The sequence below is a fragment of the Enoplosus armatus genome, chromosome 17 (assembly GCF_043641665.1).
Source record: "Enoplosus armatus isolate fEnoArm2 chromosome 17, fEnoArm2.hap1, whole genome shotgun sequence".
Lineage (NCBI taxonomy): Eukaryota > Metazoa > Chordata > Actinopteri > Centrarchiformes > Enoplosidae > Enoplosus > Enoplosus armatus.
Window position 1 is genome coordinate 18341559 of NC_092196.1, and position 72089 is coordinate 18413647.

Here is a 72089-nt window from a genome sequence, read left to right on the forward strand (position 1 = left end):
GAACCAAATGGTTTGTGATGCTAATGTTTGTCAGTTTTTAGCCATGCTAGCGGCATGGCTCTAAGGATGGCAATGTCAGTTGGTTTGTCCATCACTTTTGGTTCAGACTAAAATATCTCAACTATTGGATGCATTGTCATAAAAACGATGTACGTCATGTATGTCATGGTCCCAAGAGGATGAATCCTGATGACTATGGTAATCCCCTGACTTTACCTCTAGCGCCACCAGGTGGACATTATAGGTTTTTAGTGAAATGTCTTGACAACTACTGGATGGATTGCCATTAAATTTGATAGAGACATTCAGGTCATCAGGTCAAAAACTTAATTTTATGACCTGCAAAACTCATGACATTCCCATCATCCCCAGCTGCACTTTGTGCTAATTAGAGAATGATAGCATGCTAAGAGTTGGTTTACATGGTAAACATTTGCATCAGCGTGTTAACATTGTCACTGTGAGCATGTTAGCATGCCCACGTAAGCATTTTGCTCAAAGCACTGCTGCACACAAGAACAGCCTCAGAGAGCACGCACGGCCGTAGATGTCAGGAGACATTTTGCAGCCAGAGGACATTTATGTGAGGGAGTCGCATTTTTCTTGAATGGAAATATCTCTTGCTCTTATGGCTGCATCGCTGTTACTCCATCTCCTCACAGCTACACCCACCTGAATAAAACAAGTTCATCCTGTTCTCTCTGGTTGTCAAAAAGCATTCTGGAAAACGAAGAAAAATTGCTAATTTAAGAAGAAGTCATCAAGGCAGGTTGAAGGAAAGCGATTAAAGTGCTAAAATAAATTCAAACATACCGTCACAAAATAGCTCAGATTGTAAATACGATATTTGTTATCAGCAGTTGGAGTTGGAGACGTTTTGTTGCCAATGACCATAGCCAACGCCAGAATTTCATTTCGGCAGATGTGGCAGTGTAATCCTGCAGCATGTTGCAGGCTGATTAGACAAGTGTAATTTTTACAAAAAAACCCCCAGCCTTATGGAGTTTAATGCTCCCCCTCTCCTACAACACAAACACACAGATATCTGAATCCTCAGCATCCACAAATGACAGAAACGTTGTCTTCACTTATTTCCTAAGAGCTTCCCAAAATGTTCAGAGGAATTATACAGTTGGTGTTTACACCTATCAAAGATTTTGATGCAACAAACCCAAACAGGCAGAGAAGGAGACACGGAGAAGAGATGAAACAGGGGAGAGATTAAAAGTGTATGTCTGCTATCTCTCTCAGTTTTACTTCCTTCTGGTAGCAAACACTCTTTACACAGAGCAAGCTGAGTTTATCAGGTCTGCTGTGGGTGACTGATGATGTGGGTTTTTGGAAGCCAAAACCAATTCATCCCAAAAGTTGCAAGCTTGCTTCCTTGTGAATTTTGTTCTTGGCAGGAAGGAACATCATCTGGACGAACATTTAGACCCCGGGACACTTGAGTCTGTACTCAGGTTAGTTTCTTTAGATTTCTGGGAGAATCTGTCCAAGCTGTGCATCAAGTTTGACACATGTCCATGACAGCATATATCACCTTCATCATATCAGTGAGTGTGCAAGTTTTGCAAACAGGGACAAAAGTAGAGTTTCTGTCATTATTTTAAAACTGGTAATTTCGTTCTCATGTGACGCAAAGAAATATTACAAAACAAGAGTCATGCCTATTAAGTGCTTGGCATGTCATACTATAATCCAGCAGCACCTTCAAATGAGGCAGGATTCTCTTTTGATAAGGGGGGGGGGGGGGGACATGGGTGTCCGTACCAAATTCTGGGCCAATCCATCAAGTAGATATTGAGATATCTCACGGGATAAGGGAAAACTTTTGGCAGCTGGTGGCGCTTTAGGAAAGGTCAGGGATCATTAGGATTCATCCTCTTGGCACAATGGAAGTTTGTACCATATTTCATGGCAATCCATTGATGGTTATTGTGATATTTCAGTCTGGACCAAAGTGATGGACCATCGACCAACGTTAAAACTGACATTGCCATTGCCTGATCACTGTTTTGTTGAGGATCTGAGATTGGTTTTCTCGACTGCACTCCAGTTTGATAAGACTCAACAAATGTACTGGCCTCGCGCCCGGAAAAAAACTCTCCAATTGGCCCGAGTATCAGAAAGACTCTCCACTAAATCTAAGTATATTATTCCTTTTTATATACTGTTTTGAATCAAACTACAACACTGGAATCAGTTCAAGGCCTTAAAACAGACAACCAGTGAAGTATCGACCATTGAGGAGCAGCAGCATATTGTTAGGTCTGTAGCATTATTGTGTATGAGCATGAATGAAAACCTCCTCTTCTCCCTCTGTCCCAGTGGCAGGCGAGGTAAAAGGCTAAATAAATAAGGCATGGCTGTGGGGGGGTCACCCAGCTGTGACCTTTCGGCCCATTTGCTTTGGGAGTGCAGGAGTGCAGCCTCAGCTAGCCGCTCCTCCAAACTCCGGAGGGCGAATTTTAATCAGCGCCATGCCGATGGCCGAGGCAGTGCATCATGCTTAACGAGGCTAAGAGAGGGCTTTCATTTACTCATGCGCAGGTAACAAATGAACCACAGAGCTCACAAGACAACCCTGTTTCCCCTTTTCCTGTGATGTCCTTCAGTGTATCTCTCCTCTCTCTCTCTCCTTGTCTAGGCCTCATCCTGCCTCACAGAGTATCTTATAAGGTTTATGCTCTGTTGGGGCTTCAGACACCATTTTCTTTATTTTGTGAACAGCAATTTCAACTTCTGCCATTGCAAACATTTATCTGGACAAAGGCTCTATCAATTGGCTATATATCTGTATAACACTGATACACCTTTACAATCTAAGGCAATCCAATACAACAACCCTGCAAAAATCCTACCTCCAATGTAAAGGTTTTGTTGACACTTCGTCAGAGAGGATAGGAGTAATATTTGAGTCCATGCAATAGTTTGTGGTAGTGGTTTTGGATTGGTTTGCATTATCCTGAAAGGACTTTCTAATATCTTATCCAAACCCACATTCTCTCTTTAGGTCTCATGCAGTCCACATTTGTCCACATTACAGTTGTGATAGATATTTTATTCCATCACTTAAATTTACTTTTTAAATAAAATGTAATTTGGCCTTTTACCAGATGTATAGTGTATGCTACAGGGCTGTCCCTTGGTTTCTTGAGTTGTTGCTTTGATTTCTTTAGGACTTTAGGTTTAGGACAACTGCATCAATCTGTGTGTTTGTACTTCGGTTCTAGGTCTGTCACTTTGGTCCAGGCTGACATATCTCAACAACTACTGGATGGATTGCCAAGACACTGTGTTCAGACATTCCTGGCCTCCAGAAGATGAAGCCCACTGACTTTGGCGATCCCCTGACTTTTCCTCTAGTGCCACCAGCAAGTTGACAGGTTTGCTTTTTAGTAGTCTCACATAGCCAAATTCTCCACACTTCGGAGAAACGTCAACCCATCGTCATTCTGGGATAGGGGGGAAAAAAACGCTCTGGCTTGTTTGTGTTTCTTTAAACCAATCACAGTCATCTTGGGCAGCATTAAGCCCAGGAAGCAAGGTAACATACAGATAGCGGAAAGGGAGGAGAATTCTGAATGAAATGGTTGGCCAATGGCAGACTTATTTCAACAGCCTACATCCAGTGAGTCAGTTTTTTTGACGAACAGGGATCCCTTGACTCAACTAATACCACCATACATTTTATTTGTCCAATACTTTGATTTAAATGTTAGCATGCTAACCCGCTAAATTAAGCTGTAAGCTGGTGAACACGGCAGCATTACACATCTGCATGTTATCGTTGTCATTGTGAGCATGTTAGTGTGCTGACATTAGAATTCAGCTCAAAGCACCACTGTGCCTAAGTGCAGCCTTACAGAGCCACTAGCATGGCTGTAGACTCTTAGTTTGTTTTTATTGTGTTATTTTGTCTATTACTGTATTTTTTTGCATTTATTGTTCATTTGACTACTGTCTGTAAACCAAATTGTACCTTTGGGATATTAAGGCTCCACTCTACTTGTGCCTCCCTTCCTCTCACCTAATGCATGCTGGAACAGACCCATTTATTTTTCGCTCATCTCTCCTTCCATTATATTTCTTCAGCTCTGTTTGGACAGGATTAATACTCCAGAGGGAGATGGGTTGTAAAATATTTCCCCTGCCACTTAGTAACTAACCTAATAATTCCCGATGGATTTGCAGGCATTGCTAAAGTACAGGAAGTGTTTTTTAGAGGAGGATATTCATGTGACCCTGATCACTAGCGTGATCTTAGCTTTAAAACAGATCGTGTCTGTTTGAACTGGTTTAAAATCACTGATCACAAATAGATCCCATTAATATTTTGGGGCCAGGAGCCGTGTTTCTTGTGGCCTTGGTCCTTTTTAAACCATCCAACCTCCCTCTTTATTTTCTACCCTTTCCTGCCACTGTTCGTCTCTCTCTCTCTTTGTTGCGACGAGCGTCCTGATGAGTTCAACTCCATCACTCCTTGGCTCCACAGGTCTCATTACAGCCAGGCCAGTAGGGAACATTCTAATAAACAGATGAAGATGACACTCGTACAGCCTGTGCATACACACACACACACACACACACACACACACACACACACAACCTTGAGAAAAATTACACCAGGGACGAGTACAAAATAAAAACCTTTCACTTGATTATTTCAGGAAAAATAAATCACAGCCCTCAGACACACACTTCAACCTCAGAGAAAGAATAATAGTGATACAATAACAACCGCGGTGAGAGCGCAAGCAAACATGCGGCTATAGATAACGGCGCTGCTTGTTAAGAAAAAAAAAATGGACGCACGTAGACACGTACACATTCAAACACACACTCAAATAATGAAACACATACACCCATGCACCTCTGTTGCACTGTGCACAATAAGTCTTGCTTCATTAAAGCCAAATCTCATCCACTATCAGTTTACAACCACAGAAGTCGTTTGAACCGCCGGGGAAATACAATTCCATTCCGTTTCGGGGTTATCTTAATATACGAGCTTGTCTCCGCCACATTGGTCTGCGGTTATGAGCCGGGCAAACACCCACAGCACCGCAATATTGCACCAGCACATTCACAGGACGGATTGGTGCACACAAAGCAATTAGCAGCTCATATATATATGCGTAATTGTGTTTGTGTGTGTGTGTGTATGACTCAACTCCCAAGTCTGGTTCTCTAATTTCTACATCCGGTGTTATTAGCAAACAGTTCATTGTGGATTGCAGATTGTTTGTTTGTGCACGTCCCCTAATCCTTAAGACGATCCTCTCAGAATGGAGGATTCTCCTAAAATGGTATCGCGTAGCGTTCACAAGCAGGTACAGTATCACAGCCAAACCGCCGCTGCTGCTGTTTTGTCGAAGTAAATAGTTTTATGAGGTTTAAGTCACTCGGACACAGCGGAGAAGGAGAAACAAGACAAATGGAGTACAAAGAAGACAAATCTCTCAATGCTGTCAATGCCTGAGGTGCTCCAGCCATCCATCCTCCATCGCTCCTTCATTCACTATCTGTCTGGCACTATCCCACCTGTATGACACCCGATCACTCTTCATCCCTCTATCCATCCATTACCCGTCACTTCATCCTTCCATTTCTCTGCCCCAAGGCCGGAGCTCCCCTTGCCTTTCACACATGATACCATCTGAGTGGATTACTCAGGACATCATGAGACATATATGGTCAAATATTTCCTCACAAAGGTTATAATGTGCTCTCATTAATGTGGCTGTTCTGGTGGCTTCACATGACCGTGTAGCGGCCTTTATAAAGGGTTTATAAATTGTAGGTAATGGCTTTATTAATGTTACCAATTCACTTATTCATACTTTATAGTTTGATGGCTTATCAGAGAATTAATACATCATTAATACAGGGTATGGATCTCTTCCTAACAAGACTTCTTCCAGTACAGTAATCTATCATTTTCAGTGCAGATGCTTTGCAGCTCTTTTCCAGCAAATAAGTAGTCAAACTGTAACAAACTTAAACAAAATTTAAGTGCTAGTTAAAAACACAAAGCAACTTATGTTTTCTTGAAGTATGTACACCAGCTAAATTGACTTTCACAACCTGGCAACCCAAAAGTTGTCCTTATTAAAGTCTTACTACTAATATTTCTGATTAATACATTAATTATGAGCCATTACAACGTATACATCTTTTTTTTATATAGCATGCCTCATTACATGTTGTGATACATTTAATAGGTTGAAATTTAAAGCTGCTGTAATCAGTGTTTTTTTTATTTATAACGGATCATATGATCATGTGTTTGTGAAACCTGCAGAGAATTATCGCCCACCTTTGGAGTTCCCCTCAGCTCCATGGAGCATTTTAGCATCATTCAGCTCATTGTTTTGGTTCTACAGCTCTGTGTCCGCTGGATGTGTAAACTAAGACGTTCCCCAAAACAACTTTACAAGGAGACAATATGTCAATGATGTGTTGTTTACAGTTTGTTGTGCCACCTCCCACTGGCCCAACACATTAATGAATGTAGGTTTATTAAATGGATTTTTCAAGTGGAAAACGGTCCATTAAAGTCTTCCTGAGGAGTTTAGGAGACAGTTAAAAAGACACATCAAATACAGTGGTAGAAACACACAAACCCAGTGGATTTTTCACAACCTGGCATCCCAATACTTGTCATTACTAATATCTAATGTTTAAATATGTGGCATTAGCAAGCCCACATTTGTTGTTATAGTGCTAACTCAAAATGTGTTTTCACAGTGCGTATCGATCGTTGAAAAATAAGACAATGTTGGAGGTGTTGGTGAAGTTGTCTTCTTCATCTCATGAGTTTCCTCAGGACATAGAGAAAGTCAAATGTTCAAGTGAAACCATACCATATTTATATTAATAGAGTTGGTGACAAGAGGGTGGCGTTGAATTAAAAATAGTCCCACTTTTAATTTCAAGCCCTTGAACTCAAAACCCCCGAGCAAATCTGACCCCCCACCCAACACTCTCCACTGCCTTCTCAGTGCAGTGCAGACCAGCAGGCATCAATCTCGGCCCGGCTCTTCCTCCTCTTTAGTGATGGCGGGCTAACACAGATGCAGAGCTTGTCACAGGCTTTTACAGCATTGACCTGCCACGCCTCGCTCTCCTCTCGCCCATAAAAGGAGGAGTGAATGATGGGGAGTCGAGGCGGAGGCACAAGAGGAAGAGCGAGGAGGAGGGAGGGAGTGACAGACTCATACAGCATGCATAACAACTGAGTACGCCTCTCCACATGCATCGCTCCATCTATCTCCCCATGACTGTCTCATCTAAGGCCAATGGAGACACACACACACACACACACATCTTTACAAAGACACAGAAGGTTGGCTGCAAGCTGCTACACAAGCTGACTATCTGATATAAAAATCACACCCTGATGCCTCAAATTCCAGCTCATATGAAGAAGGTCACACTGGCAGGCCTGACTCAACTTAACAAAGCCTCTTCCTATCTCAGGGACATTCCCAAAAAAAGCACATTGTGCTGACATGCATGCCCACTCATGGAGCACCATATGCTTGCCATGTTCACACACTCTTTTAGTCCGACACACACCTTAACCTTCACAAGGAGATTCTCAAACTCAGAAATATTGCCTGGAAGGCTCAAATGAGGGTTATCAGACATTATTAAGTGTAAGTTATCAAACCCCCTTTTTCAGCTAAGAGATGCTAAAAGGGTTTAATAGCCAGTAAATGGAAGGCATTGCAGGTATATGCACTTTATTATATACACCTTTACAATTTTTGGTGTTGTTTCTCATTTACATACATGAGGGGGGCAGAATATTAGATATATTATATATATATAACAATATTAGATTGTACAGGTGGACCTAATAAAGTGGCCATTGAGTGTATATCAATAGTTTTGGCCGCTAAAACAGCTTGTTATTAACATAATGTGATTGGGCTGGGTGATAAGTCAATCTTACTCTATATGGTATACTTTATATTCTGTGGTCATGTCATTTTACACATTTCTGTAATCCAATTCAATGATTCCAAGCAACAGTATCAATTTCATAATTTTATATGTAAAATTTGTCTATATTTGCCATGTTGTGATACAATCCAATATCCTCCAATATGCTTATTAATATATTTCATAGTGATTTCTGTCACATCACCCAGCACCATAATGTGACAATATTTTAGAGAGCACTAAAGAATACAACTTCATTGTTCATCAAGATGGATAATTGTCTTTGGTCCATCTGGCAGTTCATTAAAACACAAACACACAGCACATAACAACACACTGACAGTGTGAATAAAACACAACACACACATTTAAACAAACAAAAAAGGAACAAAATCTCAAGAGAACCGAGCAAGTCAGCTCGATACAGTCCTATAAATGACTTTGTGTATACGTGAGGCGTTTATCAATCATGAGTGAACAGTCAAATATGCTCAGATGCTTTACTACAACCACAACCCTCATATCAAGGTCTCCTATCAAGGTAATCAATTTTTATATATTGGCAGGCTCTACTCTAAGAACGTCTGCTAATATGGAAGGCTGTGCTGACTGAAATCATTGGCACAATAACTATTTTTCGAACATATTATTTCTCTTTAATGATAAACAGTCCTACTAATATGTGGTCCGTCATGAAGCTACATAATACTGCCTGTAACAATAATAACCTTCCCTGTGCCGGGACAATGCCAGAACATCCCCAAAGATCGGTGGCCAGGGCTTTGATGAGGAGCGATTTGCAGGGATCAGGGATGAGCTTCCTTAAAGCCTGCTGGGCCTCGACTTCGGTCAACACAAAGAAATCCCTGTTAAAATAGTGTCCAAGAGAAAGGTCCAACTCTCTCTGAAGTGATTACAACCTATCTGTTCTCTAAGCAAGGCCTCGGAGACCAAGTCAAACAGGCCTGTGACCATGAGTGAGAGCTGAGTCCATATACGACACAGCTGGATATGAGCTCTTGTGATCAGACGAGGTGAGCAGCACGTGCGCCGGGGATTGAACTTTGATCACGACAGGATTAAGCTTGAAACTGAAATGTGTTACTCACACACACACACACACTGATCTGGCAGAAAGTTGAAAGAGGCTGTGCATTAATGAGTCAGTAACTGGTAGATGTGACCAAACTGCTTAATGAGAAATAACGAAGACATCAAGGATGAAAAAGACACAAACATGCCGGACAAAATTGAAAACATCTGTATTTCACATGTTCGGAAACCAAAACATTGAATGTTCTGTCGTCACAGTTGAGTAAAACGTTTTCATGATTGGCTTCTTTAATACATTTTTAAAGCGGGGCAGACACTGTGCATTTGCATTAATCCTCTACATGTGTTAACTCACACTATTGAATGTAATCTGCCTGCCGCACGGCCAGAACCTGCAACTTTTATGCTCACACTGTACGGATCAACTCAACCACAACGTGGCTGTTAATACTGTAACAATGGAACCCGATTTCGCCCCGTGACAACTCCAATAAAGTTTATTCAAACAGGACGACTGCCTCCTCAAAAACGTTGACAAAAAGAGAGAAATCCAGCGTTGGTTTGTGCAATTCTATGACAAATGGAAAAAGAAAAACAAGGAGCCGTAGATGACAATATGGTCTGTTCTGCAGTGAAGTGCAGTTTTATATCACAGGAGTCTCAGTGAACACCACAGTTTTACCCACAACATGTAAAATACTTCTCCAGTAATATTAAAACAGGCTCACTACAGTTTATAATGGATATTTTGACAGCAGCCAAGAGGGGAACTGCAGATCTACTAACTGCACAGAAAGCTGAGCAGAATTTCTGACATGCCAGAAATCCAACCAATCGTCTGACAGCCAGATAGTTGATTGTTTAGGCAATTAATCTGGCATCCTGACCCCCCCCCCCTTCAAACTGCACATCAGATTCCGCCCTGGGCTACCATCGGGCTTAATCGGTACAGTGTTTGCCCGGTTTAAGGCACAGGCTAAATAGTGAACATTAAAACGTGTTCAGATTTGTCTTCTTGCATTCAATCCAAGTACTGTTTGTGCTCTAGAAAAACAATACTTTGTACAAACACTGTTTAAATCATCAACAACGGGAACAATAGTCCTTCAGTTTCTGGTTGGTTGGTCCTCTTCACTTGTCTTTTACAAGCACAGTTTGGGTTTTAACACTCGGGACACTCTACAAGACAATATGCCACAAAATTGTATTTACAGGGACTCAGCGTTGACCTTTCCCTTCGAACCAAAAGAACAGTTCTGCATGTGACCGACTCGCACATTATGGATCTAGCTTTCCAAAATCATAGACAAAGGATATATGGACTATGCCAGGCTTTGAGCTTGCAATCCATGACTATCCAGGTTTATATCTTATAGAGTTCTACCCATCCCCACCTACAGAGATGTGTAGTACCTCCTCTGTGGGATCAGTCCTGTAATTCTCTGGTCTGCACAGCTGAGTCGCTTCCCCTAGCCAAATCCAGCCTTGGGTTTCAGTCTTGGGCGTCTCTGGATGCTGTAAGAGAGAGAGGAGGACTGGGAGGGAGGAACGGTGAGGTTCCCGGTACAGGAGGACACAGCAGGGTTATGACAGGAGAGTCTTTCCAGACAGCTAGGACTGTTTGAGCCGCTTTCTCGGGGGACCGAGGAAGGGGCACTGAGCCGAGGCCAGGGAGTGATAGGCCTCTGCTACCAAGTGAGGGCGAGAGATCACCATGGACTTCCAGGCCAACGTCTCCATCACATCAGCTGCGTGACTGAGAGAGAGAGGGCAAAGACAGGAGATACAAAGTAGAGGAAAGTGGGGAAATGTTAAAGGAAAGAAACTAAATGGACAAGCAAAAACAAAATAAGTGCACAAGTTAACCAGTTTCTCGAGAGTTTGGGATTATACGACTCCATCTGTGTGGAGAGCAGCTCTGAGACATTAAGGATTTGTCATACCAGCTGGCAGAGCTGTTATTTTCTTTATATTTTAAAATATTTAACCCTAAAGGTCATTTTGAGAGAAATAACATCACACAAATAAAAGGCAACATTCAAGGATCATAAATATGTGGGCATGTGACGAGAAAGTCTGTTGAGTCATAGTTGTGTCATATCATATCATATCTATGCAGTCACTTGCAACCCCTCTTCACACAGTACATACGGCTCTGAGCTACTTCAACCGAAAAATGATGTTCCCTTCACACATTGTTTCATTTCAATAGTCCAGAGGAGCTAAAGCTCTACAGCATTTCACACAATTTGAGAAAAAAGTGTGAGAAAAGTGAGAAAAAAATAAACCTAATTTTGTGTAGCAGAATTTTTTTTTCATCTCTTCTATATTGTTCATTACTTCACAGCCCCTCAGATTTATTCTGCGACCCCTTGAGGGGTTCCAACTCCAGGTTGGGTACCAGGCTTTAGAGTAATAGTAACATATACTTATTTAATTTATTTTTATGTATTGTTTATTGTGTATGTATCTTTTTTTATATTTTGGTTTGTTTACCAACATAAACTTGCTTTATTTCAGTTCACTACATGTTTGGCCAGCGGTAGAAAGAAACGTTCGTGTGATATACAGTATATGAGGCGGTGCAGGAACAGAAAGCACAGGAGAAACTACTACACATATTAATTACTGATTTATCCTAATTTATGGGAATATGGGAAATCCTTAAAATGATATGATTATACTTTTCAAGACATTTTGAACTCTTTGGATTCCCTGTGGTTGTGCAAATTTTGAGATCCAGCGATAATTAACTAATGGAAGCCAGCAAGCCAAAACAAGTTTGGATAAATCTTAATTGTAATTAATTGCTGAGTAGTTTTACTCGTGGTCATCATCTCCCACAGATATGGGTTTCCAGCAGCAGACCCTGTGGCAGTCCTTCAGGGTGCCGGGATGCACTATCACGCACACCGCTGTGTGGCCTTTAATGACATTTTTCATGTTTCATTGTGTGTAAATAAACAACAGCATGTGTGCGTGCGTGTGTGTGTGTGTTCAAATGTGTTTGTGTCTTGGCATGTCTACTCTTGGCACTTTGGTGTGTTTATGTGTGTGTGTGTGTATGTGGTCATATGCTGTCCACACAGCGGCTCCAGACCTCCAGCCAACCTCTGACCCTATCCTCTGTGGAGGAAGTGAACCCCTATTTACAGTAATGGCCAGTGTGCTGAGGCTGAGGCAACAGGCCAGCGAAAGGGCATGGGGAGAGCGGCCACAGCAGGAGGGGAAGGAGGAGGGATGGACCGAGGGAGGAGAGGGTACGACAGCAGCAGCGACAAAAAATAAATAAATAAAAACAGGGAGGTAAGGAAGAGTAATGAAAGTCTGCAGAGAGGGACAGGAGGGGACGGAGGGAGGGAGAGGAGCAGTGATGTGAAGGTAAATTAAAAAGCGGCCAAACTATGACCTCCAGTCAGTGGTAATGACAAGGCAAACCACCTCTACTATCAACAAAAAACTACTTTCAGAAAAGCAGTATTTTTTTCTGCCTTAACAGAGCCTTGCTTCATATTACTTACACTGCATTTGCGCTACTTACTGTGATTTATTCTATGAATTTACCCAAGCCTAAAGATTCATGTTAGGCTAAAAAAGTGGGTAAACTCTTTTCTATAAACAAAGTGGATAAAGAGTGTTTGGGTGGCTTTACTCTCCGCTACATCCCTGGAGAGGACTCCTATTGTCTCGACTAAATGACTGTAAGCTACTTGTAAAATCTGGCCAGGAAAGAGGTTGAGGTGCTGCTGGGGGGAGGATTATTGCTTCCTCAGTGTCGTCTGTTTTCTATATTCGTCCTCTAAATTGATTTTTGTTTTGTTGCTCTTGTTGCTGTCCATTGTGTCCGCAGGAGGAGGGTTGATAACGCTTTGCTGGCCAGGAGTCCCCTGTGGCCAATTTTCCCACCACCACAACAGCGCTGTCGCAAATTAAACTGTCATAACGCCCATAACCACAATTAATGACTGGGATTAGGGGCAGAAATCTGCATTACTGAGCACCTTTAGGCGCACATGAGCTCTTAAGCACAAAACAGGAGAGGGAGAAAGGGGACAAAACAGAGGGAAGGGAAGGAAGGGAGGGAGGGGGATAGGAGTGAATGGAAGAGGGAGGGAGACGGAGCCCATGCAGGAACAAGGCCAGGAGATGGAGTAAAGCTGTAAAGAGAGGACAGAGGAATGAACAAAGGGATGGTAAATGTGTCTGGCTCAGAGACAGAGAATTCAGAAAACAGAGGGGAGGTGATGAATTTAGGTAGTGACTGAGAGAAAGCTTTTCGTTTCAACTGGGCATTCAAATACTGGATCAATCACCTCTCCATGGACATAAATAGCAGTCATTGATGCTAATAGGCTCCATCTTACCTAAACAGGCTGCCTGCTACATGATTAACATCAGCAGCTCAGCTTTATTGCTAAATGGCCCAATATGATACAGCAGCAAAATGGTCTGATCTAGGGATTAAATTAAATTTCCTCTGGAGACAAAAATTGCTCCCACTGAAAATTAATGACTTCCTTTGACGAAAAGCTAAGTGTATGAGTGTGTGTGTGCATGTGCATGTGGTAGAAAAAAATGTTTGCATAAGTGTGGAAGTAGTTCCGGAGATGAATGATCGCAGTGTAGGCGTGTAACTCACTAGTTGATGAAGTCCACGGCCTGCGTCTTGAGCTGGTCGGCGCTGTGCAGGTCGGCAAGGATGAGGATCTCTGCTGCGTTCTCCACACTGAGACTCGTGCACAGAGCGTCCTCACACATCACCTTCAGCCTCTCCAGAGCATACTACCAATGACAGAGACAGCAAGAGAGAGAGAGAGAGGAGAAACTGCAGGTAAACTAAATTACAGAGCTGCCACCATGATACGGAAATACAGAATGACTCCAGCAACAAGGCTTAGATTGAATAAGACAAAAATATGGCGAAGAGAAGTAAGTGACAGTTATGTAGAGTGAGGGGGGGGGGGGGGGGGGGGGGGCGATCACTTTAGAGGCAAAAAATAATTTCCACTGAGTTTGATTACAAAATTGCTACGAACAATAATCTTCGCTCATATTCATACACACTTCTGGATGAGTCATACGAGTTCAGCAGAGACTATGAGGAATTTACTAACTCTAATGATGTAAAGGAGTTCATTTCAATGAACTTCCGCAAGATAAACTTGTGCTAGGATGTTTAAGACGTCTCTAGTAAGCAAAGGTGTTTTCTGCCACCAAAACTTGAAGTATTAGTCAGAGAAAAAACACTAATCTGAACACACAAAGTACAGCTGAGGACGATAATCGTGTTTAGTTTTGTAATTCTTTGGCAAATCAATATTTCATCCAAATTGTTTTTAGATGAAAAGTCAAGGAATCACCAAAGTTATTAAGTCAGACTAAAAAACTAAAAACTCAACCTCATGGTGGCGCAAGAGAAAGAAAGCTGAAGGGATCACCGCGGTCAGTAGGTCTCATCCGCTGGGACCATTCATTTCATGGCAATCCATCCAATAGTTCTTCAGATGTTTTAGTCTGAACTAAAGTGGTGGACCGAGCGATAGACTGGCCTTGCCATCTAACAGGCCTACTTAATTGTGTATAATTGGCTGCTTCAGTCAAAACACACTGGAATAGACCTGCAGTGAACACGTTAAAAGCTGGAAAAATACAAATAAAGCTCTACAAGGATCAGCTTGATACTGTTAATAAAGCAAAAGGCAATAAGCTCCCAGAAAACGAGAAAACAGTGAAAGCAAAACTGGAAGAAAGAGAGGAGAAAACACTGAGTATACAGAGTCGGCACAGGAACAAGCAACGAGGAACAGGACTCATTTTAAGTGTGTGCATCTCTTTACCTCCCACAGGTAGGTAGGTTTATATCATCCGACAAAAGCGTGTTTGAATGTGTGTGTGTGTGTGTGTGTGTGTGTTCAGGGGTTGAGGAGCATTTGGTGTTTCTCAGGTGTATTTTTGGGGACATTATTATGCATGCTGGCTCGTGCATCAATGTACATAGTAACAGGTGCACGCACACATACACACCCTCCCTCTGTACCTTGTCAGCTGCAGCCAGCAGGTCATCAGCCATCTTGTCCAGGTTGGGGGCCTTGCCTGTGTAGATGAAGCACATCATCTCTTTGAAGACATCTGGCTCCACGTCATTTATCTCCACACGGTTCTGAACGGGAGGAGAGGACAGGAGAGGAGAATACACACAGGGTTTCACAGAATAAAAGGCAAGAGAAGAAAAAGACAGATGCTTTGACAATCCTTCAAAACCATGTGCAGCGGCGGAGTGTTTTTTATTTCATGTGAATATCCCGAAACCTGCCTGAATTAAACTCTCTCACCTTGTTTAGCACACACACAGGGACAGTCAGCCATGCAGTGATACAAAACAAGTTCCAAGTGCCAAATAAGAAAAAAAAGAAAACTTGAAGAACCCTCTGAACAGTCTGAACACGTTTCAGCAAAACTACATTCTAGTACATTTATTTAATTCTTTTCAGCTGATTCCTGAAAATTAATCCTAAGCATTCATTCCTTGACAGTGCCTGCAGCCAGCAAAGTAAGCTTTATCACTCGCTGGCACAGTGACGGTAACCTGAACCTTTCCCTTCGCACTCAGAGGCAGAACAAAGCAGTAAACCAATTATAACAGTGCTTTATCGTCACCACGGTGACCAGCGGCGTTTTAGCAGGGTCAGGCTGGGTGTACCAACAGCTTAGTGCGTTTGTGTCAACTCTGACCACTCAACAGCAACATAAACACACTGAGAAATAATGGAAGGAGAGTCTGAAAGCAGCCCGGGTGAGTTTACAGCACGCAGTCTGCTGTAGTGCCCTTTTACAGGAATTCAGATAACACACATTAATACATGAAGGCATGTGAGCACACATGCAGCTCAAACAGGCAAAACGAACAACATGAATCTTCCACTCGCTACATTTTGCACATAGCATCCGCATGTACATATTGTTTCTAAATGAACTTCAGACTCTTGCTTGAAAAATAACAGTTCTCATCACAGCCTGTGCTGTCTTTCTTTCACTGTTTGCACACAACCCGGCACTGAGGATTTGACATACATAAGATGAAAACTTGACTAATGTTATTCTGCTGATTTCTGACAGCAAAGTGAGTTGGAGTGTTAATGAAATAAAAAGGGAAAATAGCACCACATAACCACATTGGAAGTCAGATGAGAGAACTAACAGGACTTCCTTCAGCATTGCGAAGGCGAGCTTTCAACAGCGTCTCATAAATAGACAACGCTCCTGTAGTTACAGTGTCTGCAGCTCCCCTCTATTCACAGAGCACTCCTCTATTAGAGTGTTTCTTTATGAGCTCATTTGTCTCTCCTCTATAGAGTGCTGCAGAGGAGTGTTAAGCCATCTATCTGTTTTCTCTGAATCGTACGGGGACATGGCCCACCATCTCTCCCTCTTTCTGATGAAGACGCCCACTTAAACAGCAATTAAGATGCATTTCCTGGCTCTGTGCTTTATAATTTCCCCATTCGAGCCGCGCAGGCATCAATATTCCGCTGACATGACGGTTAAATCACCAAGGTTCAATCTCGCCAGCTCCTATCGGATGAACACAACCAACTGTGGCACGAGGGCTCTCTGCATCACACACGTGTACACACAATCACACACCGATATCACAGAGGACACATAAAAAAAGCAATGATGTGCACACTGCATGGGCCGTTCAAAGACTTACATGGCCACTAACCCCCAAATTTATATACATAAAATAACTAACTTCTATTAAACACATCCATAATATCAACTGCACTCAGGGCAACTAAGCTTACATAGGTTGTATATACAGTCCAGGTTTCAGTGAGCTTCATTAAAGTTACTAAGAAAACATTTGAATGATTCAATACTTGACATTAAGGTTAAGAAAGCAAAAACAAGGCATTTTAATAAAGGTGTTAAAAATTAACAAAAAATCATTAGAGCACTCAATTGTGTAAGTAAAGTGCACTCAAGGGATGAAATGGTTTGCACCCACTTCTCTATTAAACTTGACATAAAGTGAAAATCAATCACTGCATAGAGACAAAATCTCTTGTGGTTGCTTTCTCTTAAATTTAAGTTTGCACATCAAAATTCTTAAATGTTTTGCTTTTTTTTTTTAAAATACGTTTTCAGATAATTACAAGCCACTATGTGTACAACAGAGTCCAACTGATATTACCAGCCAATACTGGATTATCACAGAAATATCGGTGCTTAAGTATCAGCTAATAAGTTAATGCACAGTCACAGCAGACGGTGGCACACTGACATCCCTCTGGCTTCTTCATGAGATGTTTGGTTCTAAGAGCTGGTGACTTATTATAGTCACAGGGCTATTAGGAGAACTACTGTAGCTAGCGAGCTAGCCAGTCACAACATTTACAACATTTTATTCAATAATGAGTTACTGAACTCTCCAGTTGCACAATAAGTTCAAGCAGTTCATTCAAAAGACGTATTTGTTCCATTGACTCTTGCCTCATGACTGTCTGGTAACCGTTCCTCTTTTTGCGGAGCAGTTTATACTCTGACAGAGGATGAGTAAATAAAAGTGGATGGTACAAAACATCTAATTAGCTACAATAGCTTCGTCCATTTTGGATCCTCCGTCTCTCCATTCCCTCAAAGGTCAGCACTGTCAAGACAGCTTCCTATTGGTCAACGGCACAAATTAGTCGTTCTGATTTAGTTTGCTCATTCCACTGGAATTAATTGATTGTACCGCAAAGTTTTGTCCTTGTAAATGCTGGTGAGACTGGGCGTTAACAACACATTGCAGTAGAGAAATTATATATGATAGATATGTTGTACGCAACTTAGAAACTGTTGCCATTACAAAGTTGGTCCACCAGAGAGCACTGACAAATGTGTTTTCAAACTGTAAAATGTCCTGCTCACTGCATTTCGTGGTCACAACTCTTAAATAACAAAATGTAAGTGACACTTAGAAATATTTATGTGATCTGCTTGTGTTCAAAAACAAATATTGTACTTTATATTGTTAGGTTTGTTCAGATTTCTTAACTCTTAAATATTGATATCAGCCTCAAATATCCAGTATTTGGCAGCTCTAGAGTTGAAACTTTGATATCCCCTGGGGATAGCCCCAAAACTGGCAGACAGCCGTGCACACCAATACCCTCTTCCCCCCACAATTCCTGGAAATAGTGAGGTGATTGTGTTGAACGCAACGCAGACTACATTAAATTTCACCGGTATTGTCTCATTTTGTCTATAAACACCTTGTGCCTTCAGAATAATTTCAAAGACGCCATAAGCACATAACAGTTCTACACATAGTGGCTTTAAAGACACCAGATAACAGAGTTGCAGTCAACAAGACATGAAGGAGCACGTGCAGACAGACTCGGATGTTTTGAGAGGTGAGCACTTCCTGACGCAACAGAGAGAAAGATTAGAATTTAGACATTCGATTCGCCACTGAGGGAGCATGAACAACACAGTCAAGTGCTCAACTCACCTTCTTACTCTCTTCCATCTCGTGCTCAAACATGGCACTGAACACCGGCGAGCGAGCTGAGACAGAGACAGAAACAAAAGACAGAGAGAGAGAGAGACGGAGGGAGGTTAGTATGTGTAATGTTGACGCATGGTGAGGTTTCTGATATCCGTTAACTGCCTGCCACAGGGCCAGAGGAGAGCGAGAGGGATGATTGACAGCTGCAGAAGCATCATGTGGAAAAAGTCGACTGCAGCTCCGTCCTGCTGACACTGATGACGACCTCTGAGGTGCTTTTCACTGAAATGTAAAGCTGACTTGACAGGATACATTATGCTTTAATTAAGGTCTGCCTTCCGGTTTTGATAGCATGGTCGCCTGCTGCCACCCAACATAGACTGCTCTATCATGCTAGCATAGAGGACTGCTAAGGCTCATTTTCATCAAAAAGAGCAGATATGTTTTAAGTGATTTTCAAGCGGCTTCCATGTCCCTGCAAATCCAAAGTTTGTTCTGCCTCTTGCTGCAAGATGACACAGTTCACCAGTGTTTATAAATCCTCTTGAGACAAGGACAGTTCAGCTTCCATGTTCAGAAAACGTAAAGTGTAAAATAAAAGTTGAGTAAAATGCAAAAGAGCTGCTGATTATGTGCCAAAGTCCATCAAAGTTGAAGAAAACAGTTACGTTTGCAATGCAAAGGGTATTTTTATAATCCATGTTTCACCCAAATTTCATATTACTGATCCAATTTTGCCACACTTTTTAAACACAGAACATAAATTCACAGTTTAAATAACCAAATCCCCCAAAGTGCTGGCGCTATTTCTAAAAAAGGTTGAAAGGATGATTTTAGTATTTGTGTTTTTGTCACTAAACAGGTGACCAATAACTTGCGGGATTGCTTTAAAGGCAGTTTCCTCTCTTATTACTCCAGACATGACCCCAGCTGGTGAGGTTATGTTTAATCTTCAGCACAGACCGGCCATGCTAGCGGTCTGATCCAACCACAGCACTTCACGTTACATAAATCAGTACCACTTCTGTCGTGCTTGAAACACTACTGTATGATAAATCTGCATCTTGTCTCTGTAGTTCTGCAACGCCACAGTGTATTTTCTCTCTTATCATCAGGGTCGTGACAGCGGTTACTTTCGGGCTGATGGAGCTCAGTCTGTGTCTGATCATCAGTTACTTGTTAAACAGCCAAGAGTGTCTCTACAAAAGGTTAGACCTTTGCCTTTTACTATGAATCACATATCAACCAGGGTCGTCCTCCTCTGATATGGTTCATTTCGTTTGATTATGTGGTCATTGGCTAACACCTTAGGTTATTGTTCACTAATGAATGCCTAATTAACTAGTGATTAAAATTTAACAAATGTTTAAACACATTATTAAGTATGTGTCAAAGTCAGCGGTATGCTGATTCATTTAAGAACTTAATAATGACTTATTAACCACAGAGCTAGCTGCCCATTTAATTACTCATTTGGAAACATGGTGTCATCCATCAACTCTGCACAAATACGTATAATACTGATAATAATAGTAAAATGTGGGCATGAGCCAATAAGTGAATGACGAGTTAACAATGGGACACGTGGTTATAAGGTCAGCACCTGCTGCATGGTAGCAACTAAAACCATCAACTAAATGATTAACACAGTAACTAACATCAGGTGTTTCATATGCTGCAACTCAGAGTCAGAATTACTTCCAACATCAGGCCAGAAACAAAAAGGCAAAAAGCTGAACCTCTGAGTCCCCACAGCAGTAACAGTACGTAACAGAAAGAAACTGGACATAAATGTTGTTAACTTTCCATTACTGTTTTCAGGTAAATATATTGAATTGTCACCATTTTAGGTAAGAAAAGTCCTCATTCCTTTTATCTTCTGATCAGATTATAGATGTGAAAGGACAGTTAATGTCAGGGTTTGCTAATGATTCACCACACAGCAGTGGGAAGACTGAAGTTGTAGAAGCTCAAAAGTTGAATGGATGGTTAACTAACTATTCAACTGTCAGGCTTGTTTAAGGGATCAGTGAAATAGGTATAAAAAATAACTTTTATATAGTTATATTCTGCTTTTTCTAGAGAGGTAATTTGTTTTGTTTACACTGGAGGCGAGGGAAGCTGGCCAGACAACTTGAGGCTTTGGACAGTTGATTTGTAAAAAAAAAAAAAAAAAAAAAGCTAAATGATGAGGATTTTGTTTTCAGAAAATATAAATCTACATGACGGAGAACTAAAGGGAGGGAGTTTGTTTGTCTGTGTCTCAGAGTCTCAGTCATCCAGGTCACAGGATACTTGACAGAGTCATATGTCAGAGACATGATGTTGGTGCCCGTCCTTCTGTCACAAATCAGACAGCAACTGACAAAAATCATTAAAAATTAGTACAGTCATTAATTAAAGACTGCATCCTGGAGCACTGAAACCAAACTTAGCAATAAATGGCCAGGTAGGTCTATGGGGACAAACCTACAATAAGTCTGTCTGGTGCAGCTCAATACTGGTGAGCTCATACTGCAGCAACAACAAAGGGAAGGGGCAGGCGAGAGAGAGACAGAGCGAGAGGGAGAGAGAGGAAGAGGGTCATAGAAAGTGAAAGGAGGGAGAGGAGAGAGAAAGTCAGAGGAAGAGAACAGGAGACAGAAATGGGAGTAAGGGGAACAAAATATGAGAGGAGAGAAGGAGATAAAGACTGAAAGGAAGACAAATAATAGAGGGATGTGAGGAGGAAACAAGAGGGGGGAGAGAGAGGGGGACGGTGAAGAGGAGGAAAACTGAGAGAGGGGGGAAGAGACAAGAGAGAGAATGAAAAAGGGAAACTTGAAAATGAAAGAGGGAATATTGAGAAAAGGTAAGAAGGATGTAGAAAATAAAATAAAGGGAAGGTAAGAGACAGAAAGAGAGAACCAGAGTGGTATAAAGATCACATGGCCAATGTGGAGCCAATTTGAGTTGCTCTCCCTCCTTCGTTTGATCCCTCTCTGTCCGTCTCCACGGCGATTAACGGCCGGGAGAGTTGTCACGGGAACGGCCAAGAGGGGGAATAACGAGGAGGAGGGACGTCATCTGGACCAAGTAGAGCAGAGAGAGAGAGAGAGAGAGAGAGAGAGAGACAGAGAGAGAGAGAGGAAGACCCCAAACCACAGCAGCACATAATTAAAATGGCTCCTCACACACACATTTCAACAAATCCAATAATGAACAGCCTCTCGTTGCCCCCACAGAGACCCACAGTTCACCAGTTTCCTCAAACTTTTCACTATCTGATGCTGCCTGTCATCAGAGTGCCAATATCTGAGACAAGTCGCATCATGTGTGTTTGTGTGAGCGCCAACACAGTGTGGTCAATGTAGACTCTATGAAGGCCGATACCAGCACAGACAGATGCGAAAGGTGCCAATAGCTGACACTTTGTGTGAAAATTCAATGTATTCAAATTTAACCATCCCTGCGGCAAAGCAAAATTATTCATTACAATTAAAAATCTGATGAAGTATTTCATTCAATTCTTGTCACGGTGGAAAAGCATCTGAAAGAGCATTTAGACCGAATCTAAAACTCTCAAAAGAGAACCAGGATAATGACAAACTCCATCATGAAAAATAATATAAACTCCACCACATATATTAGTTTGAAAGTATCTAATCTTTAAACTGTTCGTCAGTTACTTTAATAGTCAATCGACAGAAAATTGAAACAACACCAATTTTGATAACTTATTAATTTAGGTCAATTATTCGCTGGTTCCAGCTTCTCAAATGTGAAGATTTGCTGCTTTTCTGTTTTATATCATTTTAATTTCAGTGTGTTCAGTAGGTTTTGGACTGTTGGTCCGATGAAACATGGGAATAACCATCTGCATAACCTGACAGTTAAAAGCAACATCTTGGAAGTTTTCACATGTTAAAACCCAAAGTTTTATATTTCATGTTTTAGTGTTCAGGTACGGTCACTTTACATATCCTTACTACAAAATGGCCCCGGAAACGTTTCTGATGTGAGTGATAAATAAATATTTGCAGGGAAACAGGAAAGGCATGCTTGAATTCGTCTGTCGTTCGGGCTTTAATAGTATAATATAATGTATAATGTGACCATACCAAGACTTTGAACTGTACACTACAGTGCCGTCCTACCACGCCATCTTTAGGATTTGTGACCACACACTTAAATGACGAAAACCTTTTACCAGCTGAATGCTACATACAAGTCTTTATCCATCATCTTCTTCAGATGTGATGAATTAAAGGATATTCTCACCTGCTAGTATGGCTTTGTGCGCCTGGAATTTCTGTCCGGCGACACACAGGGAGCAGTCGGTGAATCTGGAGTTTTCCCACAAATCTCCGAGCTCCTCGGCCAGCCTGCAGTCAGGAACCTTCACCATGTTCGTTGTGTTCTGGCCCGAGATGTTCACAGAGTCCTGCACCACACTCACCTGAAAACACACACATGTTCAGATTACACGGGTAAAGTCTTACATTTTATTAGCTTCTTTAGCTGGTCTGCATACTGCAGTTTTTATTTAGATGCTATGATGTGTGGCGTAGGAGAACTTACATACACAGAGTTGTAATTTTAGGCTGAACTGTTCCTTTAACACACTCACTGGTTCACAAAGAGGCAAATAAATAGCATGCAATGTTCATAAAAAGACAATTAATCAGTCAATCAAACATGCTGTGAATGATTAATGTAGGTCCTCTGCCTCTGTAATCAATACATCAGCAACTCAATATGGAGGCTATTCAAAGACAACCTATTCTTCCTTCTTCATCCAATCAGACTGGCTACGCTCTCAAACAAGCCAGAAAATCGGCATTGAAGTCAAATTGGGTGTGTGAGTGTGTGTGTGTGTGTGTGTGTGTGTGTGTGTGTGTGTGTGTGTGTGTGTGTGTGTGTGAGTGTGTGTGCATGAGTTGTCTGTATGTCTTCCCTGCTGACTTCACCACCTGTTCCAGACAATGTCAACCAGACTCATTTATCTCTCAACAGGACTCACTACAAACACACACACACACACACACACACACACACACACACACACACACACACACACACACAGGCAGGCTCATGAGCACAAACACAAGCCCACATTCTCACACACACACTAATTGCCGAGTAATTTCCAACAGCCTGGATTGACTGACTTGCAGATTTTTACCTGCTTGATGTGCCATCTAATCAAACAACCCCAGTTAGTTACCCAATGCCCCGCTTAGAGTATGGTTAGTGAGTTATTTGTGATAATACTGATAAAAAAAAGTCTTAAAACGAAAAACATTCCACCCATTTCTGGTGAAAAAGAATTCTAGAGAGATACTTCACGGTTAGCATTGAAGCGTGCAAGGTTTCACTCAAGGTTCCTGAAGTAATTCATCCGTTAACAATGTTAGACGTGGCCTGTTGGAGTGCTTCTAATTCTTGGATGGAGATGAAATTCTCCCAGTTGAAGTACAAACAATGAGCGTCAGCGTTCAAAAGACTCTAAAAGGTGCACAACTGTGTTCTTAACAGCTTGAAAAGTGTTATATTATTATTATTATTATTATTTAGAAGAGAAGACGAGAAAATTGCAGTGAGAAACCACCAGTCGTCAAGCTTAAAATTCTGTTGTTCAGATTTTCGATCCATTGACCAACTGTGGTGCACTGTAAAAACACCAACTGATATTTTTTGGTATAAATAAGAATTTAGGCTCAGACTTGGAAATATCAATTTACAGTGTTTAAAGTAAAAAAACTGAAGTTGTGATTGAGTCCCGACAATTTATAATCTTAAACTGGGATTCATTACAAAGTCAGAAGATTTTTTTGACTTGTCTTATTTAGTTGTGGAAACATTTCAGAACTTAAATAATGCATGTGTTACTCACACTAGAGGAAAGTTCTGATGAGATTGATGTTTCTTCTTTATACACTTGAGTCTTTTTTATTATGACGGTGCTAATGTACTAAACAGAAACTTTTTATAAGAACTTCACAAAAGTTTATATAATGTTTTCAGTCAATTTAAAGTGTTTTTTTATGGTTTGCCCACATATACCGTTATGTTACACAGGAGCTTACACAGTTTTTACATTATCCAGCACATTATTACAATAGTAACATTGCAATTATCATAAAAGTTATTATTTTTTACATTCTGCACAGTTATGGCTGAGAGATAACAGCAGACAAGCAAACAAAACATGAGGATAATCTGTGTTCCCTGTTTTCATTGCTGACAGCTCCTAAACACATTTAGTGTTTTCAAGCAAAGGGCTGAAAATCCCCACAAAGTGACCGTGCTGTTAAAGCTTCAGCCAGGGAGGCTGACACCCAAACACCCTAAAAAAAACCTAAAAAAAACTAAAAAAAACAAGCCAAGCTCCCTCCTCACCCATCCCCATTCATCCATCTGCGGCCTATTCGTCCAATGCCACATCCATCCACCTATTCAACTCGCACAAAAAGACTCCTAGAAAAGGAGGAGAAGCACATACAATAGAGAAGTGCGTGGCAAGCAGGAAATTGAATGTCAAGGAGCCTTGTTTGCTCCTGATGGAGGTTTGAGGGTTAGCCTGAAGGGGACAGAAAGACAGAGAGAGACACAAGGAAAGATAATAAAACAGAGGAAGAGAGTGAGAAAAAGGAGGAGAGAGGGGAAGATATAGGGATAATAAAAGGCAGAGAGAATACAGATGCAGAGATACCAAGCGACAGACAGACAGAGAAAAGAGAGGCCATCACAACCAAAGGGGGGCGGGGGTGTGAGGGAGCTATTGGTGGTATCTACAGTTGGAGATGGCCTCTCATATGCAGCCGCTCATTTCTGGCACAGAAATGCCAGCGACACAGTGAGAAGAAAATGTGACTTTTCTGAAGAGAGGAGCATTAGAAGTATTCCTCAGTGTATATGAGTGTGAATGCATGTGTGTGACAGTCTGGTTTCCACAGCTGGCTCTATTAATCACACTCCAGGGGGATGCAGGTCTGACTGACTGACGTACATCCATCTCCACACACATTCACATGAGGAAGAGACAGTCCCGCGCACAGGCACTGGCATTCAGGAAACACTGATTAGCAATACAGAAAGCTTGGGAGCTGCTGTGTAGAGGAGAGGGGAGGGAGGAAAACAACAGAGGGAAAAACAGAGGAGAGTGACAGACAGACGGACAAAGACACAGAGGGCAGAGGACAGACGTTCAGTGAGCTCAAGTTGGAATGAAAAATGGCTTTAGGAGGAGAGGAGGAGGAGGAGGAGGAGGAGGAGGGCGGCGAGTCCAGCGCTGTGTCCTGAGTACACACTGAAAAAATAAACAAGTACTGAAAAGCGAATTGGAAGAGAAGCCAGAGAGCCTGGTCAATGTGTTTCGGTATAAATATCCCAATTAGCATGGCGGAGCCGTTGCTGGGCTCTCAGACATAGCGTGGCAGAGCCGGTCTAATTACTGGCTAACTTCACCAATTATTCCACTGTTTAACCAGGCAGAAACTAAATCGCAGCACCTGGTTATTTAGACACACTGGCTGCCCTGACAGTCTTCACGCCATTAGCTGTCATCTTCAGTCATTGTCAACCTCCTCCTCTTTCTCCTTGCATCTTCCTCCTCCTTTCCTCATACTGGACGAGAGCAAGACTAGACACATTTGTATTTGCAGGATGGATTGGCAAATATACCCCATTTTTTTTATTTACTGTGTCAATTTAAATCGATGGCTTATATATTAATAGGTATATTAGATTTTAAAATAAGTATCTAAAGAATCTACAGCCATGCGAGCAGCTCTGTGAGGCATGGTGACATTGTGTTAACATGCTATGTTTAGCAGGGTATGTTTCACCATCTTAAATTGGCCGTGTTGACATTTGCTTATTACAGGTATTTGGTCACAAACAAAGTATTGGACAAAATTCAATTTTAACCAGATCATGGCTCTAGATGTGTTAAAGGGTCAACACAGTGATTATAATTCTGAATGTGTGTACCGAATGTTTACAGGAATATATAGAATAGTTTTCAAAACACTTCACTTAAAAAGAAACTGCTGCTGGTGCTTTTATTTCATGAAAATCCAGTAATTTCTTTAAAAGATACCAAGTAATATATCACAGTGTAAGTCAAGGGCAAATTCTGACCTGAAGGTGGCTCCAGACTAAAGTTTTGGGAGTCACCAAAGTCCTTAAGAATCATCCTTTGGGGGCAGTAAATATCCTTGACAAATGTCGTGGAAATCGAGCCAGCAGTAGAAGATTTCATACAAAGTGTTGGACTGACCAACCAACCAGCCCACTGAATGACTGACGTTCATTCCCTAGTGGCGTTAATAATGATGATGATGGTGATGATGATAATGATGATGACAGAAACACATTCTTTATACAACCTCAGGTAAAGAATAACAGTAATGAAGAATCATTGCCGCTATATCACCACAATCATCATTTGTTTTGGTAATTAAGTTCCCAAGATAAGTACTTACTAAAGCGCTCGCCTCCCAGTTAGTTCCTCAGACATCAAGATGGATCTGTTGTAAGCTCCCTCTCAAACCTCCAGGCAACGAGTTAATATTGGGTTTTGGTACCCAGATGATTTATTCATAAAGAATCAATCTTTTTCTGCCTGTTTATGTGTTTGTTTATGGATTTACAGTGTTTTGCCATGCGTGAAATAGTTTGAAAAAGAAAAAAAAAAACAAATCAAATGATATTCATTAAGTTACGGAACACTTGTTCTTTTCCCAAGTCTCACTTCTCTGTTCAGTCCTGTGCATTCTCAGACACGTAAACATGGGCGGAGATCAGGGGCACAAACAGACACATGGACAGACACATTCACACACTCACCTTATCAAACTACACACACACACCTCATGTAACACCACACCACCTGCTGCAGCTGTATGATTTTAAAAGGGAAATCCAAGCTTTTCTTTTTTTCTTGCCGTTCAATTGGAAATATATCATTTGCATGAACATTATTTGAATTTGTACATTGCATAGTTTTACTGACCTGAGTTGGGGCAGGCTCCCCTGTAATCTGAGGCGTATTGCTGCTATTGCAAAATATAACACATAACACTCAGTACTCAGTATGAGGGTCTATCTCTACTAGCTCTATGCAACTGTCAAGGTATGTCAGTCCCATACATCAGCTTCTTCCAAACACCCCTCACCACAAACTTTAAGGCAGTCTCGCTCGATATTAGATCAGAAGTATTCAGGGTTGCTCTTCTCCGTGTTATCTTTGGAAAACTTCATATTCATAAAACGTGGAAATAAGCACTTGTTTGACTGGGGAAATCTTTTCAATCTGACAGGCCTTAATTCATGTTCTGAAACATTGTTCTATGGAATAAACAAACAAAAACTGACAGGATGTGGGGGGGGGGGAGACCCTGCCAAATTCTCCTGGCAGAGGCAGGGTCCGACAGCAAGTTTCAGAAATCGCTGCCAGGTTGGCAAACAGCTATTTTAAAGGTTTATTATTGGAGTGATTACGGCCCAGTGTAATTACACCCTATACTTCACTAATAACAGCTGATACATTGAACATATTCAATCCATCCATCAAGTCTATTGTGCACCTGCTGCAGCCCACTGACACTATTTTATTCATTAACTCTATGGTGCTCAAAATGTGTTTGATGAAACTACTACTTGTCTGTCATTCAGTTTTGGCTGTCTCAGTATCGGGTCTACTGTTATACTTTGTTGGTGACAGGTTATCACTAGACTATTTTACTCCACTCTTTATTTTCAGTTTTTATTTCCGGCAGAGTAAATCGATGCAGCAACAGCACTCTCATTCGCCCAGGTAAAATTCTACACTCTGAGCATTGGATACACACGAGAGTGGAAACCACACCAAACCAAATGATTGACAGTGATACAAATCTGATTGCCCGGGGTAACTGTGAAATGTACTGTTGAGCTTTGTGGGGGTAACTATTGAAACATTAAATAAAAACTGAATTGTTTGCACAATACAAGTGAAACAAATGTTTTCTATCTTCATCATTAACTGTATTATATCTGCACTGTTTCAAATCAAGCGCCATATTAGTCTGTGTGATGTTGCTGCTTGAGAGGAAAAAAACAAATGTATTCAAGAAATTCATTACAATTTTACTCAAAGTTAATAACGGAAAGGCAACAGCAGAAGTTGTGCAGTAATGTATCATGACTTCATCATGGACTTCATCAACTGTTTCTTACATAATGGAAATGTGATAGCAGCTCAACCTGAATTAAATGTTGGAGGGAAATACTGTACATTACATATTTTAGACAATGAATAGGATTTAACAAGGTGGGAAACCGGATAAGGTGACCAGTAACTCTGGTGTATTCATTAAAACCACACACACACACATCACCTTTCATCTACAATGGCTTAATAGATCTGTGATCTTGAAATTTGTCGTCTGAACCCGGAGCACAAAACTCATCACCAGCTTTTTATAATGCATGACTGGCCCCCCACTCTCCAGCCAGCCACAGTAAACAGGCGTGATGTCAGAGACCCACTGCAGCTCCCTTTCTTATTCATCCTCTCCACCCACTTTTAGATGTTATTGCTCACAAAAATCAAAAACACTCAGAGCAATGACAGGATATTTTCGTTAGGAGACGGGAGTCAGAGTCAGCCGCCCTCTGGCAGCTGCAACAGGTGACTGAACTGATTAAAACAGAGAATAATAGCAGAATCTCATTTGCTCCTGACACCACTAAACAAACGCAGCCCCAAATCCCAACGCTATTAAACAAAAGTCAAGAATAAACACTGCACTCATTCTCATCAGAGGACAATGGCTACAACCTCACCTTCTTTAATTACAACTGAACTATTCATTTAATCCAACTTGGTTTTAATTGTATTTCAAGCACCTTATTCAACCTATAAGGAGTTTTTACAGTAGCCATCTTATCTTTGGAGCACAATAAGAGACGTGTTTTTCATTTTTTTTTTCGTGGCGGGGACTGGGCAGTTAGCCTGAACAGCAACTGACACCAAACCAGAGGAAGCACATCACAGAAGATAACAAAAAACACTCGATCACAATCAAAGACTAAAGACTGCCAATGTCACAAGAAGGAGCAGCCACAGTGAGATGAAGAGCTGCAGGAGACGGGCTGCACACCACCAACTCCTCAGCACGATGGAAAACGGCTGATTATTGACTTCATTGTTGAAACAATGTGAGCTTTTGGGCTGCACTGTATACAGAGGGCGTCGCCAAATGGACCAGGACTGAAATCTTTAAGATTATGACTTTAAACGACTTGTTGCGTCGCTGTAGTTGTTCCGGAGACCTGAAAACTTTAACTAGACTGTCGTGATTATTTACTCAGATTTAATCACAGCACTGTATGCACCCATTCATGTGTTGGAGTGGTCATTACAGTGGCTGTTTGCAGGGACCAAGCTGTGTCCATTTCAATGGCTCAGTCCACAGACAGGCGGGTCGGCCTCCCGTTGACACAGAGGAATATTTCATGCATGATTTGAAGCCATGCTGCTGAACGAGCGTTGTGGCCTGCGCCCCTAATTCATAGCCAAGTGTGTTGTGCCTGGCCAATCCTATTCTTACACATACACACGCAGACACACTCAGTATCACCACTGGCAGTGAACATGAGCCTCTGCATGCTGTCTGTGAGCACCAGCCATTTGGGTCTCTTTTTAAGTAGTTTTGTTTTCTCTGCTGGAAGATCACAGACACTAAAGTGATAGCTTTGAGACTCTGCAGCTCGATCTAAAGTGCTTGAAGGAAATGTTTGGACAAAGAAAATAAATAAATAACCAGGCAAAAGTTGCCTGTTTGTTCAATTTCTGCCGTCTTTACTTTGGGAGAAGCAAAGGACTTTTGATGGGATATAAAAGACCTGTTGATGTGGTGTTGGTGCAAAAGTGTTGCAAAGGCAGTAACAATTAAAGGATCTGTTGGGGCTCAAAAATGGGTGCCAACAAACAATCACAGTAAAAATCCCACTGCAAGAGACGGATCAAGCTTCCAGTGTGTTTGCTCAGTCTCTTCCTATGTCTCGTCTTAATCAGCATTTGTATTTCCATTTCTTTGATTAGGTCTCCAATCCAGTTTTTAAATTATCCAAATCATCTTACCCTTTTCACTTTTTCTCCCCGTTCTGTTTGGGCAAAAACAGAACTAGAACAGAAATATATATATTACCTCATTTTTGTCTTCCCTTTTGTCTTCACAAACCCAAATCTTTATGTGCATACATTCTGCCTCGCCCCATCCTGCCTCTGTCTCTTCCCACCTCTGCCTCTTTATCCTGCTCCGAGAGCTGGTTATGTGTGTGTGTGTGTGTGTTGTTCAGTGTGCAGGGAGGGAGCAGCTGGAGCATCTGCAGTCGACTCCTCTGACAGCAGCACGGCATATGGCAGGGCGCTGTGAAGGATGGGTGCTGTCACCCGGCAAAGTGCTTACCCACCGACAAGAGAGGCGAGCCGCACTAACGCCATGAGGAAGAGGAGGAAACAGCTGAACATCAGCAACCCACTCATTTATTCTCCCACCACCACCTCGCTCCAGGAGGGACGCAGTGGAGGAGCCTTAAAGAAAAGACCTCCGACCGGCTAGCAGTGGCCAAGTTGAAATGCATTTCAGTAAATCGCATCAAAGATTGTCTATGTGCAGAAAATAAACCAATCGAGGGGAAAACACTGGCTCATCTTCCAGTTTACACATGCAGGCGCTGGTCCTCACATATGCCCTCACCACCCTTTTGTGTGCCACACAGAAGTGCATAAGCCTGCATGATTGGTTAACATACAGTACATGCACAGCTTTTTACCTCTTATTTTGCCTCACATGTTACCTCTTTCTCCAAAACGTAGTTAAAATATACATTTAAGTTCTGGAGTTGATCAATATTTCCAGCTTGGGTGTAATTTCATCCTAAAGAAAGTGAAATAGACAGAATAGACGGCCTCCTCTGTGAAATAAACCAAATGTGTCCGGAAACAGTAGCTCTTCTGACTTTCCCTCTGGCTGACTAAAGGTGGACCACTGTGCTCCTCCACTTCTCAGCAGCCAATTTAACATGACTGACAGATACGTTTCACCATAAACTTCTCCCTTCCAAAACAACCCCTTCTTTTCCCTTTAGTCAGTCAAAACAGACTTCCAGAGTAGTAACCCTTACAGTGTCGGCCAACGCGGCTCTTCCTGCAGGCAAATCACGACAGCACAAAGTTGTTGAGTTTTGCTAGAAGCCATAGGACCCCACGCGTGAGTCTTGTATTACTCTAAAAACTTTCTGCATTATCTATAGCATGAACTGCTAGATTGCAATGGTCTGAGCTTAGAGCAAGAGGTTACCTGCGGTGCTGACAGGGAGAGAGAGAGGAGAGATTTAACCTCCTTTACCTCTGTGTCTCATTAGAGGAGAAATGAAGGTAAAAATATGTCTCATCCACATGAAAACATTCTCTCTAGAACAAAATCCAATCCAAACCATCTTGGCCTTTTGTTTTTTTATCCTGTATCATCTTTATTTTTCCTCTTTGTCTGTTCTTCACCCCTGTGGCTCGATGCCACCCAGTGTGCCCACTTTTCCTGAGAAGGCCTTTCCTTCAATCTCTTCTCGCTGTGCCTCCTTCCCCTCCTTTTTTATCTCTTTCTGTCCCTCATGCTCTCTTTTGACAGCCAACGCAGCACCTTTAATGGGAGCTATCTCCTCATTAAATACCTGCAGGTGTCTGCCGCGCTTTGGCAGGGATGGAGAGAGAAAGAGAGATGGAAACAAAGAAAGGGACGAAAAGAGAGAGAGCAGCGGCTGGTGTTGTTCAGGCCCTCTCCGACATGACATATAGCTAGATTCCCTGTGCTAAATTTGAATTACTAATGTCTCCAGAGGCAAACGAACCAAGCACAGGGACCAAGGGTCAGGAGGAGAGGTTGAGCCAGTATCCCCCTCCCACAGTGATCTGGCTTCTCCTCATAGCCTTTTCGCCTCTTTGACACTCTACTACACAGAATAACAGAGGATGAAAGACAGGTGATGAAAAAGGGCAAAGAGGGAGGAAGGAAAAGTATGAAGGCTGAGCAGAGGGGGGAGACAAGGGACATGGGGGAGTGGTGAAGGCAGAGTTAGGGAAAAAAGTAAGAAACTGTGATGCTCTAAGTGGGAGGCAGCAAGAGATGAAAGGAAAAGGGGAAAGAGGCGGAGGAGATTGGGTTTGAATGAGAGATAAGATGGAGGGGAAAAAGAGGAAGTGGAGGGGATGAGAGGAGAGAGAAGAGGGAGAGAGCTGGGCTCTGGGGCGATGGGGCTCTCTCAGATGCAGGACGAGACCATCTGGACGAAAGCGGAGCCAGGTCTCTGACGGTAAACACTGGGCTTCACTTTCACATGGAAAAAGACCAGGAAAAGAGATTCAAACACCCGTTCTGCACTGTCTTACCATCATCCACCCAAAACCCAACTCCGCCAACCATCCTGCCCACGTGTTGGTGGTAAACGGTACCAGACCTCAATATTGGCAATCTCATCATTTACTGCTCATCCCACATCCCACTTCCAGACAGCCTTTTCTTCTAAAACACACACAAATAGTTTATAATTGATTTTAGAATACTGCTGCCTGTCTATATATCAGATCTCTAACTTGCTTTAAGAACATGAACTCGGTAGACCTCTCAGGTCATCTGGGGCTGTTCTGTTAAACGTTTCCTGAGGTTAAAAAGGGTAAAGCTTAAGTTATTTTGCTACACACAGGTGGAGAAAACTTCCATAGGACCTGAGACTACTTTTAAATCTTAAAACAACACAGAAAATGTTCTTTGCCTTTTTTATTTATCTACTCTTTACTCCCATTTAATCTTTTTCTGTTGTAAACAGTTTTTATATTAAGCACATTGATTTTACCTTTTGCATAAAATGTGCTGTATAAATCAGACTTGCCTTGCTTGTTCATCAGCAGGGCTGGCTATTTACCACAGTACAACAGATATTTACGGGGGAGGAAGTGGCCGCCGAGGACTTAAACCAGCAACCCCACCTCCTCCCCTTCAGGACAGTGGATGAATTCAGTGAGAGAGGACTCTTCAAGGTAACTAATCCCCCCACTCTTCCATCTCATTCTCTCCAGCAAACATCCTCATCCTCAAAATTATGTCCCAACGAGACACGCCTGCACAAACACACAATATATGCATAAGATACTCCTACACGCACACACACACACACACACACACACACACACACACACACGCACACACACGACTCTACCCCACATCCCACGTGGCTCTGGAGAAGCAGCACTGCCCCTCCTACCCCTCTGTCAATAAGCCCAGTTTGGAAACACTTTAAACAGACTTGCACATAGCTCCGCTACAAAAAGGGAAAACTTCAAGACATGATCTTCTCCATACCCGCAGGGTTAATTAGAATTGTTTTAAACAGCCACTGCCATGCTTTTTAAACATTTATGGGTGCATGCATTACAACTAAGGCATTAACATATCCAGAAAGTTTAACCTCTTCTCTGCTCCCTGGCTCCATTATGAGGAGCAGAGGGGAACGAGAGAGAGGACAGTTGACCTCTGCTGCCCCCTGTGTTACAGCTGAAAAACAACAAGGGACTTTTTCAATGAGGAGCAGCAGCCAGCTTTGGATCAGAGGAATCGGAGCCAAGCCACCATGCCGGCTGAATGACAATCAGCTTGTATGTTAGTGATGAGAGAGAGATCTAAACCCAGAGGCTGTGTAGTACCAATAAAAACATACATTATTCACTAACAGGGACATACAACGAGCAGTAGTGTTGAATAAAAAGATGAGCGAGACAGGAATTACAGTTGTGATCACTGCGAGGCAAAACCACCAATACAAACAATAAATTTAGATATTTCAACAGTATTCATTATTTTTAGGTTCTATTAAGATTATTCAAATCCAAGTAGTTCTACTGATATACACACAACTCAGCATCAGTATGATCCAACATCACATTTTTGGTTTTAAAGGTTAATCATCTGTTTGTGTGCAATGTGGAAATATCTCATTTAATGAATAATAATTTTGATCTGGCAATATAATCAGGGTTGTCATTTGTTGATGTGCCTGTACTGTGTATTTTTTGAGCTTAAAGATGAAGAAAGTGTGAACTCTGTTTGACAAAGAATCTTAGTCCAGATAAACTGGCTCAACCCTTACCTCACAGAAAAGTGTTAATTTGTCATCGGGCAGCAGACCGTTGGCCTCATCCAGCAGGAAGTCCCTCCTTATGAACTTTTTGAAACCCCAGTCCTTCCCCTGGACAAAACGATATGCTCTCTGGCTCTCTGGAAAAAAAACACATGGACAAACAAGGAGAAACAAGATTATCTGGAGACTTTCACAACGTGATTATGCTCTGCGTGTGTGAATGTGTGTGCGAAAGAGAAAGTTTGTTATGAGTCATGGCCATAAGCAGCGGAGGAACAATGGCAAAAGAGGCTGGGTGCAGGAAGTATTGCCTGCAGGGAGCTTTTAACACTTCAGAAGAAAACAGAATCTCTCTCTCTCCCTCTTTCACTCTCTGTATCCTCTCGCTGCCACATAAAGACTAGTGGTAAACATGAGACAGAACTGCTGTGCCTCTTTGGCCAAGAAGTGAGAAATTGCAGGGATCAAAGCAGTCCAATTATCATGTGTTTATGGAGTGCCAATTATCTCTGACAGTGGCAGGAAGGATTCTGTAACACTCAGTTGCACTACAAAGACACAGGAAAGGTGCTGGAGTTCTTGTGTGTACAATAGTCACACTGTGGGGGCGGTCACAGCTATCTACAGTCACTTAACAGTCACAAATGTTCACATACAAGGTCAAAAGATAATAACGACAGACTATGACTGCCACAGAGATCAGAGCAAATTAAAGCTAATTGCCAATAGAAAGGAAGCAAGGCACTAACACATACATTCTGCAAGTAACTGGAGCTCTGTTGGAGGCATGTAACACCATCCTTTGGACAAATTACATCATTCGCCATTTTGTTAATAAGAAGAAAATGCTTCCTTGGGCACTGCTCTGGGATTTCAGAATGTATGGAGATATCTTTGTCTATTCCCATCAGGGTAGACATGCCTCACCACCTGATGAAGGTAGTAACTTAAGGCTGTGTATCTCTGTTATTATGTATCCTGTCCTGTAAAGGGTTAAATGGCATCGAACAATGCACCCTAAGCTACAAAAGAATCACAAGAAACCAATTCATTATTCAAGTTGTTTCATTTCTTTGGCAGATGTCATCATAGAGATGATGTTAACCTGCATTTGGATTAATGGATTTTGTTGTGAAACAGCAGAAACACAATCCTGGAACAAATTAACTAAAAACACAACGAAGATCCAATCACAAAATAACCAGAAGAGGTTGTCCGATGCTCATATGGCTCATATGGCTGCACTGACAAAGTGTAAAAGCGATGTGCCCCCAGTCTACATACATCAACTCTATATATGTAAATGAACATTTGTTCATGAAAGCAAATCATTGCATACATGCACACCCAATAGGGAGCTCCTAGAGTGGGACGCAAATATTAAGAGGGTAGGCACCTCACGCCTAGCAGGCTGTGCAAGAAACATCAGATTTCAACATGATTTTAATGTAAATGTCATCATATCCCTAGAGCATGAAATATCATGTGTTGAAAGAACTATTTGAGCCTTTTAAAATGGAAAATAAAAACAATGTGAAATGAAAACATGCCGCCCTGAATGTTCACCAAAAGACACTACACAAATGTTTTAGCTGATTTATTCAGTACCTTTTAAGGCCTCCAGTTTATCCTTTATGACTCCAGTTAAAAGGCGACACAGCCACCACATACCAAGAGGTCCTCACCTCACACGTTCATACATGTGCACACTACATGCGTTTAGCCCCAGCAGTTCAAACAGATTTCTCTTCAGGCTACTCTTGCGTAGAGATCCCAACAGGAGATCTGCTGACAGATCACAGTGGGAAGCACTAAGATGAAGTGTCAATGCTGCTGTAAGATCCTGTGTCAAATCCCCTGTTTGGATCTGAGGGAGCAGACAGCCAAAGAGGGGATTGGTGGAGGAGTGCAGTGCATATGCAGTTATTCCCACCACTGCTCATGCAGGGGGTCCTTCACTGTAATCCCCTGCCTCTAGAGACTGTGTACGCAAAGAAGCTGACAGAAATCACCACGCAAACACACACACACACACACACACACACACACACACACACACACACACACACACACACACACACACACACACACAGGCATGCATGTAAGCCAATGCACAAAAATTACAAATCTATGCACTCCACTTTTTCACAAAGTGCGCTTCGCACTCTGCTTTATTCATTGTTCTGCCGCTGTGTAATAGAGGGGGAGTGTCAGTGTTTCCAAAAAAGACAGAGTTTTTCAGACCAAAGATTTCTCAACTGAAGCTGAGCAGGTTTTAAAAGAGAGTCGAACTTCTGTGGCCTTAGCACACTGTACTGTTTGTGGTAGAGGAAAAGCAATAGACTTATTACCTGGATCCCTCTCAAGGGTCTGAAACTCTTTCTCCGCTGACTTTCACCCCGTCTTTCATGTCCTTTAAACATGTTTGATAAGACCTAGCATGAGAGACCCAGATGAAGTCCCAAGGCACAGAATCTCCTTGTGAAGTTGTGTTATTTGGGTATGAAACAAGACTAGCCGTGATGAGTGCGGACTTCCCCAGTGGCAGTATCTAAAGCTAAACTCGGGTGTGAGGAGAGAGGTTGGCAGGAGAGTGAGAGGGGGGAAGCAAGCCAAGAGGAAGAGGTGAGGAGAGGTGAGAGGGAATGCTGAAAGAAGCTCCAGCAGAGTAGGGGAGGTGTGACTTCTTCAGTGCTTACCCGTGACAGTGTGTGTGTATGTGTGAATATGCACATGCATGCGGGCAGCGATGATGAGGGTGTGTGTGCTGAGCTCAGCTAATGCCATGCTGCCATCTCTAGCGGGGCATCAGAAACCTGCACTGGCAGAGAATCAACTGCAGGTCAGACCGCTGGCGCTCACTCTTTCAGTGAGCTGGCCAAGGTGGCGGAAGTGCAACCACTCTGCCAGAATACCAAAAAGAGCTGGACAGTGGTGGAGGGGGTCGGTGCAACTGAGATATCCTACGGGAAAAGTGTGAGGGATGAAGAAGACTGGTATGAAAGAGAGATTGACGAGTGCAGACAGGAGATTGTGTGAAGTGTCACAGCACAATTGTGGTGAGGACATACAGATCTCAATAAGGCAGGGGGAAATTATTATGGATTTGTATGAAAAATCACAGTTACAATGTAGACGTGTAAGGGTACAACTCAGTAAAGAACAGAGATGAGTTTCAAGGCTTTACCATGCTGCGATGCACTTTGATAGTACACTGGCATTGAAGAGTGAAGTTTCTCACCCTGACAAAAAAAAGACTGAAGGTGATGAGGAAGGTGAGAAAAATGAGGTCTGAGCCGGAAACAGAGAGAAGAAGAGGAAAGCGGGAGCAATGCCATGGTGTTTAAGTGAGCAGGGCATCCATATTCAGGCAGGGGGGCTCAGGGGCACAGTTGGCACACAGAACGAGAAGGTCGCCAGAAGACGAGCTGGCATGTAGAAAAATAACAGCCGACACAGCAGCCAGAGTCAATATCTCTCTTCCTGTCAGTCACTCTTTTGGCCTTATCCTTCACACAATCAACTGTACCCAAAAATGTACACAAACCACTACTCACAACCACCAACAGACCATTCTCACATCTTTTTCCATTACATTAATCATTTAGTCTATGAAAAAAAATTGTGAACTGCTCATCACGATTTCCCAGAGCCCAAAGTGACGCCTTCAAATTGCTTCTTTTGACCAACCAACAACCCAAAACCCCAAGACTCTTCATTTACTAACATAAACGACAAAGAAAAGCAGCAAATCCTTACATTTAACAAGCAGGAACCAGCAAACGTTTTACATTTTTGCTTGAAAAATTATTAAAATCAAAATAGTTGGCAACTAATTTTCTTTCCATCAAATAATCGATTAATCGTTGCAGCTCTAGTCTACTAGTCTACTAGTTAACTGTATATTTATCTCACTAGTAACAGAGTTTCAAAATCTACTTTAAAAGCTTGCTCCCTCAACACACTGAATCACATCGGTTGGCATAAAGCAGACAGATACACATATAAACATGACATACAGTCTTTCAGAGGAGAAAATCTAATCTCTATTGGAGATTGAGCTCTATAAGCTAGTGTCAGCACAAACATGCCTATTGACATTCTTTCAACCAATGTCAATACCATCTGATTATGTACAGACTGACCAATAGGCTCCTACTCTATTAGCCGTGCTCCACTTGCCCACACAGAATACCTGATCACCTCCATCAGTTACTGAGGGCAACAGACTGACAAGCCCACATCCAGAGCTTCAATTAACTGAAACCAAAAAGAAACACTGACTCTCCAGCTACAGAATATAGAAGCGGCCCACACCAAAAACCTGCTGTAACTAGACTCTCCGGCCAACTCATACGCACATAAGCTCACTTAGCCTTTGGCTACAACACAACAAAACCATTGTCTGTAGGGGAGACTTAACAAGGAGACTATTTGAATACAGAACAGCTTGCGGCAGAGGAAGAGAACTTTCCATCTCTCCTCTCCGAGCTGTCAGAACAGGAGTCTGCAGGGGGGCAGATGTTTTCTCTGGCAAAAAGGGGAAGGGAGGAGGGAAGGGGGGTGTCGAGAGACAAGTTACAACCCACCCAACAGCCTCAAAGGAGAGAACCAGCACATTAAGCCAGGGAGAGAAATGATGTGGCCAAGCCGAGAGTACGGCGTGGGGAGGGGGTGGTGGGCTGCCACTGCTGCCTGAATCTATCTCCATTAGCAAGTACAGACCATCAGAGGATCCAGACACAGACTCTCTAGTGGGGGGCTCAAGGGCTAATGCGGATGTGGTGTTTCATCAGATAATGTCAAGCTTTCCAGTCAAAATCTGCCGTCGTAGTGCAGCCTTCAGATCTTGGACACACACCAATATGCACACGCCAGTCAGCACATCAACACAAATCAAAATGTATACCTTCTCAGAGTCTGGGTGAAATTAAACAGTGAGTGCATTAGTGACAGAGAATGGCTTGTAAGTGAGAGTTTGCCTTATTCAAAAGCTACAAACTTCTTCAGCTCCTCAGCTGTTCAGCTCAGCACTGAGGATTTCCATCAGTAGGATTTTGACATGTGCCTTCAATAACAATGCTACTCTGTTATGTTTCAATACAGTTTACTTACTACAGTTTCAAAACTTTTCTTTCCTTACTGACTATCCACTCATTCTTCTACCTAACTATTCCTGTTTAAAGTGCTCAGGCTTAATATGCATTGTATTAAAAATTGTCCCCACAGGGACAAAGTGTATAAGCAGACTGAGCAGTGACCTGCCACATAAACAGTCCACAGCCACCCAGCTTTCTTAATTAAGGCACTTTGTTTTTATTTGGCCTTTTTTCCTAGAGGCCTGGATTAAATTGGATTCTAAATGATCCAGAACCGATAGAGCAATCTTTACTGCCATATTCTTAGACAGAGTGCTCACTAAACTCACAAATATGCTGGCAGTTAGGTAATTTTCTCCTGTGACAGGGCGAGCGAAGTCGAGGGCCCAGGTCTCCCTCGGGGGATTGCGGGAAGATTGGAGGAGGGCATATGGCAAGAATGGGATGGGGTGTGCACCATAGAGCACACCATTTATAGCAGAAAGCCCCTTGAGACCCAAAAAGAGACGAGGAGAGGAAAATGAGATCCTCTTCACTTCACTCGGTATTCCCCACATTCAGGCTTTTGTGGGGTCATTTAGGGGAGCAGTGCTCACGAAATGGCCAGCAATGAAGTCAAACACCTCAAAGGTCTGTTTATTACTCATACCACAGGCAAATCCTGTCCACAATACCACATAGCCACCAGCGCACAGTATTATGGCCAGGAGATAGAGCTTTAAGGACAATCACCTTTTTTTTCTGCCTGTGTTAAGAGGTGGCATTTCAACATTACGCTGCAGAAGCGGAATTAAAAAAGAATAAAAGAAAAAGAAAGTGACATCACGTGAAAGATAGGTCTGAGTGAGCAAATGAGAGGCTGAAAGTACACATGAGGGGGTGGGGCTGTCAGGTTCACATGGGGGAATGTTTCTCAGCAGGAAAAACGATTTCCCTTTCAACACAACCTGCACCGCAGGGGGTTGTACACAGTTTCACTGCATACGCCTCCGATTCAAATACACTTCCGTCTCCCACCTCTTCCCTCCTCTCCCTGCCTCCCACCCACCCCATCTTCCCTCCTCCATGCTTCCTGTACAGTATGCTGCAGGGTACTAGGAGGGAGAGAGAGGCAGCCAGAAAGCCTGATAACCAGGAAGCGGTCACATCTGGCCCTCTCTAATTCAATTCCACACAAGTTTGCTTTTCCTCCCCATAACATAACCTAATTAAAAAAAAAAGCAGGAATTGGAGGCAAATTCATTTCCAATTCATCAACGGGGAGAGAGGCGGACGAGGACTTCTAAAAAGGTTGGGTCTTTTTTAATTAAAATCAAAATTGCCCCACGCTACTTTGAATTATATATTTACTAGAAATGAATCCAACCGGCAGTGATTACACAAGCCCATATGGCTATCAATACCTCACATTATTAGACACACTTGGAGTATTAGACACACTCCCCACCGCCTACATTTACAAATTTCAGTGCCCCAAAGACACAGGTGTGACAGGAGTTTTTAATTTTGAACCTCTTAAACTTTGAGATATCCTCAGTTTTCTGCTGAACATAGACTTCTATGCAGGTTGGGCCTAATAGTTTTTTTAACGCCAACTTATTTCCAATGACAAGTTAAGAAAAGTATTGAAGTGGACAGTTAAAGAAAATGAAAATCAGGACTCGGATGTGTTTCAGAGTGCAGGCCAGTTGTTTCTGGTTAGGGTCAGACTCACCCATGGCTTTGGTCTCCTCTCCTTTGGCATTGAGGATAGAAAACTTAAACTTGGCGCGCACCTCACTTTTTGGGCAGTTGACTAAGAGCAAGTAAAGTGACAGATAGTCTTTACTCTCCTCATCCAGCCCTTTAGGGTTCACACGCAAACACCTGGAGGCAGGAAAAGAAAAAACATACTGATCAGACAGATGAACTAAAGAGTAATGTGATGCTTCAATTCATTGGTATGCAATAATAACATTACTCTATTACTGATGACACTCTGAAATACATTTCTACTCATTAATAGCCAGACTGTTACACATGTTCATCCTTGGCTTTACAGTCAGACCTACTGATTTCATCCACAACCCTTCACTTCTGGCTCGGCCTGGAAGTCAAAGTGTAGTTCATGATATAATAACATCATGAAATGTTGTCCTTCATAACAATAATATCTCAGCAGAGGTGATTCTGCAATACACGCTAGCGTATATAGCATGAAACCATCTCAGATATATCATGATATCTGTTCAAGTGAAGTGGAAAATACAGCTCTAAAAAGGCATTTCTTTACAAAGCTAGAAGCAAAACAATTTTCATCATAACATATGCATATTTGCCAATATTTCAATATCAAACAGCAACAAACTGGCAAAAAGGATTAACTGCCAAAAGCATAATATTTCACAGTTCAAGCGTGCACAGGAAAAGAAGGAAACATCTCTACCTCTTCAATGTAACCGTATAAGTATAAACATGGTATCGTAGCCGAGATCTCAACACAACATCAATTATTTGACCCGCCTCTACTTCTGACCAGGGATGCAGCTTTCTAGCTAACCTTCCTGAACTTAGAATGAAAGCAGAGACTCCGAAATCTTCTGTAGAGTCAATGTTCCAGGCAGAATGCATCCACTTTCTTTCAAAACAGAAATACATCAGGTATATGAGCAATACATTTTACACACAGCATTTAGAAGATTTTCTGTGCTCAGTACATCAATGATACAGCTGAGTCATAGTCTTTTTATGTTTATATAGAGCAATTTCACAAAAGGATCAAAGCTTTGTACAATTTGTAGTTTTAGGACAGTAACTTGAAACACATTACCCTGGCCATATGGACTATTACTAACACGTGAACCATCTGGAAACACATCTTACAAACACTCTATGAAATACAGTAACAATCTTTATGTGCTGGAGCTCTCTAGACAGAAATCAATATCTTTACATATATTTTGTAATGTATAATTCATTGGGTAGGCTATTGCCCAATAACTCCAATACTTGTCTAATCAAATGACTCCTAATGACTGAATGACTGAATTGAGTAGATTGCTCACTGCAATTCACAGTAGTTATTTCTTTCCTGTATTAGAGGAGATAACCTACCCTACATTCTTGACAGGTTCTTATTAATTCATCAGTTTAAGTGTTTTCATCATTGTTATTGTTACAATTTGTTGCTGTAATGCCTAATGGTGTGGGGCTGACCTGCAGAGCACTCATTTCTCTAACAAGCATCTATGAAGCATCGGAGAAACAGGGATTAATGTTACTGACAGTGAGGTATGATACAGAGGGCTAGAGAAGAACAGTCAGAATCGTTCACTCAGACAAGATGAAAAAGCTGGTAGATAGTCTTGGTTAAGCACTTCCAGGAGGAAGTGGACTAATATGGAATCAGATTTGTGTCAATATAATCACGCTTACATATCACGTACAAAAAAACAGGAAAGGCTGGACTAATGCCATCCATCTTTGAAATCAGATTTGTGTTAATATAATCAAACAAAACTTCTTAAATAGAGAGTAAAACTCAAATTCTTGAGGGAGAATAAAGTTTTACTTTTGAGATGACATTTTTTTGCTTCAGTGAGTTTCATTCTCTATTTAAGAAGTTTTGTTTGATTATGTTAACACAAATCTGATTTCAAAGATTGATGGCATTAGTCCAGCTATTTCTCTGAAATTGCCAAATCTCCATTTGTTTCTAATTTAAGTAGGTAACCTACTGATCCCAGACCCACTGCTGAGTGTTATTTTACCAAAGGCTACAGTCATTGCTTTCAGCCCCCTCATAAAATGTCTGGCCATGTTTCCATGTGAGATACAGAATCTGTTTCCCTGCTCTCTGGAAGCTCTTCTGTGAACATGAAACACTACCCAATACCAAAACTCTTCCAAGTGTATCTTGAGTCTAGCCTACTGTGTATTATGTGGATCTAATTTGTTGTCATAAGCTGAAGTTCTCATCAATTCTGCCAGCAACCAATCAGTCCATCTGAGTCTAGCTCGCAATCAGGCTGCGTAAGGCAGCCCAGAAGTTCCTCACCCCAGCCAGATTTATCTGAAGTCAAGCATGACAAAGTGCTACAAAAATGATTATTCCAAACACATGTGTAAGTAAACATCAGTGATAATGCAGACTAGATACCACTGAAGCATCCAACTGGATGCTGACAGATTTCATCTTGAAAACAATGTTCTACCGCTCCGAGGACATTTTCTCCAACAACTCTCTCAGAGCACGAATGTTTCAATATAGATAGCTACAACGACCAGCCTTCACCAACCATTTGAGTTTGTCGTTGGCTCCAGAGGAGAAAGTGGAGCTTTTGATGACCTCTCCCATCTCCTCGCGACAGAAGCTGAAGTTGTTGATGGTCCACATGTAGGAGAACTTCACCACTTTGATCTGCGCAAAAAAGACACAGTAAGGGCTGAAACCAGATCTCTTTATTTATATATTTATCTATTCGATATGGGTAAGTGGTGTTTGGTCAGCCTGGACTTCAAAACCGCACATCAAAACTGCCTTTCATCTTAATAAACACTGACAACAAACGAAGGGAAAGAAGAAAGGATATTGTAAAAGCAGCAAAAGAAAAAACAAAACAATTTTGCAAGGACAAGGAGGAGATGAAAAAAACAGATCATCAATGACATACTTTATCTAGCTTGGCTCTTAACAGGAAAGTGATGTCTGAACTAGCAAATCCTGCACAGCAATGACTGAAACATACACAATTTCACAGTATAGGTGACCTTTAAACAAAGAAAACACCGAACATTACACCAAGGGAAATAAATTACGCTTGTAATATTGAATCAGAACTGGAAAAATCCAGACATGATTTATTCCATTCAACTGCTCACTGACCAGTCACATGCAGCACCCACATCCACGAAGCAAAAGTGGGCACCAAAAAGTTTTATTTTTACTAAAGCAATTTCAAACTCTATTCGATGGCTGTCTTACTCACAGTTAGCCCAATTTAACATTATGCAAAAAAATGTGTTTGTTATGCTCTCCGTGCAGCAACGTGCTCCTGTCTCATGCTGAGGAAAACAAAAAACACAGTTGTGTTGCTTTCAGACACAGTATGAGTTAGATAACACATCTATCAGTCAATCAGTGATCACCCCTTCGAAGAGTGCTGCACTGATTTAGCATTGCACCTCGGACTCACAAAGGACAGGCTTTTTTTTATATAAAGGATCAAAATCAACGCTTTCATCTCCCTTGTCAAAATCTAGTGCCTTCATTACCCACAATGCAACCCGACGGCTGACAGTTCAGTCGGAGATTCGGGTGTGATATGCTAGCAGTGGCTAATGTAGCCTCGAGCCACTAGCCTCAAGCAGAGATGAGGAGCGGCTACAGAGGTCTGGTAAATTCAGATTTACAACAAAATAAACTATTTATAGGTTTATAGACATGAAATTGAAATTGCATGGAGTCTTGGAATTAAAGCAACTACAAAAGGTCCCTCCTCACCTGAGTATAACACCAGCTCTCAGCCACAGGACCGCTGGACATTTCCACCGGGGAAGGGGGGCTTGGGACTCTGGACATTGCCAGCCTTGACGCAGAGATGACCTGAATGGGGCCGGAGCACCAGCCAGGTGTGGGGTGAGGTCGTATGAGGCGTGTAAGGAAGGGAAGGGCCAATAATCAGTCAAGGTGGCCGTCTCTTTAACAACACCTGCCGTACGGTGAGCTGCAGAGAGACGAATCCACTAGAGGAGGATGTCCAGACTCCAAAATAGCTACGGGCACCCTGTAGGGACACAGACACAGTCATTAAAATAATTCTTTAAACCAGTGAAGAACATTACTATGAAAAGATGTGACCTTGTGTGAGTGCTGGTGTGTATGTGTCTGTGTTTGTGTGTGTCACTGCAATTCCTTAATGAATAGTTAGTCTAATTGAGCAGTATTTCCTAGTAAGTAGGACGTAAGGGCTCTGAATTCATTTGTTTCAAAAGGAGGCTTCAGCATTCAAAGCACAGCAGCAGCGCCCGCTCTGCTTCACTGGGGGAAGCCTTCCTTTGTCTGCGCGTGGTTTCGTCTTTGTTTTGCTTTGAGAGGAGCAGAGCGCTGTGCCAACCATCTGATTCCAGCCAGGCTGCACCCGTCCACCGTGGCTCTAAGTGAAGTGCAAGACTTAAGACTTTCATCTCAAGCTGCCAGTTTGTACTCACACAAACACACACACACAAGGTCACACAGTACTTTCAAAAGAAAAGGCTGGCTAAGAAAGGTCATAGTTGTTTTTTGTAAGAACCTGCATTCAGGAGTTTTTTCATTCTAAATGCTGCAATGGCCACATTCCCCCCTCTCAAAGGGAAACTTCCTCATTATTTTTGTCTAATTTTTGGTCCTTTTCTACACTAGCAGTCTCATGGGATTAAAAATCTTGTTGAAAAAAAATAAATAAAAAGGAACACACGACAGTTTGGTTTCAAAGCTTCGTTTCTCTGCTGCCTAAATCTCTCATTTCCACTGGTTTCATCCTTTGCTCCTCTCAAGTTCTTCTCCACACACTTCATACCACAAGGTCTCAGGATCTGGCTTTTCTCACTCAACCTGCACGTCCCCCCCGATCGCCTGCCAAAGAAAGCCTTCCACTCCGCTGCTTAATTAGTGGCTGATTGAAAGAGAAGTTCAGGACCTGAGAAAACTTGGCAGAAACTGAGTATCAGACCGAGAGCGCAGAGCGAGAAATGAGAGAATGGGTGAACAGGGAGAGAGACCTCTGTCTTTGTGAGTGGATTGGAGACAGGTGAGGCGACCTCCACAGCTCCAGACCCAGACACGACTTAATTAATGTTTAGAGATAACCACTGCATCTGATCTTCCTCAATCCAGTTCCCCTCTTTTCTTCTTTTGTACTATTTGTATCTGATGAAAAACACTGGTGGCATTTTCGCTCAGTAAAACAATAAAATATTAATCACAAAAGTTGGGAGAACAAGGCTGCACTGATTTGCAATTTAAATTACCTGAGACTTCCTGGCAATTAATTATACTCTATATGAGTGAGTGAGGGCGTATACACAGATTTTCGCACGCATGTGTGTTTCTCTGCATGTGTCATCATTCGGGCTTTGTTTCACAGCATATCTAAAGCACAATTTACCAAGTGCTTTTTCTTGTATGCTGTCCCTTAAAGAGCACCATGAATGCCAAGTAATCACAGGGAATCAATTTAAGAAAACATGACAACACTGGCAGCACTGCTAACAGCCTCACCGCTTTCTAAATAGACCCAGATGACACTTAACCAGAATAAAGCTAAGGATGGGGTTTTTTTCCATCCTTTTCATGACAAACATCAAGAGCAGAGCGACAAGAGGAAAGCAGCAATAACAAGTCTGAGAGATAGAGGAGTTGTGCGCTAATCATAGGACTCCCTCAGAAGAAATGTCTGCAGACAGTTCATTTGTCATGGGAATCAGATGATGACAGCGTGAATGGGAAGAATGATTAATAGGTGATAATGCTCATGGCATAGAAAAAATAAATATTGTCACATTACAGTGTATTCTGGGCAGAGATTTACAAAGACTGTGTTCCCCTACAGGCAATTAAAAGACAAAGTAAGGAGGTAATGGAGGTGCTGTGCTTCAGATAAGGGAGTGTTTGTTGCTGCTACTTGGGCTCCATCAGCACCTCGTAGGTTGGGGAAAAAAAATCAGTGGAAATAAGGAAGAGGGTAAAGGTGCTGAGAGAGAGCGATACAGAAAGACAGCACACTAGCTCAGACCCTGCACAGTATACGTCTTAATCTCTTCTCTGGCAAATACAGCAAACCACACAATAGCTTATCATATTGCATGTATGCCAAGGCTCTGCAGTGATTTGTATTGATTGTATGTGTGTGCATGTGTGTGTGTGTGTGTGTAGCGTGAAGGGGGCTACAACTTTAATTTCATTCTGCAGCCCTGTGTTGTAGACTAATAAATGTACCTTGAACATTGAACCTTGAAGCCTATAATGTTCCATACTTAGAACGTCTGAGGGTTGATGTGGTATTGAATTGCACTGTAGAAAAGGGTTTCTTTTTTCCTCAAGTCTAAACAACATTTGAGCTTCATGAGCTTCCCAAAGACAGTATTTATTACATGACTTTTTCACTTACTTGAATTAGATAGTATAGGTGTTCGTGATTCGAACGAGTGATTGTTCAGAAACAAATGATTTTTTTGTTACAATATATCTGTAGATTATTTTTTCAATTAATTGTTTACAGGCTTAGTCTATAAAATGTCAAAAACACAAATATATTGATTTTACAATGATGTGAAACAGAAAAAAGTAGCAAATATTCACACTTGAACCAGAATATTTTGTCACTTTATCACGGCAACCAATCTCCCGTCATTTGTAATGACGTAGTAAAATTGCAAGTAAAAGATTACAGTCTGAGTTACACACGTTATCTTTCATAAAAAACAAAAAACATTTCATTTAAATGCAGTTGCTTTGAAAACACTATGATGACGTTTCCTCATGCTGAGAGTCTCACTAACAGCTGTTTTGGCTTAACACCACAAAATCACCAAACAAATTTGTATGTTTGCGTGTGTTTGTGTGTGTTCTGTATGTACACTGCAGCAAGTGTGTGAGTAAGTCCAGAGGGAGGGAAGGAGGATGGCCCGCCTCCATCCCACATCCTCGCGCCATGCCTGTTTTCAGGGAGGGGGAGCCAGATGAGGAGAGTGAGACCTGGAGCCCATTTATATTCATTACAGAGAGACAGTCTGTTCTCACTCTGCCAGTCCAGCCTCCATCTCTCTCCATCTCTCTGTCACACACCTCAACACGCCAGGGAGGAGAGTCTGACAAACCAACAGACAGATAGATTCAACTTCCTCTGTGTAAACAAGAGCTAAGTGAGGTGATGCCGCATCTGCCTCCCCCATCAGCATGAGAGCTGGAGGCTGCCAGCTGCCCAGTTACTGACCAGACCGTTGCAGCCACACTACATACAGCGAGCACATCACAGGCTCATCTTACACACTGAGTCAATGCATGATACTCAGCTCATGGTGTACCAATGCTTGTGCTGTGATATTAACTCCATCTGTAAATTTTACATGGTGATAGCATATATTTCCTACGCATATGTTACCTCCATCTGCAAATCTGATAATGTGAACAGCTTACAATGCATATTTACACTCGAGGACACATTTCTGTTCATTTGTTTTTCCATCTGTGCTCGTGACAATCTGAATCGCTGGTGATGCACATGTCGCCTGCACAGCCACCCCAACCTGCAAATCTGTCAATGAAGACAATGCATATTTAGCTGTTTTATATTCAACATGTTCAGCTGTTGAACCGTGATTGTTATTTTTATCTTTAGTATTTCCCTCATGGAAAAGCAAAAACATTTACTTGCACGTATCTTAATGTTTATATTTAAGTTTAATGCCATCTAAATTTCTAGTGTAACAAGTGTTGCAAGTTGCAACGTCCACAGCCACAATTGCGGCCCTGTGAGGCTGTAATGCTAATTAAACACCAGAAAACTAAAATGTTGAGAGATGTTTGCTATTCTTAGATCTTTACCACTCGATATTTGGTCTGCCGAGTTTACACCATCAGAATCAAAGGTTTATGGATTGATGTTGTACAGATTATAAAGCCGTTTGTAATTTGAGGCTGTATACAGTAAATACAACTGACTTGTTGCATAAATCATAGAGGTTTATCTTCTGCACATTGACCAGTTTGGGACCTTCAGGCTCAGCACTGTACTGTCAGACTGGGATCAACTTTCATTTCAGTGTAAGCTCAGTAATATAATGAATGTGTGGCTACTCAGAGCCAGTTCATTATAATACAACACAAGTTATTGGGCGTCCAGCTGCCTGCTGGTTAAGACAATGTCCAGCTGGGGACCTTTGTTGCATGTCATACCTCTTTCTCTTCTAATGTTTCCTGTCTGATCTCCCGTCACTAAAACACTACTTCTGTATCTTTACTATCAGTCGCTGTAAAGAGCCCTCCCTCCTAACAAATGCAGGCGCTTAGATTTTGTTTATACATTTATTCATACAAATGGCACATAAAATAGCTTTATAGTACCTTTCACTGTAAATGCGCATACACACACACACACACACACACACTATAGCTGCTGGTGATGATGCAGTTACACCAATGGATTTGTATGAAAGAGTAGAGTTTATCCCAAAAATCCTTCAATATGGCCATATGGCAGGGACTTCAGGCAACCAGGCCTGCTGTGAACTGGGAGGTTAAGAGTGACAGAATAGAGAGATGGAAAGCCTTCTGGAATTCATTATAGCTATTGCTGAGACTCTCAAAAAGAGAAAATTAATTAATTGTAAAAAAAGACAAAACAAAAACATATTCTACATGTGAGCAGACAAGCAGTTACAAACACACACACACACGTCTTCATCTAAATTCCCTTTAACTTTCAAAATGAATGGGAAACATCAAATACACAGAACCAGCCACTACCCCGTCCCTTCAGGCCCCACTTCCTGCTGGGAGTAGAAGAAAACGGGTGGCACGGTGCTGAGACATCACCACCAGGTGGACAGGGGGTGGAGCTGTGTGATTTGGCTGCTGCAGAAGAGGCTGCGATCACATCAGGGATCCTGGAGTGTTTAGAGGGTCACCTTGTGCGACAATAGGCAGCGAGCGGAACAGTGAGATACAGAGACGGGCTGCAGAGTTTAGAGGCACAGACTACAAAGACTGAAAACATGCCAAAAAGCTGAGGCTAAGTGACAGAGTGTTGCAGCTTTGAGCGTATGCGTGACGCATTTCTGAACGGAAATCAAATGCCCACATGCTAGCTCGCTTTTCCACAGCTTAGAGTCAAGTGCTTTTTTAACAACCCCCCCACACACACACACACATACACACACAAACACACACACACACACACACCACCCTCTTCCCTCCAGCTCTGGTTAGAAATCTGACAGAGGGTTAATGAAGCCTGTTCATTATAAGGTCAGATTCCATTAAAAGTGGACGGGAGCTCCAATAAAATCTTACAGGGAGCATGTGCAGATGCATCTGGGGGATCAGCAAGACTGATCAAGTGAAGTAGCTGACTCCCATTTCTAAAAATCATACACAGCTGGCTGGAGGTGCACTTCCTGTCAAATAAGCACACGCACATACACAGGGATCATATGATGGAAGTGATTCCAACTCTCCATTCTGAGAGATTCATGAGTTTTGGCAGCAGACAAGCAGACGGTCATGAGAGAGGAAAGTAGCGCCAAAGTGTCTCTTATATTAACGGCAAGAAATCTAAACTATACAAGAAGCTGCCGAAGGTGAGACTGGCAGGCAAAAATAGGCAAGGCAAAGAATTTCCTTTCCTCTCAGGTGTGAGTGAAAGACACACATGTGTGAACAAGGCTGGATGTGGAGCATGTATGAAAACATGTCTGCTGTAAAACAGTCTGTCCATCTTGCCCGAGGCACTGCTGACACTCACTCGGAGAAAAAGAGGGCGAAAACAGGGATAAGAGAACGCCGGGAACTGCGGGCACACATGCATGACAGGGCTGACCGCGAACTCTGCAGCGGGTTGAGGAGAGCTGGAGTGTGTCGGATCCAGGGCCACAGGAGGTGTGATGGATTAAGACAAAGGCCCTCCCTGAACCGCGGAGAAGAGCCCAGTGAAACAACATCACCATCCCTCTCCATACAACTGATGGTCTCCTGTCTCTGGCTCCTAAACCATCACCTTAACTCCCCATTTTCTCTGCCTCTCTTAAACCCAGTCAAGATTGCTATAAAACCAGGCAACCATGCCAGTGCAACACTTCTTCCTTATTGCTTTAGTGCCCTGTTTTGATCACATTTCCTACTTTAGAAGACATAAAAATTGAGAAAAGTACTAATTTGTGAAGTTAAGATAACAAAGTACCATCATCAAGAAAGTCTCACATCAAGAAAGTGATGCTTAGCCCAAATTAATAATGTTAATATCCTAGCTGCACCTTTCAGCATTAAGTATACCTATCATTACTAATATTAATTAACTTAATTGTTGGTGTCACATTTAGAGGTAAGCAGTCATTGATGTTTTGGAGTACACTTCTAAGAGATCACTTCACAGTGCTGCTAGTACTTTGACTGACAGCAGTTCCCAAAATACATAAAGACTATTGAAGTGACTACTGAGGCATCTACCAGTGAAGTCATGCCAAAAAACAATCATGTCTTTCACGCACAGGGGCAAACAGATAAATAACAACAATATTGCTCTATACTTTTTAAATGATTCATCACTACATCATCATTCATCATTTAATATAATCAATGACCTACAGTGGCTAAAAGTTTTCTTAGCCTTGTAACGCCAAGGCTGAAAAAGACAAAGAAAGCCACCCTCCTTTCTTCTCTCTCCCCATCTCTCCATCCTTTCTGATCTTCCCCAAATCTCTGCTTTGCTCTGGTGTTGCAGAGATGACCAGCTGCTGCGTGACTCAGTGTCTCAGTATGATGGTCCAATCACTTGGTTTCAGTAAAGTTCCCATACTTGGCCACAAAGCTACAATCTGTGAATGAAAGTGCGTACATAGTCTGGTGTACTTACACACACAAATACATTTACTGCAATGGCTTTCAGTCTTGGTAAATCACATTACACATGTAAATCAATCTATCTGCACACTCATCTCCCAATATGTTGCACACTCAGCTAAAAATATCTGATATAACACATTCAATAAGACCGACATGGAAGAAAAATAAAGGGCTCATTTGAGGACACAGTCCTCTAACCACCCTGCACTGCTGCTGTACTTGACAGTGGTAACACTTTTGCATGTGGGTTACACACACAACCCTTAGATATGCCGTATGTGTACATAAACATAAAGCCATGATGTGAAAAATCCAGACTGGAGCTTTAAGTCACACATCTGAAGCCTTTCAGTCTGTGCTCTTGCAATTTGTCCTTACACACTACTCCAATGCGATCAATTAGCCCTCTACAGCACACTCACAGCACAACACACTTCCGTGACAAAACACAGCAACACTTCTACACAAGTGCAGACACACACACACACACACACACACACAGCAGAAAAGAGCCAAATCCACTGTGAAAATTTGAGACTTAAAATAAAAAATAAAAATAAAAATGATATACTCTGAGGCAGACATCAAACTGCAGTGGTCCTATGTAGCCAAGATAACAACAGAAAAGTGCTTTCTAAATGACAAAATGATACTGGCTGCAGTCCACGGCTCTCTCACTCTTCTCCTCCAACACAGACACCCACTGAAAAGCAGCAAAATCTGTCTAACCATCAAAATAAAAATCATTTTTTGACAATATATTTCTTCCTCTCTCAGAATTAAGCTGATAGAGAACAATATTTGTGCAAGAACTTTTGCATGCATGAGGTAAAGCTTCTTTCACCTTTCTCCACACGACTACTGGATGTGCTCATACGTGCTACCCTGCCTGTTTATGCTTTGCCCTGCAAAGGCTCTCAGCATGAAGTTTCATTCTCATGAAGTGAGCCGAGCTTGAAGCAAAAGGGAGGAGTGAATGGAGGGAGAGGGAGTTGTTTTGTTACCCCACTCAGTGCAATGATGCAATTTATAATTAAAATGCAAATAGAACGACAGGGAGTCTCTCTTCACCTTGTTTTCACTTTACTCCAACACTCTCAGGGGAGGCCCATCTCTGCCCGGGATCAATGTATCCAAGCCAGTAAATCAATTTTCATATGAAGCACTGCAATCAATTTCAGATTTAGGCTATAACAAAATCTATACAAGTACAAGTGACTGCTTAGCTGAGAGAAAACTTGAGATGCATGGACAGACACGTCCAGCCTGTGGCTACAAAACATTTTTCTACTTTGCTATGATGATGTGTGAGGGATCTTTAAAAGCTCACATCCCTAAACTGAAGGCTAAAAGCAATTATTTCTGCAACAGGAAAACACAGGCCTGTCTGACACATCCGCCATTGGCCTGTCTCTGTTTTGACTATAGCTTATCACAATAGGTGGCTCAAACATCCCCTAAGCTTCAATCTCAACAAACAACAAAGACAAACGCCGTGGAATGAATCATTTGGGGGAGTTTTATTTCAAAAGTGTGCCTGACAGAGAAAACAGGGGGGAAGTGGAGAGGAGGCCTTTTTTAGTGGTTGTCCTTCAGCGTGACTTTGTCATGTAACACATTTCCAGCTCAATTATCTGCATCCAGTGGATTTCAAACACATTTAGCAAGGACCAGAGAGTTTGGTAATTAGCAGGAGCCCTGGCTCATAAGGGGGCCAAAAACAAAGCCTGTCTTTAGCGCTATCTTTATCCCCTCCGCTTGTCTAATCTCTTCTGATCCTTCTCTTTCCACAGAGTGTTGGACATCATGTATGCACTCAGTCAATACCTTTATGTGCCAACAGGTTTCATCTTTTATAGACCAAAGCCTGATGCAAAATGAGATAGCTGATCCGTAAGTATAGGCTTGGAATATTAACTGACTTAACGATGCAACATGAAACACATTTACTTAGATATCCGTTACTGAAATACTGAAATACTGAGCAACAAATGTCAAGTAAGTTGTTCCTTACTTCCCAAAAATGTCAGAATCAGAATCAGAAATACTTAATTGATCTCCGGGGGGAAATTACATGTTTTCTCACAGAACATCGTCTATCGAGTAGAATAAAGGGTCCTATGACAAGATACAGAAAGGGGAACCAAACTTCACCAACCTCCTAATGCTGCATTGTGTAAACCTAATGTATCTCTGATGAGACCAACAACCTTTGCTATTCTTGAGAGCTTGATAAACCATGGATAACTACAATGCACTATTAATCCAGACTAATATTCTTAGTCCTGTAGTTCTGACATTTCACACAGAAATGCAGCATTGTGCAAAAATCGATTCAATGTTCAAAGTATGTCATGACATGATTAGAATTTGAGATATAAAGGTTAAGACCATGTCAGACTTTGGTCACAGACCTTCTCCTCATGCTGTTTTCCATTTTAATTACGGTTTGAAATCCTGTCTGCTTGCTTTGGCACAGGAATGTTGCCTTAGGTAAAATTGCTTTCGGTCTATCCCCAGATACCTATAAAGGCTCATTTCAACAAGGGACAATTTCATCTTCCCTTCACCCTCCCCCTTCACTGTGGTGCTTTGTCCAGAATCGTTCCCTATTTGCTGCCAAGTGTAGTATACTTAAAGTGAGCCATTATATGTCTAACATTTATGTGCTATAAAGCCATACAGAAATTCAATGGTTCGCCATTGCTCCTAGGATGACAATAGTTAGAATAGTTAAAATAATCCTGCATCGTTAGTGTTTGAAATATCAAAATAGAGGAAACTATTGAGTTTTTAATATCTTTAATAGTGGATGAGAAAAAAAAGGAGCCATTTCAGTAGGGCTGCCCCTAATATTAGACAAAACCTTTAGTCGATGAGAAGAGTCTTACTCGACCAAGTTTTCATTCGTTGGTTTAGAAAAAAAACCTCAAACTCTGTTCGGGAGCTGCGCCTTGTCGTTAGGGCCGGGACCAAAGTATCAGGGGATGGTTTCAACACGGACCTTTTCTCTTGTAACACAGAAGTCAGGAACATGGGATAGCCTTGTCTCGCCTCTGTGACGCATTCAGTCTTCAAATCATGGATGTATTATGAGAACACGCTTCAACTTTGAAGGATGCGGCCCCCAAATTGAGACACAGCTGCCGTGAAGTCCACACGAAGTACACCCTGTCATTGAGTCCGCAGCCAAAAATCAGCCCGATCCGATCCGATTTTGCCAAAGTTACAGTCGAAAAACAGAAAGTATACAGAAAGTAAAAAATACTAAATGGAAGCATTTTCAGTTTTTAAGGTAATGTTTGTTGAAAACTATAAATGTTTATTATCTGTTAGATCTATCTGTAAGCTAAGTATCAGTGAAGGTTAATTCATCATGCTAGCCTATATTTGGTGCTAGCCAGGGTAAAGCTGACGGAGACAAGGTGTCATACTGTTGAAATAAATTAACAAAATGTTCATCCTCCTTGGTGGTTGTTCCGACACATTCAGAATCATTACCGCTTTCGCCGTTAGCATTGTCATTAACAGGTGGCTGGCTTTGTGTGTGCATTGTAAAATTAAAACTGTTGTATTTCTCTGTGATGTAGCACAGTGTTGACAATGTTACTTATAGCATTCTGTCTCAGCCCTGGAACTCAAACCGTTTTCTGAGGCCCCAAATATTTATACATATTTAAATAATTAAATTAATATCATGAATGTGCAATAATTAGTTGACTAATTTCTTGAACTAACGACTACTAGTCGACTGGGAAAATCTTTGGTCTGCGGCAGCCCTAGATTTGAGACACAGTGAGGTTTTACTCCCTTCTTTTTGTCCATTTTCTCCTCACCATTCCCTCCCTTCTTTCCAACAATTATGATGATGAACTGTGCCAGCAGCAGTACAAGTCACTGAATTTGTGAGATGTCGTCTTAGACAGAGGTAGAGTGAGTCATGTGGGCAAGAGGAAAAAAGAGAAAAAGAGGAGGGCAAACTTGGTGTGGATCTCCATTAAAGTCCACAACAAAAAGAACAAAGAAAGAGACATAAACAAATATTTTCTACATGTATACTCAAATGTAGAAGGCATGATTTACCAGTACCAGACCACCTATTTAAGCTGGACCTATTTAGAGACCATCAATGAACCAAATATCAATGAAAAGTAAACATCTGTTTGTTAAGTAGATGTGTCCCTTCTGTTGGTCTGCCATTAGCATAAGGTACTTCAGATCCAAGTGGATCGACACACACAGACTCAAGAGGAGCCAATTAAGATCAACTGTTCACTTAACTTGTCATACTGTCACATCACTGTGCTGAAACATGGGGATCAAGGGCAATCTAATGCCATGGTGGGGGAGGGGGGGTATTCTTCCACATAACAGCCCAGCTTCACCTCAGGGGACAATATTATTGCTTCTTACCAGATGTCACATCTAATCTCTCTCTCACTGGAGAAGCTTACATTTGAGACCATTCAGCAGTAACTGCTGAGGCAGGGAGCCACCATACAGGGTCATCACAAGCGGTGGTCCTGGGTCATCCTTTGTTGAGACTGTCCTTCCAAGAAAAATTACAGAATCAGTCTTTTCAACATTATGTTAATGTTCAAATGACGAAGCCGAAGGAATTATGACTGTTGACCATCGGGAGCAAATGAGAAAGTGACGTTATTATAGAGCAATAAGGCCGCGTAGGGAGCAGGTCAGGTCAAGTGTTTATTGTCGCCACGATGTTTCTCTAACCTGCCTACCTTAACTAAGTACTTATTTCAGTCCAACCCATAATGTTTCACTAAACCTAAGCTTGTCCTTTTGGTGCCTAAACAGAGTGTTGTCATATCATAAATATGGATTTATGACAGTAATCTGTAACTCGTTGTGGAAGGCTCAGACAAGTGATGTTGTCCTGCCGATTTAGGTAAGATCAGAAAAAGCTTCTATGTGTCATTAAAGTGAACATGGTGTCCATTAGAAGTTAGAAATATCACACATACAAGAACTGAAGAGTCAAGTAAATTCTAAATTGATGTTTGAAATGCTGCAAAATATGAAATACAATTAGGTGTTTCCATCAGCTCTACTGAGGTGAATAAACTGGCTTCCTCAGACTCAGAGAACACATCAACAACAAAAGGTGTTAAGTCTTCAGAAACTTGCAGAAACAGAAATAAATACAAGGCAAGATGTTATTCTTCTTTGCTGTCTACTGATGTGAGGTCATATTTTATAACACCCAAAGATGGAAAACAAACACTTTCACTAAAGTAAAAATGAAATTCACTACCCTACAACCACAGGTGTTTTATATTTAATAAGCAGTGAATGCATCTATCTCATTATTTATGATATATATATATATTTTATATTTAATAAGCAGTGAATGCATCTATCTCATTATTTATCACATAATTTGTCAACTAAGAGACATTTTATCAGAGGGTTTTTCATTCATTATAGATACAGAATACACATAAATTCACTTACACTGTATGGAAACCCAGGCAGGGTCTCACAGACCACTGAGAGGATTTGGAGACAGTTGGACACGGTGCTCTCTGTCTTATTGCTTTGCTGTTGCTCTTTTCAGTGAAAGGAAGGAAGAGGAAAGGTAGCTGCGCTAATAAGTTCAGTTCTATCCATCGGTTGCACTTGGTACGACAAGGGTTACTCCTTTGTGTGCCCCAACGTCACTCTGCCTCCCAATTACCACATTTACACACACATATACACACACATTCATTTATATTCAGAGAGAATTTTAAATGCCCTCCATTAAATTCATAAAAAATGGATCATCATTTAAAAGCAAAAGTGATCTCCTCACCTTTTATACATTGTTATCTATACATTAAAGAACACATATATTATACAGTGAGGGCTGAAAATGAGCCGTCTCGCTCACTCTGAAAAGTGTCAAACCAGAGGCTTGATAATAAAAAAGGAAATGCCAGTTATACTAAGTAGAGAAAACTATTGCTGGTCAGATGAGGCATTTAGAGCACGACTGAAAAAAAAAAAAAAGGAGAAAACTTTCAAAATAATCAGCAAAACTTTTCTTAAGCAATACTGATTGAACTGCTATTTCCATCACAAATACGTCAGATGAATGAGCTCGAACCTGTATTAGTTGCTCAGTGTTTTTTCACATTGTCAGTTAATTATGCATAATTAAAAAGTCGAGGTATATCTCATTTGTGTGGCGTACAGTATGTTAATGTAGTTTCAATGACACTGCTAACAATTACTTGTGTTAATGTACTATGTGACTTTATTTTTAGGAGATATATGACATTAAAAATTCAAACATTTCAACAGTTTCAATATTTACATATAATTTTCAGGTGACATTTTCAATATTCACTCCCTGAAGAACCCTAGTTGAGATAGCGGTGGGTGTTGAGTGCCTGCAGTCGTACGTCTCTGTTTGGCTGCTGCCACCTAAATGCCAACCTCTATCCTCGCAGTGCTGGAGTGGAAAAGACTGCAAAGTTGCAGCCACAAACTGATGCCTTACAACTGTGAATGTGTCGTATCATCTGTATTCAATCAGCCAGTAGACTGATTTGAGATCAGTTCATTACCTGCACACAGATGCTCACAGAAAAGCCAGCACGGAGGAATCAAATCTGAACTCCCACGACACTATTAAGATAACACCCACAAAATAACTGCTGGTGTTAGTAAAGGTGACAAACCCCTGTATGTCATCCTCCAAATCCAAGCTTTCCTAATTCATGTTAAGGTTACATGTGTCCCCCTCAATATTCTTTGCCTTTTGGAGGGTCATCAGATGGTGCCTGGTGCTGTAGCCAGTTCTGAAAGCAGGAAATGCCAGGCAGATAAAGCTGCTAGACTGCCACAAACACACACACACACACACATATACACACTGTGACATTTCAGATCTCCGCAGTGAATCTGGGACCGTAACCAACAGTAATGCTCTGAATCCAAGCCTTCCTAATTCATCTCAGTCTCTTTCACTATCTCTGAGAGCACTCCTGCTACTACCAAACTTTCAGCCCTAAAACTCTCCGCCTATTCTGCCATTTGAAATTACTCATGTTAGCTATTCCATGTGTTTCTTCTTTTGTCTGAATGGCCCTGACAAATCAGCCACATCAGGCTGTCTTTGGTGGAGACCCCATCTGAGATTATCACTCTCTAATGAAGTCTTTTCAGTCAGGCAGACACATTACCAAAAGCACCAGAGAGACTTTCTCTGCTCCAGCAGATACCAAGATGGTGGCAACAACAGTAAGTGATGGACAGAGGAACGGAGGCAGATAAACAAAGAAAAAAACAAGACAAGTGACAACACAACAGCATTTACCTCAGATCATGTTGAATATATAAATACATTCTAAATACATAAAGCTTGTAATTAAGGAAGAGAATGGAGGAATGAATGAGCAACCAAAAATGAGAAGGTGAAGGGAACTGCCTTTTTCTTACACTGATGTATCTAAATACAAACAGGTTTTGTCCACAGACTAATATGGCCAATGAGAAAAAGATGTTCTGACAGACAGAAGAAGCAAAGAAAACAAGGAAGACAGACGTCAAAACAAATCAGAATCCAATCCCTGTAACTTTGGATAAGCTAGATGGACTTGTCTTAAAGAAGTAACAAAAGAGGAGTTTTCTTCAGAGTCAATCAAAGAATTTCCACACACAAATATTTCCATGTAGTGCTGACTGTGATTATACTACATAAAGCTTTGTATTTTAGGATAATTTCCTGTTGTGTTGTTGATATTCACCCACAGAGAGCTGCACCGTATTATAAGAATGTGAAGACCCACAGTGTTAGACATCCTGGTGTGGTCATTTTTTGCCAATTAAAATATCTACATTTTAACAGTTTCAGAGACGTTATTAAGAGATAAGTATGGAAGGATGAAAAACAGACATAAAGAGGGAAGGATGAACAATAGGAGACAAAGGAAAGAAAGGTTCAAGGTTCAGCTATATTGTCATTATACAACACAGGAGCCAACAAACTAAACAAATATATTAAATTAGAATAGAATAAAGCAATACAATAGGCAATAAAATAGAACAATGTATATACAAGTAGCACTAAAGGAAATTATATTTACAAGGAAGATATACAGTTACGTATATACATACACATATATTCACAAAATATATGTACAATATGTGCAATATCAGTGTAATATGCAAGATATAGAGCGAACACTTGGTAGGTAGTGATGGGAATGAGAGTAGTGCCAAGGTAATGGTATGATAATGTGCATAAGAAGACCAACATAACAGAATAGTTCAATGTAGATTTTACAGGGCAAAAAACAAGCACGAAACTGTCTGGTCCCATGGGACATCTACTGTATACTGTACTGGTTCTCTTCTGGTATGTCATCAAACTGAAGTTTGGCTACCTGAAAGGGGCACAGTATATTGGCCAGCTTACTGGTATCAAGGATTTCCAAAAAGAATGTGTTGTGACCAATGTGAAGATTAAAGCTGTTACATGGCATCAGTTTGATGTGTTGTTAGTTAAAAGTGCATAGTATACATTTTCACGTGCCTAGCTTTAAGCTATTTGTTTAAACTTGACAAATACTAGACAATTCAAAACTGGCACACTTTAATACAGAACTGTCATTTGTTTTAATTGAATATGATGACCAACAGGAGGAAATTTCCCTGTTGTGATATTTACAATAACTTGTTTTTACACAAGGCATCTCACAGATGAGCTTTCAGGGATGCACCTGCTGTAGAAAAAATAACAAAATGTTATGACAAAGCAAACGCAGACACTGAAATGATGTAAAATATAAATCAGGGCAGATACTAAAATAGCAGCGTTTTAGTGAATGTCCAAATCTGCATTACAGTTGAAGTATAATAAGTGAACTCTGCTGGTGGAGACTGAGCAAATGGAGGCATTGCAATGAAATGAAAAATATAGGCCTGGCTCAAATATTCATGGAAATTATAGCTAAGTTATCAAATAATTGTAAAAAGCTTAATATTATGCATCCCATACAGTAATTGTGCTACAAATGTTTGAGCTTTTACTGATGAACCAAGAGTTTGGCTGAACTCCACTTAAACTTGATCTGCATAAAGGCAAACAATCAGACAAGGCACACTGAGCAAAGTAATTTGCAAAGTAAGTATGCCATTGGATAAGCAGCGACATCCCACCTAGTGTCCTTCAGTGACCACAATTTACTGCACGACTGACAGCCAACGGTGGCCGTCTGCGGTGCCATGAGAAAAACAAGAAAACACAAAGACACGCTGCAACAAAACAAGAAAGGAAGAAAAATAAAAGGCAAGAAGCAAGCCAGAAAGAACGCAAACAAGTAAGCAAGAAAGACATGAAACGAAGATACAGTAGAAAGAAAGCCAGACTCAAAAGTCAAGACATGTGTGGCCCTTCAAAAGGAACCCTACCGCAGGAAAAATATAAATAAAACACAATCATTAACCAGCTCTGCCACACTTAACAAGGAGCTCGGAAAGACGAGGGAGGAGGAATAAGTGGAGGGAGCCGCAGGGTTGCCGCGGCAACTGAAATTAGAACCCGGGATAACAAGAGGAATGAGAATGTGTGGGACGACCCAGGTGAGACAGACAGAGAGGGGAACAGAGACACAGAAGACAGACAGAGAGAAAAGGATTCATACAGCAGCTTTCATTCCTCTGAGCACCACTTATACAACATGATAAATAAAATGGCTGAATGTTCTCTTTCAAAATCTTAAAAAGAGACAGCAGCAGCTCAGTCAATGTAATACATGAAGAACCCATAAATGAGCTCTGCTGTAGTGTGACATCATCTAAATAGCAAAGAAAAACACACACACACACACACTTGCTTACTGCAGCAGGATTATTGGAGCTGTGTGAAAACTGCAGCCAAGATTAGATATTTATAGATACAGTGTTCAAAATGATTCAACTTCCACTTCCAGTTATTAAGTCAATTTTATTTGTATAGCCCCTAATCACAGGGAGTCTCAAAGGGTTTCTCAACGCCCACACTTTAAAAATAAATGAAAATGACGCCTTCCAACCTCAGACCCTCGCTGAAAATGAGGAAAAACTCACACAGAAACTTCATTAAGACAAAACAGAAGAAACCTTTGACAGAGCCACTTATCAGTAAACAACAGCCATGATATACAGACAATGATTTTTACAACACTGTGATAAATTTTAAAGCATCCATCTCACCACAGCTGACAGAAATGAATTTAGCTGTGAGCAGCAATCAAGCACCTTTCTCAGTGTGCTCGGAGGTTGCCAAGAGAGAGATAATGCCAACTGGAGGCTGGCAGTTTGTAAGTATAAGTGTTAAGTCCTAAAATGTCAATATTGGTCCCAAGGGATGGAATAATTAAGGCATAAAGATCTAAAAGGCTTGTCACATATGGCTGGCCAGCTGTCACATCTGTCTGTTCATATTCATGCCGGTAACAACAAGGCCTATACTAAAGCAGCAGCAGAGTATGTAATGGCTGAGCATTAAATGTCAGCTGACTGAGCTACAACTAAAGGCTCGCACAAGAAAGCACACCGAATGAGGAGAAGCCTGGCATTTAAAACAATACACAAGCTCCACTTCTCATTTTAGACGTTCACTCCCGAGTGGGTTGTCTCAAAAAGATCTATTCCCCTGTGGTTCTACTTCACACATCCCTGGTGTTCAGTGTTATGGAAGGCAGCATTGCAGAATCAACAGAGGAGCACAGTATGTAAGAATATAATATTAAACTCTGCAGAATTCCTGCAGGATGTCAGATAGACATGTCTCACCTTTTAGGGCGACATAGTGTTGCAGTGACAGTCCCTCAACTGGAGGACCTGAAGGTGCAAACATCTGCCCTGCTGTCAGTGAGCAAGGCACTGAGCCTCTTGCTTGATTGTCCTCACCAGAAACATTACAGCATTGCTAGTTTGTTCAAATTCCTACAAAAACCTGCATGTTTTCATTTTCCATCTTTCTTGTGAATAAATAAATAAATAAAATAAATAATGTCCTCTCATACTTCCTCACAGAAGACCTGTCTCCCACTTGGTTTCTTTAAACAAACCATAATCTTTTCAGAATCAGAATCAGAATCAGAAATACTTTATTGATCCCCGGGGGGAAATTGTACAGTACCGGTGCTCCCATTCCAGAGTAGAAAAATAGCATAATTTAGAACTAAAGGTATGTACAAACCAAGTCTTTTTAGATGCCTAAACTCACCCAGACTTTAACCGTAGCGTTGCCAAACTGTAAACCCTCATATAAATTGATATATGGGACACTTATATATATATATATATGGAAGGTACTGACAAACAAATCGTTTTGTCCTTTGGGTATGAGGACTTGCTGGTCATGCATCTAACCATGTGTTCTGGCCAAAGAAAAAGAGAACTGCTCTGCAGGGATGATGAAGGTATCCCTTTTATAGCCTCTGCAAACCATAGTCAGCTTGTTTTGGTCCAAATCAGGGGACAAGCAGTTTCTCTGTTGCATTCATGTGTTGGTTACTTTCATGTTATCCATACACAATTTTCAATTCAGCCGTAATCCATCAACAAAAGCCATGTGGGAGGCAAGTTAGTCAAGACAAATCCAATTGCTGTCTGTGTCCCTTTGCTCAGCTTTATGGACTTGCAGTCTTGGCTCTTTGTTTGCACTGAGCTTTAACACTTCTTGTCTGCTCTTTTGCAGAGTTTAGAAATGTTCTTTAGTGCAAGTTTACCCTTGGCTCATTTTGTTTTGCTTGGCTTTTCGAGCAGGAGTACGTACTGGCTATCAGATGACAACATCTGTATCCTTAAAGCCATAAAACTGCATTTCACGGTCACTCCCTGTAGATGAAGGTCTAACTCCTAACAAACTGCCTTGCTGTTCACTTGAGGTCCACATTTTCGAATGTCTCATGTGCGGTTATTATTTGAGTTTAAAAGCCAACACTCTCCCCTGTCTAAACGAAAGAAATGAAAAGATCAAGGGATGAATCTGGGGAGTTGGTGTACACTGAGCGTGTCCCTGGAATCCCCGCTGTGATGTGGTTGTGTGTGGCAAGCAACTGGCAGTAGTAACTGACAGGTCAGGTGAGCGCCGTGGCCTGCTCAGGCGTGCAGATCCAACTCTTCTGACTGATCTGAAGTGGCTTCAATTAACTGGAGCAGCCAAGTGTGAGGGAGGGGACTGGGGGGGACGGGCCCCAGACAAGCCTCCTGACAGATTTTTGGAGGGGTGTAAGATGAGTGGGTCCCTCTGACAGGTCCTCTAATGCCCCACCAACTCTAACCTCTCTCCATCTCCTCTTAGCTAATTACTAAGTATCCATATAGAGACACTTGTCACTGTGATCACAGCAAATTGGTTATAACTGCAGGGTCAGCAAGGACTGTCGTTCACTCGCTTTTACAGGCATCTGCACCGGAAACACACATCTAGTCTTGCACAAAAACAAAACACACACGATGGTTTTCATCATTTTCAATACTAAAACTATTTTGAGTTTCCTGAGAAAACAGAAATGAAGTCACAGCCAGGAAATCCAATATCACAGGCACTGCTTCACGTATATCTGCAAAACCATATTCATGTTGATTCTGCATGATGCTCTGACTGTATGATAATATAGAAAGGAGGATTAAAATATCACAGCATTTCTCAACAAATCCTACACACAGATTTAATTTTCATGGATAGAGGCAGCAACGCTGATGCTAGAAGACACTGCCAAGTGAAATGCTAGTTTCACTTTGAATATATGAAGGTAAATCACACTCCAAACATGTGGGAACATGGAGAATAGATCTGAACTGTGTCCTGGAATTTCTTGTGTCACTACATTTACCTTTTAAACCAAAAAGACACACTTTACTTCACTTTGTTGAACGTTTTATGAAACAATGAAACAGCAGACAAACCTGCACACACCAGCAGGCTGATATGTTACATCAATAATGCACTATCATTTACTATTTTCTCCTCTCAGCACACACAAAATGTGTGTCTTATGGCCTCTAACTGAATTGAATGTGCTATTTTACAGTCTTTTTTGCTCTTGCTTTCTTGCTGTTCTTGCTAGTTTTACATTACCTAATTAACATGGAAGAGTTTTCGGGGGAGGCGTGAAACTCACAGGCCCACATAATTTCCCCTGAAGGATATATTTTATTGTTCATTTTTTTGGCCTCTCGTGTTAGCACATCCTCCATGCTTCCGCCCTCATTTCCCCTTCTTAAAACCTGATCTCCTTCCTCTTTTCTCACTCTTTAGTCTTTTATTAGAACTGGGTACAATTTCAAATGACAGCTACTGTAAATGCTACCTGAAACTTCTTCTACCATTTATATGATCAAGTGTGTGCTGCTTCCTCTGTTCTCTTGCTACTTGGTATTCCTCCACTGGTAGCCTTTAGATCTTCTGTCACCTTCATTCTTTTTTAAAATTTGTGTTTTCTTTTCAAACCATCTACCTTATTTCTTATTCTGGACCATCAATTTCCTCTTTCCCACTTTTGGGTTAAACGCCAGCCATTTGGTGTATGCGACTCAAAAAAACAAAATGTAGTTTGCTTAAGAGAAACCACAACTTAGCAACTTGTTATTTTCCATGACATGTCTGCACCTGCAGAACCCCAAACTAGACTCAGTGCAAAACACATGGCACCAGGGAGACTGCAATACTTGAAATGAAATACACCAGTTACTAGTTGGTCTTAAAAAACTTAATTTAATAACATCAGTTTAAGGCCTTGAGTTTTGATAATATGGTTTAAAAAGACTTACAGACACCATTTTATGTCAAATGTGTTCATGTTTGCCACTCAAATTTAACAAATGTATCATAGGCTGAAAGTGTCCCCCATATTCCAGCCCCCCCTCCACTGTATACCTGCCATTTTCTAATATTGGTACAGACCAAAACCCCCCCTTTGCTCCCCCAGATCCTCACCCCATTTGGTACTCACCTAGATCAAAGTCCCTCGCACATCTGTTCCGCTTGCTGCTGCCATGACTTGCCAGCTGGACTCTGTCCGTCAGGTCTCTCTGTCTGTAGGTGTGTCAGTACTGCATGTCTGTCCAAAGCCTGAGCTTCTTGGCAAGCTGCAAACGCAAACAGTGGAAAGAATCAACAAGACTGTAGTTGTGAGAGCGAGTGTGGGTGTGAGCCAGTGCCTTATCATATTCTTGCAAGAGACTCCTTGTCAAGTTGACTGTTTGTGTGCGCATCTGTTATGTAGGAGACTTGAATGCAGAACATTTTTAAGAGAGTGTGTGTGCTTGCGTGTGTGTGTCTGGGTGACAAGATATTACAAAGACACATGTTTTACGAAGACTGTAGTGAGGTTTACACAGCGAGGCAGAACAAAGTGGGACAGGGACTCCTTACGTAATTACACCCAGCATTAAAACACTAATCCAAGCACAAACTGTATCTGGACTGTATCCAAACAGCAAACTGAGCCACAGGTGTAAACAGAGCCATGAAGGAATGCAATCTCATTTCAACAAATCAAATGATGGTGCTTATAGCAATAACATTCAAAGCAGGCTTAATGCTTCCTTAATACTTCTTGGGGTATATTTACACTGACCCATAAATATGGATAAAAATCTTTGTGGATATAATTCAGATGTACACGCTGCATGTTAATGTGATGTACAAGGGGCCCACAGAGACCCCAATAACAGTACAACCATCTGACAGAAAAGACACAGTGGCACTCAACTCCACCATGGAGGTATGCCCTGGCAGTCTCATTAAAATCTTCCAAGTCTAATTCTCTTTCAAATACCACCTCTACCTAAATAAACATGACCGAGGACGCTTACTCATACTCCACACGCCTGCCAACCACAGACGGACAGGATTTCACAGAGCCAGCTGGTTGTGTTTGGCCAACCATTATTCTAGAAAGGTCTGTGGATAATGCCAAAATGTCTGAAGCTTAACAGCCACTGCGATGCTCTTTGGGATCATAATTCAGCCAATCCATAAAGATGCCTGACATTTAAGACATTAAAACTAGAGAAAGCTGGCTAATCAGAGTCAATTTCCTTTTATACATCTAAGCTCATAAAGTATACAGCTGCATTTTAACATTTTACAGGCATGAATGACTTGAAACTACACAGACAGGTGAACCACAAGTTGCCTCAGAAGTTAAATAAACTCTGTCACAAAGTAAAAGAATAAACACTAACTCACATTTAGCCCAGACATACTGAACAAAGAACAGGCTACTTTTTACACATAGGCTGTTTGTATTCATGACCAGAATCCAAACTGCCTGTGGGCTTTTACCTCCGAGAGGGAGGAGATGATCTACATGAATGGATGAAATATCTTAAAGATCCACATGTTTACACATACATACCAAGGAAATGTCAATCAGATGCAAAATACAGACGTGGAGCCCTGAAAGAAATGTCAAAAGGGGAGCCTGTGTGTGTGGGCCCAGCAGCTTCTGATCAATAGCTCACCTGAAATTAATATGTGATGGTTGTCACTGACTCAACAAAGTACACGCACACTCCAAACTTGACAATACAATAGACACAAGCAAGATCAATAGGCCCCATTTAAAAAATCAATTCAATGCCAACCTACTTTGATAAAACATTTTCAACAGGTGGGGACTGGCCGTCCTCCCTACAGTAACACCCCTTCTGAAGGATAGATCAGGATTTTCTCGTGGTCTTACATCCTTTCCAGCTGTCACCATTACAAAATGCAGTGTGTAACTTATTGTTCCACAGCTACAGAGAATACTGAATATTTTCAGATGACTGGACAGCTTTGGAACAGCAGCCTCCTCACTGCTCTACATTAATACCTGACAACCTGCTAGTTCCAGCTTCCTCTACTTGTTGCAGTAAGATGTCGACAATGTTTCCAGCTTCTCAAAAGTGAGTATTTGCGGCTTTTCTCTGTTTTATATTACTATAAATTGAAAATATCTGGAGGTTAGAAGCACAACTCAACAATGAATGCTAATGTTGCTAATACGTTCTCTATATCAACGTCAAGGATCAGAATAAGTCAGTGTTGTGTTCACAGCTTGTTTCTGCTGCCCCCCAAAGGAAAATCAGTTACTGCAGGTTTAAAGAAGGATATTCTAAACTGTCACGTCTTTCTGCTATAATGCCATCATGAATGATCAGCACAGTAACGTCAATGTTCTCAGCTTAAACATCTTCTCCTTCCTTCCTCATTGTTCCACATTTTTTGTAGTCCATGCTTTCTGTATACCGGAGGTGTTATACTGGGTTGTGACCGCAGGAAATGAGGTACGACCTGGAGCTTGTAACAACCCCATCAACAGTTTAAATAAGCAGGATTGGACCCGGCCTTCACGCCCTTCCTGTCTTCTGTGTCCTTTGTCGTTTGCCCTCCTGTGACTCTGGCAGTCTCAAGTGGTCAGTGAAGACAAGGACGGGTGACAAGAGACAATCCAACCAGTCATGCCACCAAGGTCTGACTGGTTGACCTCAGCAATGTCTGTCTGTCCGGGAAAAAAAGGAAAAGGAGAATGAAGCTGCCAGACAGGGAGGTGGGAAACAAAAACACAAGAGCAGGGAAAATAGAAAGCGGAAAGATGAAGAGCCGACAAGACACAGAGGGGGGAGAGGCAGGATGAAAGATAGGTCGATGTACAACAGGCTGATGAAATAGAGTGAGAAAGACAGAGGGAGAAAGGAGTGGAACAGCAGCTCAAACAACAGTCAAGAAACAGAGGAACAAAAAAAGGAGACACACTAAAGGGATAGAAGACAAATTAAGCAGAGGGCAGAGAGGGACACGAAGAGATGGGGGTAGGCCCGAAGAATATAAAAAAATGTTCAATTGTTCTCTCAAAAGAGGGGAGAATTAAGAAGGAAGAAGAAAGGCTTGCTCCTCTCCATCTCACTGCTCCTAAAACCTGCACAGACTTAAAAAGACCAATATGTAGAAAGGAACAAAACGCCAGGGGGGTTACATCCAGCGCTTCACTACATCCAAAAAGAGCCACAGAGGAAGAATAACTGACACAATTAAGAGCAACTGTCATCACAGCCAATCAGCCCAGTGCCACCCACACACAGGCACTGAGCATTAGACCCATCGTGAAGAGAGATGAAGGGCCGCTAATTCCCCCTGGCAATGCAGCACGGACTGCTAACAGTGAATGCCAGATACCTTAAAGGCTTAAAGGCTACAGCATTGTAATGCAACAGAAACATGAGACATGTACAAAATCGTTTCCATCACAACACGTTTCTGGCTCCTTTGCATCCTGAAAGAAAAGCTGACATTTAAATATAATCCTGCTGACATGCAAACTAAGAGCAGCCAATTCCATAACCCACATGTGCATCAGAAAAAAAGAATGATGTGTGAATATGAAACCAATCACAGGTGGATGCATGTTCTCACTCAATAAAATACAAACTAAATTTAATGAGCTCTCGAGCTCCTCCACAGTGACATTTCCTCTTCCATTTCTCCACCTTTTGCAACTATCATTCATCCTACCTCCATTTCTCTTTCCCCCCCACTACCGCCTGCCCTCCCACCACTTCCCTCGCTCAGTTTGTCATTCTAAATCCACTTCTCTGCCTCCATCTTTTTCTCTCTCCATCCAAAACAACAGCCATTCCAGAAAGAGGGCCATCAATCTTCTTCAATGAGACCAGAGTGCGAGAGAGTGCCAAGGCTACAGCAGATTACTATCTCTCCTTACCCCCACTCAACACGAGGTAACATATAGAAGGAGAGGATGGGCAGACAGGGAGGCAGGGAGGGTCGACAGCAAGTCAAAGAAACAATCTTAGATAGCAGGCAGACACGTTAGATCTTAAAAGCCTCAAACCACTGTCAACAGCGTAGGCTTGTCCAGTGAAGAAGCACAGCAGCTGAATTTAAAAACTCTAATCCTAACTGGCAACTCCAAACCTGACCCTTGATTTTATTTCCACAGAGAGCTCCAGTAATGGAAAGACATTAGCTACACTGCAGCTTTCATCTACTGAAAACAGCTGGCTTTGGTGGAGGATTGGAAATCATTGGTCATTATCATCATTTCTTCATTATCAATCAATCAAATTATTATTTTTCAATTAGTCTGTTGATCGTCTTGATCTGTCAAATGTCAAAAAAATGATAAATGACAAATATCAAGCTCCCAAAGTCCAAGGTGACCTCTTCAAAATGCAAAGGTTTGTGCTTGATAAATGAGGAATAACAAAAATGTTGCTACTTATTTCTAAGGACCAATCAATTTATTAATTTATTATTGGATCCAAATCCTTTCGAGTCCCTTACCAAATCTAATTTGAAGTTAAATTAGCCTAAAACTCAACGAACTGTCTTCACCTTTTGTTGGCTGAGAAAGCAGAAACACTATTTTAGTAGCCCAATTCACAATTTCACAATTCAAAGTTCACAGCCTGCAACTGCAACCTGTTGATTAAATGTATCTGACACATTGAAAAGCAGGTACAACCCTAATACTCTGCACATGTTAACTGGCAAGCTGGATTCTTCTGAAATTGATGTGACGCAATCAGCTAGATCAAATCTCGAGAGAAGAGTCACTCTGTTGGTCTCGATTGCTCTACTTCAACAAGACCAATAGTCACCACTCAGTTGGTCTACTACAAAACCCTCAGTCCACTTGCGGTCGTAGAGTGGTGCTAAAGAGTGAAGTCTCTTTTCCCTCGCAAATTATCTCTGACCGAGTGTTTTTTGTCCACCGCCTTTCCTCTCTTTCATACTAGAGAAGAGCATTGTACAAAACATTCAGCTAGCAGCGTCTCATTTCTAGTCTCTCCCAGTAAGACTTTCATTCATGTCATATCATTCAAGCTTATACACCTATTATTTCAATGGGCCAGATAGCCTACATATTCATTCATAATCAATATAACATTTAGGTAAATATAAATATCGTATCAGACTCATATTAAAAGACTAAGAATATACTTAATGATATATAAAGCTACATTTGATATAATCTGCTCATCTGACATTTTAACAGGTAAAGCTACTGACAACACTGGATAGAAATGAGAAGCTAAGAGTGGGTGAGAAGAGAAAAAGAGTTTACTGGGAGACTTGTTAGCGTCAGAGCTCAGCAAATCTGGCTATTTGGCGGAAAGGGAACCAGATCCAAAACGGAACCCAACCATACTGCCTGTTTCAGCACTTGCATGTGAGTAAATAGAAAAGGACCCCACTGCAAGCAAACAGTTGTAAGTGCACGTCTGAATGTGTACATTTTATAAATTTGCAGCTTCGCGATATTTAAAGACTCTAGAAAGTGTGTGACAGAGCATTGACACTCACAAAAGTGGAAAAGCCAGAGCCGTGACCTTGCAGCCGAGAGGGGTTTTTAACGAGCCGCCTCACTGCCCTGTGTGTTGCAGTGGTAATAGTCCACACACACACACAGACACACACACTGTGAAAACACCCGTAAATCCAAGGCCAAGTGTGTACTTCTGAGGAAAGCCATGAGAGAAAGAGATGGGATACATGGGAAAGTGTGGAGGAGAGATTTTGCACAGCTAACACAAGTGTGGTGCAGCAAAGGCTCTGTGATCTCTTATTACTTATACAACATGGTCTTCTCAAGCAATGTGCAACCGTGTTCAATCCAAGGACACAACAAGACATCCAAGCCAGCTCTGACAGCTACATCCACAATTGAACGTGATAGGGCTAATCGCTATGCAGCTTCCTCGCTGAGGAGAACCTACATGGGGGAGTTTTGTCAGG

At 41.6% G+C, this 72089-nt stretch overlaps 1 protein-coding gene across 1 annotated transcript; it reads right to left on the reverse strand.

Moving 5' to 3' along the window:
* Nucleotides 1-10550: 10550 nt before the first annotated feature.
* On the reverse strand, nucleotides 10551-45341 carry spop (speckle type BTB/POZ protein). Its single transcript, XM_070923370.1, has 9 exons — nucleotides 45245-45341; nucleotides 44040-44161; nucleotides 41477-41628; nucleotides 34673-34800; nucleotides 22760-22937; nucleotides 18503-18558; nucleotides 15044-15166; nucleotides 13646-13788; nucleotides 10551-10762 (listed from the first exon to the last, which is right to left on the reverse strand). Exons 1-9 carry the CDS (start codon nucleotides 45320-45322, stop codon nucleotides 10618-10620), a joined length of 1125 nt encoding a protein of 374 aa, XP_070779471.1. The 5' UTR covers nucleotides 45323-45341; the 3' UTR covers nucleotides 10551-10617.
* Nucleotides 45342-72089: the final 26748 nt, after the last annotated feature.

Excerpts from the sequence above, each read along its gene's own strand:
- spop (XM_070923370.1), bottom strand. The coding sequence starts at position 45,322 with ATGTCCAGAGTCCCAAGCCCCCCTTCCCCGGTGGAAATGTCCAGCGGT. Across the intron at positions 34,801-41,476 it reads AGAGGAGACCAAAGCCATGG|AGAGCCAGAGAGCATATCGT; the intron begins GTGAGTCTGACC and ends TTTTTTTTCCAG. Across the intron at positions 22,938-34,672 it reads AATTAACACTTTTCTGTGAG|GTGAGTGTGGTGCAGGACTC; the intron begins GTAAGGGTTGAG and ends GTGTGTTTTCAG.